This window comes from Peromyscus maniculatus, chromosome 4 (assembly GCF_049852395.1).
Source record: "Peromyscus maniculatus bairdii isolate BWxNUB_F1_BW_parent chromosome 4, HU_Pman_BW_mat_3.1, whole genome shotgun sequence".
Lineage (NCBI taxonomy): Eukaryota > Metazoa > Chordata > Mammalia > Rodentia > Cricetidae > Peromyscus > Peromyscus maniculatus.
The window spans coordinates 63,896,593-63,968,681 of NC_134855.1; the positions used below are offsets into that span (position 1 = coordinate 63,896,593).

The 72,089-nt window shown below is 34.4% G+C and overlaps 3 protein-coding genes across 4 annotated transcripts; all 3 read right to left on the reverse strand.

The window, feature by feature from the left end:
• Window positions 1–13,504: 13,504 nt before the first annotated feature.
• LOC102925305 (olfactory receptor 8H1-like) lies at window positions 13,505–14,449 on the reverse strand. Its single transcript, XM_006989766.2, has one exon. The coding sequence runs from the start codon at window positions 14,447–14,449 to the stop codon at window positions 13,505–13,507; it is 945 nt and encodes a 314-aa protein (XP_006989828.2).
• A 29,035-nt stretch (window positions 14,450–43,484) lies between these two features.
• LOC102925624 (olfactory receptor 8H1-like) lies at window positions 43,485–44,429 on the reverse strand. The gene has a single exon (XM_006989767.3). It carries the CDS (start codon window positions 44,427–44,429, stop codon window positions 43,485–43,487), a length of 945 nt encoding a protein of 314 aa, XP_006989829.3.
• A 21,962-nt stretch (window positions 44,430–66,391) lies between these two features.
• Window positions 66,392–70,186, reverse strand: LOC102904164 (olfactory receptor 8H1-like). Of its 2 annotated transcripts, XM_076568664.1 has the most exons (3): window positions 69,840–70,186; window positions 68,508–69,041; window positions 66,392–68,350 (listed from the first exon to the last, which is right to left on the reverse strand). In XM_076568664.1, exons 1-3 carry the CDS (start codon window positions 69,840–69,842, stop codon window positions 68,345–68,347), a joined length of 543 nt encoding a protein of 180 aa, XP_076424779.1. In that variant the 5' UTR covers window positions 69,843–70,186; the 3' UTR covers window positions 66,392–68,344. The 2 variants fall into 2 exon arrangements, with proteins under 2 accessions (XP_076424779.1, XP_076424778.1); XM_076568663.1 differs by having other exon boundaries at window positions 66,398–69,041.
• Between the last annotated feature and the right edge of the window lie 1,903 nt (window positions 70,187–72,089).

Sequence of the window (72,089 nt, forward strand, 5' to 3'; positions counted from 1 at the left end):
TTACATGTACAGTTACCACAGACAGCATAGTTGGACAGTCACCTGTTTTGCACCCTGCTGGTCCAGTTTGGACCTTAACTGTCAGCAACAGAGGCAAGGGCAGTTCCTTTGTCCACATGGCTAGTTTTGTCATAAAGAAAACAGACTCCATATGGAGTTTCTTCAATGCCCATCATCTTTTCTGATATAGATTGGTGCTGCCAGGAGCAGACATGTCTCACTGTAATGAAAAGCCTAAGTTCTTAAAACATTTTAAATGTCATATTCTGTAGGTTTTTGAAATGTTTGAAGATTGCCTATTTGAAATATATCTGTTTGACCTTGAAAAAACACCTAACACGACTATACGTTTGCTATTATAGATGACTATTAATCTGTATTTCTTAGTTATACATTACATTTTAAATGAACTGCATAAATACAATACCTTAAATAAGCATGTATATATATATATATATATATATATATAAAGCATAATTCAATTAACTTATATTTGTATCAATAAATCAAAATCCATACCAACGTAAAATATCCTGAGATTAATAGCTGCTTTATTTTGATTAAAGTAGATGAAATAATCTCTTTCTATCTTATTTCTATATACCTCCGTTTTCTTTTTAGAATGAGATCCCTGAATCTAATCTCCATTGTCCAGTTTTTTTCCTTATCATTACCATTAACAACTTATATCCAATGCCTCTAAATGACAAACATAACCAATATGTTGGGAATGTGGACATAGTGCTCTAGACAACTTCCTGATAATTGGGGTTGCTGGTAATCTTTGAGGGACCCTGAGAAAATTTAGGATAATGGTTAGGTCTTGGCTTGCATAGTCAGCGTGAATAATATATTAATAAAATTTTTATTTAAAGATAAATGTATATGAAATACCAATGATAAAATTGATGTAAAATATATAGAGTAATATCTTAATAATAAAACATAAAGAAAATAGGTAAAGGTCAATTGTGAATATTTATGAAACTGTTTTTAATAATTATAACCATAAGCCAATAGGAATAACAACAATATGAATTGCAGACAACATAGTCCCTGGTGAAAAAACAGAGTAGGCTCTCTTCTGTATTATTTATGTAGTATAATGCCAGTCTTTGAAAGAATTTTAAATCGGGAGATGTCCATGTGTTTAATATGTGAGTAAACTGAAGGGTTTAGGTTTTTGAGAATAAGCATACTTGAATAAACACATTAAATCAATATGATTCTAAATTAATTGTTAACATATATATATGTTATATATATATATATTACAGAAAGAATATATAAATGTAAAATTCATATCCATATAATTATAAGAGATCAACAACATTTTCCAAAGCAATGTTTAAATAAAAGACATTAAACAGAAATAATATATATAGAAAAAATTCTAAAAATAAATTTAAAATGTATCTGAAAATGTTTATGACCTACAACAAAATATGTATTCATTGTCAATAATATGCCTTAGAGTGTTTCTTTTCTATACTGCAATAAAAGGTCTGACAATCATTTAATTCAAAAATTTATTCTAAATACTTTACAAATATAATTAATGAGATAAAGCACAGTGAAATAGTATAAGGAAAAATTATATTTGCTATTTCATAAATAATCTGTATTGTGGGGTATTTGTACATGTAGGAAGATATGTTGCTGCGACTGGTTTAATAAAAAGCTGGGCACTGTTGGCACACACATTTAATCCCAGCACTAGGGAGGAAGAGGCAAGCAAATCTCTGTGAGTTCAAGACCAGCCTGGGCTACAGAGTGAATTCTAGGAAAGGAAATAAATATATTAGAAAAATAGTTCATAATACTCTCTAATGTTATTTATATAGGATAAAGCCAATATACAAGTAGATTTTTAAAAAGGGGAATATTATATACATTTAGAAGATGACTATAATTGTCAATTTTGTATTTGTGAAAAGTTGTTCTAGAAGTAACGACTAAGGTAGATGCAGAGCATTGGTTTTAAATGGGGAGCAAGCATTCAGGAAAAATAAAGTTTAAATTTTCACTAACAAGCAGCCTAAGTTGCACACCTAGTTTTCCTCCCTCCTGTTGATGCTCTCAGCTCAGACCCCTCTTAGCCTTTCCCATTGCCTAGTGACAGCTCCCATGCCTAAAAACACTTTCTACTCAGGATTCTCAGTGCCATGCCTGTCAGATTTCAGACACGTTCTGTACAAGGCAACCTACAGCTACCATATCCTTCTAAAAACCAGAGAGAGCAAAAGACTCCTAGGAGTGGAATACTCAGCCAACAAACATGAGACCAAGTACCACCACCTACAATTACAATCATCCCAAACCCAGATGTGTAGTCACAAGCATTAAAATTCAATAAATAACAGCCAGCACAATATATCTCCACTACACTCCAAAATCTGCTACATTTGGCCTTATGAAATAAAGTGTAGGTGAAGTACAAGATAAGAACTTCAAAATAGCTATTATGAAAATACTCAAGACTTTAAAGATGATATGAATAAATCCACCAAGGAATCTATCAGAACACAAAGAAGCAGTGGCATGAAATGAAGAAAATTATTCAAGATACAAAAGTGGAAAGGAAATCATTAAGGAATACTCAACCTTAGTGAAAACTTGAAATTAAAAAAAAAATTCTAGGAACTTAAACAGAAAACTCATCTTCATTAACATAATACAGGCATGGAACAAATAAATCCCAGTCATTGAAGACAAAATAGAAGAAATGGACACCTCAGTCAAAGTAATTGCTAAAACTTAAAATTCCAGCACAAAACATTGAAGAAATTAGAGACATCATGCAAAGATCAAATCTATGAATAACAGGCATAGAGGAAAGAGAAGAAACCCATATCAAAAGCACAGAAACTATTTTCAAGAAAAGTATAGAAGAAAGTTCTTCTAATTTAAAGAAAAATGTTCATATCAAGGAACAAGAAATATACAAAAAAGTAAATAGACTGGACTACAAAGAAAAAAGTTCCCAGTGGCACATAATAATCAAACACTAAATTTATAGAATAGCAAAGATTACTAAACATTACAAGGAAAAAAGGCCAAATAACAAATCAAGGCAGACCTATCCTGACCCACTGGTAAGTCAACGGAGACCCTAGAGGGGGAGTGACAATGTGGGAGACAAGAGACATGAGAGATGGTGACAAGACAGGATTCTGATCAAGTCTCGTTTATTCAAGAACATCTCAGGGTTGATATAGGGCAAGGGGAGTGAGGAAGCTCTAGCTCTTGCAAAAATGGGTATCTACTCAACCATCCCACAATGGAAAGCCCCTTAACAGCAGAAGCAGAATGCACTAAACACAAGAAACCATTAAGACGTTAGGAAATTAGAGTCCTGCCTTGAGGTTAGTATCTAATGCAGCTAAAGCAATCATAAAATGGCTTTAAAAGTGGCAAGTCTTCTACACAGACATATTAAAATAACATCTTATTTCTCAATGGAGATTTTAAAAGCCAGAAGAGCCTGAACAGATAATCTAAAGATTCTAAGAGACAATAGATTGCATCACAGACTAGTATGCACAGCAATGATTTCATCTAAATAGAAGGATGTAGAAAGACATTCAAAAACAAAATCAAATCTGAACAGTATCTATCTAAAAAAAATTCATCTCTATAAAAGACACTAGAAGGAGAACATCAACCTGAAGAGGTTAAGCATACCCCCAAAAGAAAAAGAAAAAAAGCACAAAGAATAGATAATCTGACAGCAACAAATCAAATTTGTTGTAAAAATCCAACACCACCACAAAATAAAAAACAAAATAAACAAAAACTTCTTATTGATAACTCTCCATATCAATGATCACAATTCCTCAATAAAAAGATACAGACTAAGAGATTCAGTTTGAAAACTGTATCCATCCTTATGCTTCATGCAAGAAACACATCTTAACAACAAGGATAGATATCACTTCAGGTTAAAAGGATGTTAAAAGGTATTCCAAGTAAATTGATGGAAGAAGAAAAGTGTGGTAGCCATTTTAATATCTGACAAAATATACTTTAAACCAAAAACAAAATAGAAGAGATAGGAAAAGACACTACCTAATTGCCAACCGAACAATCCACCATGAGGATATTGCAATTCTGAAGGTATCATTATCCCTGAAGTCAAAAGGTTTCGCAGAACTCTACTAACAAAAACAGCATGACATTAGCACAAAAACTGATACTTTGACCAGTGTAATAAAATCGAAGGCCCACACATAGTTTCACACACCTAATGGTCCCCTGATTTTTGATAAAGGATTCAGAAACAAACACTGGAAAATAAACAAAATCATTCAAAAATGGTGCTGGTCAAACTGGATACCTGCATGTAGAACAATGAAAATAGATCTATATGTATTACTCTGTACATAGGAATGTAAAATGGGAGAGAGCTATACATACTAAGGACCATTTAAGGGTCATATGTAAACCTACTACTGTAGAAGCTTTTTAAAATATATACATATATGATAGAAATCTCAGTGGAGTCATCATATAATGGAGAAGATGATATATAACTATAGCTCTGACATTAAATGAAATATCCACATGCCAAGAAAGGGTTATATCTAATAGTGTCTTGGGCCAAAGTGGCCTATGGGAGTCTGAGAACAATCCAGGCTCTTGCCAAAAGCATTGGTTGCTCTCCATGAACTGATAGTATGTCTCTATTGATGAAGACAGCTCCTAAATATCTCATTTAACATGGACATGCTAAATGGTGTAAAAGTAGAGCCTTCAACCATACTAGCAGGGTTCAAAGTGCTAGAAGTTACTCCTCATGCTACCAACTGAGAAAGATAAAAAGCAAACAACTGCAAATTTGTTATGTACAAGGGTAATCTATGTGCATAATATACTGGTGGAATAGTAGCACAAACATTGTAGGAATAACCATCCACTCTCTGATTAAATTCAAGGTCCACTCTGTTGGATGGAACTCATGCCTGACACTGGTTGAGTAGCCAAGAACCTGACACTAGATTGATCATGAGCCTAAAGCAGTAGTTCTCAAGTTTCCTAACGCTGCAATCCTTTAACATTGTTCGTCAACCATAAAATTATTTTGTTGCTTACTTCATAACTGTAATATTGATGATATTATGAGTTGTAATGTAAATATCAGACATGTAGGATATCTGAGATGTAACCCCTGTGAAAGAGTATTTTGACTCCAAAAGGGGGGGTTGTGACCCAAAGATTGAAAACTACTGGCCTAGAGAGAGACCAAATACTGTTCTTTTGGTATGGAATGCTGTAATTAAATGATTTTTTATCACATTCTTCTATACCCATAAATCATTGTCTCACTCAGCATCAAAGAAATTTCCTGTTGTAGAAGATGAGAACTAACACAGGGAGCCACAACTAGGCAATTTAAAGAGAACGAGAGACCCGGGAACACTCAGCTCTAAATGTCGCATCCTCATCAAACCCCTCCATAAGGACTCAGGGTTGTGAGAAAAAGAAGACAAAACACCATAAGAGCCAGAGGAGATGGATGACAGCAAGGAAAACATATCTTCTAGACACAAAAGGAGTGATGCATATGTGACCACAGAAAGGCATGCACAGGACCTTCACAGGTTCAAATCAGACAGAGTCCCACCACAGAGAGGGGGAAGTAGATATAGTCTCCCATTCCTATCCAAGAAACTAACTTGAATTGACATCTACTTGCAAAGTAAAAATTAGTTTCCGGTGGAGCTCAAGTTGGGGGAGGGGAAAGAATGACCAGGATAGATTGCAAGAAAAAAATATTTTCAATAAAAATAATTTCCTCATTATTTTTATTTCTTAATATTCCCAACATGATTGTAATGGAGGAGATCCAATGACAGATTCTGAACTCATGAGGGGAAATGAAAAATACTTAAAGCTTTTCTATCACACCAATGGCCTTTTACCCTATAATGGACAAAGAGGCTGGGTAATCATCAGTCTTGTTAACATGCATGTGAAAGCCTGAAAAGGATTCTTTAAATGAGTTTATCACTGTTCTATTACTCCAATAAGGGCAAAAAAAATGCCCTAACTCTTTTCTTAAGTGCTCCCTCATCAGGAATTATATAGTGCTAGCAGTCTCAATTTTCTGTTATAGATGCTACCCAACTCAAATAACACACTCTCAGGATGTATCCCACGATCACATAGCTGTCTTATGTTCTGGATTTTGTCCATTTATTAAGTTTTATCATGGCCCCTTATGTGGACCCTCCTCTGAAGCACTCTATCTGCTACCCTTTCTACATTACCCCCTTTGTCCTTTTTAAGCAGTTAGAGATATTTTCTCTCAAACCTTTAAAAATTGTTTGAGTACCCAATTTACCCATTTTCTTGTGACTCTGAATAATTTTCTAAGACTGAAAGTGTTGGACTGAAGGCTTCATTGCATCAGCTAACCTTCCTGTTTCAAAGCTCTCAGAAAACTTAGAGATTTCAGATATACTCAACATGCCCCCAGAAGCAATCAATTCTTTGTTTGCTGTCACATTTCAAAATTAAAGAGTACTAGGTCTGAATACTGCTAAGAAGGGATGTGTGCCCTTATCCAGGAACAATGCTGCTTTTGTACCAATAAATCAAAATTGGTCAGAGATGGTGACCAACAACAGGAAACAGACATAAAAAGTGATCAATTACAATTATTCTCCTATTAATGGAATTTCGTTCCATTCCTCTCTGGTTCCTCCACATTTACTCCTTTCCTGTGTTAACTTCATACCATTGTTTTTATCCTGCTTTCAGGTATTTTAAAGTTCTTCCTGTGTCAAATCATTGTCATAAATAGGTCCACATTAAAATTAATATAATGGCTAACCTGAATAGGTGTCCTATTAGTTCTCTAATCATTAGTCTTATCTTACTCACTATAGGCCATCTCTAAGTAGCTGTGTTCAAATTTCTTTAGAAGTGTATGATGGCTCTACTACAACTTGTCAAGTTTAAACTATCCTACTGCTACTTAAATTCAATCTGACCTATTCCCCTTTAGAGCATGTTATCAAAGTCTACCTGAACTCCCTTATCTCTTCCCATGAGAAGCACCTAAGGAGATAATGCAAAATCTCCCACTTTAAGATTACAGGAGAACTGAAGAAAAGGTGATGGGAGATATTAGAGTTGAATAAATTCTGACTACTCATACAAATTTTTTCTTAAGAAGATGTTATATTATAGTCATATTATGTATGGTCAATGAGGAGGCAGAATCTAATGGACATATAATTGGAGAGGATTACAGATAGCAAAATAGCTATCATACATAGGCTATTGATGCCTTAAGGAAAAATGTAACAAGACCATGGAATTCGTCAGTCCCATAAGTATGAATTCAGGCTTATATTTGTAAATCTAGGCATTCATAGCAAATGTCCTTAAACTGTTGAGAAATCAAAGGTAATATTTTAATGGTTTCTAAAGGGTTTTATTTATGTACATTCTAGTAATTACATAATCAATTTATATGATTTTATTGCACATGCATGCTGACTCTATAACTTGGTCCATTTCATTTGACTGAAAGAACATGCACATGTCACCACAACCCCATTTATGAATAATTCAGTAAAACCAAACAAAATTTTAGATATATAATGAATAGAGGATAATACTTGAATATGTAGTTAACTGTTCATATTTTGTCATATCTTAAGATTAATTATAAGGAAACTTAATTTTGCAAGCCCTAAATTGGCTGAACTAAAAAATGTAATTATGGTTTCTTGCAGTTTTGCTTACCCTACCCTTACAACCAAATTTCTACTTAAATTAACTATCAAAAATATGGCTGTTGCTAGGAGACTCTTTTATTCTCTTTGTGCAAGTCCTGACATTATTCTTATAAATCTTAAATGATATGTGTACATGTATTAGTTAATAAGTCATCTGCTTACTTTAACTTATCTAAAATATTCCAGTTTTTTAATGGTTTCTAAAAGGTTTTATTTATGTACATTCCAGTAATTACATAATCAATTTTAGGTGTCTCAGAGTTTTTTTTTTTTTTTTGTGTGTGTGTGTGTGTGTGTGTGTGTGTGTGTGTGTGTGGTTTTTCAAGACAGGATTTCTATGGGTAGTTTGGTGCCTGTCCTGGGTCACTCTCTGTAAACCAGGCTGGCCTCAAACTCATAGAGATCTGCCTGGCTCTTCCTCCCATGTTCTGAGTTTAAGGCATGTGCCACCACTGCTCAGCTCAGAGTGTTTGACTATAAATGTTTGATTGAAAAAAATCTTATATGACATTTGAATATAAATGTAGCCATACCTCTTTATTTAATGAACTTCATTTCTCATGTGGGCAGGCTTGAGCTACTCTATGGTGGGTTCATGGCATGTGGGCTTGACCTACACCATGTTACACAAAGGTTTCTCCAAGCTGAGCACTATACTTGAAGCAGGAACTTAGGCGGAAACTCAAGCATTGGGGCACCATTTGTAGCTGAAGATTTTTTCAAGTTCTGCCCAAGCCTGTATCCACTCAGACCCGAGGAAACACACAGAGACTTATATTCCATATAAACTGTATGGCTGTGGCTGGCTTCTTGCTATCTAGTTCTTATATCTTAAATTAACCCATTTCTATTAATGTATACTTTGCCACATGGCTCGTGGCTTAACACTACTTTACATCTTGCTTCTCATGGTGGCAGCTAGCAGCATCTCTTCACTCAACTTTCTGTTTCCCAGAATTCTCATCTCTTTGTCCTACATATACTATACTTCCTGCCTGGATACTGGCCAATCAGCATTCTATTTATCAACCAAATCAGAGCAACATACAATTACGGCATACAGAAAGACATCCACAGCAGAAATATTATACAGGTCTTTGTCAAATGGAAGTTCCTATGAGAATATGGCACCAAAAGCATCTCAGATTATACTCTGCACATAATCTGACCAGTGTAGACGTTTCCTCTCTGCCTGATAGCTATGAGGTTCCTTATATAAGGTTCTTGACTATCATAAAACATATGGTCATCTTCAGGAGCCAATTTTTCAGCAAGATAATTTAATATGATTTCAGATACCAGAAATGAAGGTCCAATTCTGATATTTCTTTCTTTTTCCTGGGAAACTGAAAATAAACACGTGATCACCGTATTGTCTTTTGACTGCAAGTACAAGACTATGTGGAGCATAATTGTAAGGCCACATGCTGATCAACTTAGGACATTTTGAACTAGTGTGTAAGAGAGGGATTTTTTTTTAGACATAAGTAGAATTAGTTTTTCAGTGACAATAAAAAAGGGAACAGGAGATGAGGGTTTTTGCCTAGTCTTCTTGTGACCTTTTATGCCATGTTTCATTGATATACCTGGAAGGCCTGCTCTTTTAGGAGGGGAAGTGGGAACAGAGGAGGAGTGAAATTGGTGAGAGCAGTTGTGGTGGGGAGGGACTGCAAGGAGGAAAGGAAGGGGAAATTGCTGTCTGGATGTAATGTATGAGAGAAGGAAAAAGAAAAAGAAAGAAAGAAAACAGTTAAATTAAAACACGACTTTGTCAAATGTCTTCATTAAAAAATAGAATACATTCAAAGTTTAAAGAAGTAAATGAGATTCTAAATTCCTGATAACATTTTATAATCTAAAATCAAATTTTTCTGTATATGAAATGTATTCTATACTTTCATATATTTTCATTGGTACAGTAAAGATTATCTTATGGACATTTTACAATGAAAATCTATATACCATGCAAGATTTATAGGATCTTTATATAAATATTTATATCTTAAAATATAAATGTATATCTTTATGTAAATATAAATATAAATTTATATCTTTAATATAAATTTTAGGTGTGATTTTTGTCCACCTAATGTCTGCTGTATACACCTCTGTATGTATATACCATATTTTCTTCATCCATTTCTAGTGTGGTTCCATTGCTTGGCTATGGTACTTTATGACTAATTGGTTTGGATAATATCTACCTATCATATAGTAAGACTGTATAATAACTTTTCTTTTTAATTTTTAATCTATATTCCAACTCTAACGATGGCTATATATACACTCCCCTTAGCAATATATAATGTTTCTTATCCCCATATTCATACTAGAAGTATTTGCTGCTTGATTTTATTGTACAGTAGAAGGTGTGCTGGACCATATTACTTCATGCATAAGATAGTTATGGCATGACATATGGCAGTATGATTTTTTTTCTCCAGCATGTGAAGTAAGTGCATTAGACTTGATGTCAGTTTTGTGATAAGCATTTTTTACCTCCTGAGTCATCTTGCCAGCCCTCCAAATATATTTTAAAATGATTAATCCCAAACATATTGTTATTTGATCCCTTTTTGTGTTATTTTTATTGCTATTATTTTCAGAAATATGAATACTAGGATTACAAACATGTCACTTGCATCTTATATTGGGATAATTCAAAAGCAACAACAATATTTTCCCAGATATATTGCAGTCTTTCTAAAAATCATGTTCATATTATATAAACATTTTGTCATGACATCATATTATGAACTGTTGTACTGAGACTATTTCATCATTTGATGAGGAGCAGAGCATATATAGATGTAATAATAAAATTACAGGACAAATACAATTATTTCAAATTTAGCAGCATATATAATTATATAACCACAGTATAAAAACTTTTTGCAATATATCATAAAGCAGTTAAGAAAATTTTATTTCAGTTAGAATGTAACAAATTACTGGATACAAATTAAAGATTCTCTTTCCTAAATTGAAAACACAAGGAGATAGTACAATTTTCATAAATATTGATTAAAAGTAATGATAGGTCATATATATCATATACAAAACTATTAAAGATGGCTCGTTCTGTGGATTGCTTTTGATATAAGCATGAAGGACTAAGTATGGATTGCACTATCCATGTAAAGAGCTGTGGTGGGTACATGAATGTTATTCACATATTAGTGACAAAAATATGTGAAGAAAGCTGGTTATTGCTGGCCTGTGAGTCTAGTCCTATTGGCGAATTTCAGGATCAGTCGGACAACTTATCTAAAATACAAGGTGGAGAGTATGAAAGAGTACAATAGATTATTAAATATAAGCCAAAATAATGAGAAAGCAATAAATGCTTATTTCTTATTTCTAACTACAAACATAAAGAATTTGGGGAAAATATGCATAGATCCTGGGCCAATAAGATACAAATGAAAAAATAAATAATCATTTTTATGTGATTTCTATAAGGTAAAGACAATATTTAAAAGTGATAAATAATGTGTTAGAATACATAGATATTTAGATTTGATGAAATCCAGTGGTAGTTTGAATAGATGAACAACTGTAAAAATGACCTCCTACTAAAGTAGAACATTTGGGCTTTGCTTAAAACACTCAGAGCACTTTAGAAAAATAACTAAAAATAGCTTGATATTAGTACAACATTGGTATACAAATGAATAATTCATAAGTTAGATAGTTTTAAAACTTTTGAAAAAAGTTTTAAAGTATTCAATACTAAAGATTACAAAGAAAAATCAAATTAACTAGAAATATATTTCCTAAAATAATGTTTAAATAGAAGAAAGACAATTCTGACTATGGTTGTAGAATATAAAGCTAAAACTATAATAACACAGGAAATTAGAAAAATTTTGTAGCATATAAGAGAATAAAAATTCATTATCAATTGTGTGTTAAAAATCAATCATTACTAAATGCAGTAAAAGGGGCCAATCATTGAACTGCATTTTTTCTTCAATTTCATATTTTTAAAATAAAAAAAATGTGCGCCGGGCGGTGATGGCGCACGCCTTTAATCCCAGCACTCGGGAGGCAGAGGCAGGCGAATCTCTTTGAGTTCGAGGCCAGCCTGGGCTACCAAGTGAGTTCAAGGAAAGGTGCAAAGCTATACAGAGAAACCCTGTCTCGAAAAACCAAAAAAAAAATAAATAAATAAATAAAAAAAATAAAAAAAGTAATGTTTGGCATACATACATACATACATACATACATAACACACACATATATAGATTAGATATAGATATAGATATATTTGGCATTTCTCTCCCAGCTCCATCATTCTGTCTCCTCTCTGCCAGTCCATTTCCCAAAGTCATGCCTTTGTTTTGATTTTGTGACCAATTTAGTTTAATCAGGGCCATTAGGACTATACAGTGGAGCTTTGTATCTTCACAATTGTGCATTAAATTTAAAGTAATGGCTTATCTCTTCCTGAATTTATCAGAAACAAATAGAGCGCTTTCTCTCTCCCTGTTCAAAGATTGAGGACTCTATTCAATGGCAGATAAGTGTAGATATCCACTGCTGTTATTATTTTGTGGCCTCAAGAGCTGCGTTTTGTCCAGAAAATTGCATTTCATAGCTCTAATCTCAAGAATTCATTTTTAAATAACTTTACAGAGGTACTTATATTAGACCAAGGATGAAGAATAAGTAATTTATTTGATATTTATCATAGTGGTTTTGTTTCCAAAAGAGTTAACATAAGAAGTACACAAGGATATTGCAGCATGAAGACTTCTGACTTGATAAATTTATGATATATCTTGTTCAAAGCAATGAAAAATAAGCACAGTGTACTGACTACATATTCACTGAAAACATGTAGTAGCAAAGAGGTTGCGAAAAATAAGACTTTTTTAAAAAATGAAATATCATACCACATATCATTGCCCAAAAATAAATGAAGGAAGCTGAAGCAGAGTATGGAGGCAATAAGAAAAACTTTGGGTGCATATATCTTACACAGACATACATGTACATTATCTGACTTAGAAGAACATATGCCCAAGTGTCAATAATTGCTAGTCTTTCTATTCAGTAAAAAGCCAGTTTTGAAGTTGTAACCTGTATTTGCCTGTAACTAACTTCTATTTTAATAATTTACTTTGAAACTAACATAGGAAATTGAAATTATATTCCTTTTCAGATAGTTGTATTTGTTGTTTAACATAACTGAAAATAATTTCTAAAACAGCAGTCAATAGTTTTCATATACAAGCAATAGTTTCTTCATACAAAGCAATATGCTTATAATGTTAATAGCTGACATTTGTGATTATTTCCTCGAATGGATTTCATACATCATCTTAAGACATTGTTTTAGAATTATTCTCCACTATTGCTGATGAAATTGAGAGTTAAGCGCCCTGTGAAATTTGCTATTTCATACTACAAGAGGATGCCATTTGAGACTGTGGTCACTTTGAAAATTGCTTTATTCATGAGTTAATAACTTAAGATTTGAGCATAGTATAGTTTTAAGAAGTGTAAACATGTCTTCTATTTTTTATATTGAGTGTCCATAAAAACTGTGTGTATAACAAGTATTTCATTTTCTATTATAAAATATACTTATCAAAACACAGTACTGGAAATTTCCAAGTAGTGTTTGCATAATGGAAATGCCACCACAATAAGACAATAAAACCCTTTGCTTATTTTTAGATGGAGAGGTCAGGGGGATAATGTGAATAAAGGAAAGTTGAGTTCTTAGCATAGTTGTTATTATTTAGTTGTTATTTGTCCAGAGCTCTCTCTCTTTTCTTTATGACTCTACTGACAGCACATTTCACTTCTTTGTTTCTGAGACTGTAAATGAATGGGTTCAGCATGGGAATCACAATAGTATAGAAAACCGATGCCATTTGATCCTTTCCCAAGGAGAAGGACTTATTTGATTTTAAATGAGTAAAGATTAAGGTTCCATAAAATATGGTAACTGCCAAGATATGAGAGACACAAGTTGAGAAGGCCTTTTGTTTTCCGGTAGTTGAATTGATCTTCAAAATAGTAGAAAGAATGGACACATAAGACACAGATATTGTAATAAGGGACAACAGTAGGGTAGATCCAGCAAAAACAAATATAGTGATTTCAATATCATGCGTGTTGCTGCAAGACAGGGCTATAAGTGGGGGTGCGTCACAAAAGAAGTCATGAATGACATTAGACTTGCAGAAATCCAGTGTTCCCATGCATATCATATTAACAGTAGAATCCACAGCTCCAAGCACATATGAGACAGTAAGAAGGGCACTGCAGAATCTGCTGGACATAACAAATGAATAGTGTAGAGGGTTACAGATAGCTACGTACCGATCATAGGCCATCGAAGACAGAAGAAAACACTCAGTAGCAGCAAAAAGGACAAAAAAGTAAATTTGAGTGAAGCAGCCTATGAAGGAAATGCTCTTGTTTGAAGTCAGCAGGTTCTCTAAGGTTTTAGGTGTGATGACAGTTGAGTAACTGAGGTCAAGGAATGACAGGTGGGTGAGGAAGAAATACATCGGAGTGTGAAGCTGGACATCTAGACGAATAATCAGCATCATGCCTATGTTCCCCAGCACAGTGACCAGGTATATCAGGAGAAACAGCACAGAGAGGACCAGCTGGATCTCCTTGGAATCTGTCAGTCCCATGAGGATGAAATCAGGCTTATTTGTGTAATTCCAGGTGTTCATTGTGAGCTACCCTAAACTGTTCAGAAATTAAAGTTAACAGCTAAGTTGAATAAACCTTAATAAAATATTTTATGTATGTTTACCTATTTTCTTAATTAATTTCTATTGCCTCAAAGTTGATATAGCTTTTATGGTGTATTATAAAGAAGGAATGCCAGAAAATGAAGCATGGCATTTGTTTATTATGTAATAAAGATAATAGAATCCTTTACACATTCACTGGAACTTATATCCCATCATTTACAGAGAGGAACAAAGTACAGAATATCAAATAACAAGTGAGTGCTTCCATCAAATGCCTCATGATTGTATGTATTCTGACTTCAGAACATGCTTATGATTCTATATTGCTCTTTATCCTCAGTTCTTGAAATTTAAGCAAAACTTTGACTATACAACAAACAAAGGTAAAAAACCATTTTAAAGTACTATTTGCTTTTCCTTTTCTTGAAATATGAATTGTATCTCATTACTAAAAAAATCACCTTTTTAAAAAATCTTGTTGGCTGCATTAAAGTATATGACCATTGATGAAAAGATAATCTTCCCCAGCAATTCAAAGTTCTACTAAAATTACAGTTTCAAATTATGATGCAGACTTTTAGAATATCGTGTAATTGTCACATTTTTTTTTTTGTGGAAATCCTGAGAGTCCTTATGAAAGTCGCAATCTTGGTGTGTATAAACAGTCTTACAATAAACACCTTGTTTTATTTTAACTGTTCTAAGTTCTTATAACTTTCAAAATACTTACTGTGAGTCAAATTGTTGGGGAACAACAACCACAGACAGACCTCTCAATATCATATGCCAAAATTTTGACAATTTTCAGTTTTTTTATGAAAAAATAAAAGAGGAACTAGATTTAAAGATCTTAATGCTTCTGAAGTATGGTTTTCCTTCAGATTTCCAAATGTCAGTGCGTTCATTTTCTTTAAAAGGGAAGTCAGCCAAAATATTTTATTCAGATCTTCTTGACTAGAGCATTCACAGTAGCTAAGAGCCAAATGAGTTCTAGGAGCTCCTATGAGTCTCAGTAGAGCAGTGTATGTCCTTCCTCAGTTCTTAATAATTATAGGGAAATTTATATAACAGTACTTAGCATCATGTAACATGTGGTGATCCTCAGGGGCCAATTTTTAAGCAAGATTGGCCTGCTATTGAGAACCAAAGTTCAAGGAGTAATTGAGCCAAATTTTCATTTTCTCTAGAAGCCCCACAGTGAATAGAATGACCAAGTCTTCTCTTCTACTGATACATTTACAATGTAGAGTGGTCATATGCAGTCATTTTTTATTACTTCAGAAGAGAGAAGATGTTCACAGATACATGTGTTTAGCAGTGGTATTCTCAAGATGGCACATAGGAAGTTTTCTGTGAGATATATTTTAAATTGAGAGAATGATTCTATAAACAAAGGCAGTGTTCATTAAAAAGAATATTATACAATAAAAAATCAGCATGCCTCATTCCTATAGTCTGCTTATGATTTATTTTTATTTCAATAAACATGACAAATGAGATAAAAAATTAAAAATTACTGACCATTCAAAAACACATAGCGGTGCAAAGCTTACTCCATTAGTATGGAATCTGCTTATATACTTTCTTAAATGAGAAAGAACTGTTTTAAACTATGGTGTAAATAAAGCTAAAAAGTTCTGGAAGAATGTATTCCCAGTGTGAAGAACAAAAAGGATAATAAATCATTTTACACAGAGAAAATTGAAGTAAAAGACTCTTGTTAATCTGTCATCAATTAAAATCAATTAAAAGAGGAAATGAATAAAATTTTTGAGAGATATTGGTTCACAAACAAGGTACCCTTAAAAAATTAAATAATCCTAAAAATAATTCCCATTTTAAGTCAGTATCTTACTGCCTCTGCCTCCTGAGTGCTTGAATTAAAAGTGTGAGACAGTATGACAGGGTAGGCATAGATTTTTAAATTCATTATTTAAGGGTTTAATATCCAGTATTCCATAAAATAAATAAAATAGAAATAAATCCATATGAAACTAAGATAATAATGCTGAAACAATATAAATATTATGGATTTAAGTAAGATTCTATGGTGGTGAGGTTCCATTTGACTTTTTTAATGTCTTCAGTGTTAAGTGTGCCCCTTCATAGTATTTCTTTCTCCTGGCCATCACAATCTCTGCCTCATTTAATCATTCTTGTTCCATTATATTCCCTTCTTAAAGTTACATAATTTTATAAAGACACAGCGCACATCATTACTTATGACAAGAGCTCATCTTATAGAAAGTAATACCATCATTATATTTCATGTTATGATATTTTTGAGGTAAGTATGATGGAATAAAGAACTTTTCTACATCCTATTATTAATATACTACCTTACTAAACTAAAATGTTGGCAGTATGCCAGAGCTATTTTGTTTAGCATTCTATGATAAGCAATAAAAATATAGCAGCATGTAAAGTTTTGGATGCAATGTTTTAATCATGGATTTTTTCACAGCATTATTGTTGTTTTCAAATAACCAATAATAGACATTTTCAAGGAAAGAAAAGATGAGCAAAAAGAATAATGATGATCTTACTTATGATCAAGCATATAATTTAAATTTTTAGCAAATTCATGAAGAACAAATTCTCAGTCACTTTCATCAAAATTCCAGCACTCTCCTTTTTTTCTAACAGTATTCCAGAAACAAACTGGTGTTTTGAAAAATCTTCATGGCTTGCTATTTGGTATGCAAATTATACCCATTAATACAGAAAAAATAATAAAACTTAATTCTTTCCTCATCTCAGTTCCACTTCCCTAAAAAAAAAAATGTGACTTCTTTTGTTCTTAATGATGTTTTAAAATTACTTGTAAATTTGGATACCATCTAAAGTTTTTATTGTGTTAAAACTATTAACGTATTTCACCTTTAACAAAAAGCAATTCAAATGTCTTAAATACCTAAATACAAGACTTGAAATTTTGAAGTTGATGATGAAAACTGCACCTAATCCTAGCTGGCTTCAGACTACTCCTCATACCTCATTCACACATCAAATCTGAGGCATCTGAAGAGAAAACTCAAACACGATTAGCTGAACCTTTATCTGAAAGGTCATGGATAAAATCAAATGGAGATCTAAGCACTCACCCAACAATATGAGACCAGATTTCTATCCTGAGAAACACTGCTGACAAAATCCATATGTCTGAGTCTCAGGCCAGAAAGATGCAATGAGAGTTACCAAAGAAAATGTGAATTACTTCTAAAATTGTTACCCCCATAGAAATGACAACTTAGATGAAAAAATAGACAAAGTGTTACAACTAGGAATTATAAGTATTTTCAAAGAATTAAGAGAAGGCAGGACTAAATGCTAGAATGAAGATAACAAAGACAAAACATACAGTTGAATGAAATATTGAAAATAATCTAGGGTATTACAATAGATATTAAAAACAGACATGCTAAAGAAAGGCAAACCTGAAAACTTAAAAAGAAACATTCAAGGAATCAAATTTAAAAAGGCTCATTTGAAATCCTCATCAGTATATTAGATAAAGTGGAAGAAAGACCATCAGTTCTTGATGTCATGATAGAGGATTTGAACCATTAAATCAAAGAAAATGTTAAATCTTTTAAAACTCAAGAAAGAAACAGCCATGAAGTTTGTGAAAATGTTAAAATACTAAATCTACAAATTATATGTATAGAGGAAGGAAAGTATAATCAGGTCAAATTCATAAAGATGACTAACAATATAATTTAAAAAAATCCAAAATTTTAAGGAAGAGAGCTGTATCTAGGCACAAGAAATTTGCAAAATACTATAACCAACTAGAATGAGAACAGGATCTCCCCATATCACATGAGAGTCCAAATACAAAAGTATTGAAGAAAAATGAAATATCAAATCTTAGATAAAGTCAAACCCATCAAAATAATAGTGCATTTGTTTATGAAGACTTTAAAAGTCACAAGGATTTGGCTCAGTATTCTTTGAGTTACTGGAGATCACAAATGTTTCAGACTATGTTTCCCCAACACTATATCATAGCCAGAGGAAAAATAAATTATTTAGGCCAGGTTAAAGAAAATTGTGATGAATATTCCAACACTTCAGAAGATAGAAAAATGGGAATACTTGCATCTGAAAAGAACATTAAACACAAATCCCATGAGGAATAGATACATAATTTTGGAATAGTAAATAAAAAGTGTTATATGAAAACATCTCAAAACACTAAATATATATATTTCAATAATAACCCTTAATATTGATGGCCTTTACTTCCTATTAAAGAAATCAGACTAACATGCTGAATGAGGAAAAGAAGATTCACCTTTCTGCAGCTTTGAAGAATCGCCTCATAATCAATCGTAGACACTACCTGAGGGTAAAAGGATGGAAATAGATATTCTAAACAAATGAAACAAGGAAACAATGGAATGACTATTCTAATATTTTATGAAATAGATTTCAATTCCAAACTAGTGAGAAGAGATAAAGAGGAGTAATTCACGATCATTAAAGAAAATACTTTAAAATGATATTACAATCCTAAACATGTATGATCAAATATAGGTACAACCAATTTCATAAATGAAATACTACTAGATCTAAAATAACAATATAACCACAATGCAGTGTTATTGGTGGGGCTGTCTTCAGTACACCATGCCAACCCATAGTAGGTCATTCAGACAAAAACTAAACAAACACTAGAGTTAAATAATATTCTATTTTAAATTGCACTTCCAGATTTCTAGTACATTCCATCAGAACACTAAAGGGTACATATTTTTCTGAGCATCTGTTGGAGCAAGTTTGAAAAATGCTTAGCCATATAAACCAAAGATATAAAGTTAAAACAACATTTAATAAGATTAGAAATGAAAATGGAACCATGAGAACAGAGTGCCACTAAATTCTGAAAGTCATAAGAACATACTTTATGGAGGAAAGGGCAATAGAATACATGGTAATGGATGAATGCGGATGGAGGTACTGGAAGGGATTGATTAAACAGAGAAGATGAGGAAAGAGGGGATAAGGGAGAGAATACAAGGAAAGATATTTAAACTAAAAGCAGATCTGAGGAGTCATATAGAGACCTACTAGAGTAAAAGCTTCTCAACATATATACACGTATGAAAGGAATTTAAATGGAATCATAATATAACAAAAGAGAGAAATCTCCAATTAGACATACCTTACCAACAAGTAAAACTTCCAGCATCAAGCATGAGTTTCATCTAATTGAGTTGTTGGCCAAAGGAGCCACTTGGAAACCTCAAAATGACCCAGGTTATTGCTAAGGCTCTTGGTTGTACTCCACAAACTGATGGTAAGGCCGTATTGCTGAAGAGAACACCTACATTTAATGGGACTTGGGAATATCATATAAGATTATTCTGTTAACAGAACTAGTAATAAAATTATTCATAATTAACATTCAGCTATACACAGATGAGTGTCTCACTCAGTTATCATCATAGAAGCATCCTCTTACTTGAGTTGGGAACTAATACTGAGATCTACAATTAGATAATGTGCAGAGAGTGAGAGACTTTGGTACATTCAGTGCTAAATGGGATGTCTTCATCAACTCCCCTTTGCTTAGGGATCATAGAACCATGCAGAAGAGGAGGCAGAAATATTTTCAGAGATGAGATGGGTAATACATAGAAACAATGTCTTCCAGACACAACAGGATTGATGCTCATATGATATCATATAGTCTGTGACAGCATTCACAGGGTCTGCACAGGCTTAATTCAAGTGTGGTTCTAGCACTTAGGAGGGAAAGTGGACAGAGTCTCAAGTCCTCAACCAAGACCTCATTTCCAAAATAACCACTTCCAAAGCAAAATCAGTTTTCTCCAATGAAGTCTCACTGGATATATAAAAACCACATTTAAGGGCAGGCCACATGCCTAACATTAAAAAGCCAACACATCTTACAAACTCAATGTGAAACTGTTTCTGTTGTTGTTTTTCTTTGTTTGTTTGTTTGTGTTGTTTCTGTTTATTTTTCTGTTTTTTGTCTCATTGGTTTTTTGGTTCATTTTTTTATCTTACTGATATTTTGCTTTTCTGTAATGGTGTCCAATTTTGTGTCTTTATGGATTTTGCTTTTGTGTATGTTTTATACTTTTTCACTGTGTTCCTGTCAGGGACAAAAACAGAATCTCTAGTTAGTGGAAAAATACAGACCCCCAATAAGACAGGGAACTAGATCATCTTACAGTCAGGCTGCCTAGCAACATGACATTGAGTCAGAGCCCTTGACCCTTTCACCCTGTAAACATCCTATACAAACATCCTGTTAGCTTGCTCCACCTTATGCAGATGACAGCTTCTTGCTCCCCCCCCACCATGCGGAACTATATAAACCTTTGTGGAAGAGAAATAAAGTGGCACCTTGATCAGAATCCAGACTTGGTGTCTTTTCCTTTGTATCTCCTGTCCCTACATTCCCTCCTTAGGGTGGTCGAGAACCCGTTGTAGCCCTGCAGGCGGGGCATGTTCCTTTAAAATTATTGTCTTTTATTTATTTGTCTAGTGGGTAGCCATTCCAGCTTGGATCTGGAAGTTCCAACCCCCACTGAGACTCTGGCAACTGTCATGCCTACGAGGCGGGTTCAGGGGAGGCACCTGGAGACCCGAGAGCTGGATGGGACAGCTCTCTCTCTGTGCCAGGACCCTGAATAGTGGAGATGGACTGAGCAGAGCTCCAGAGAACACTGCTGGATTGCAATAGACCTTCCCCAGACCCTGAGACCTACCTATCCCTTAATTTGTGAGTTACGCCATTAAATAAATATCCTTTTAACTTAATAATTTCACCAATATCTGGCGCTCACGTGGGGCAAATTCCAAAGGTTTGGGTGGCTCCCACCCTCTCCTCCCTGGCTGGTGGGTACCTAAACCCGCCTACAAAGTTCCATATAACCAGGGAACTCCTACACTGTTCCATTCCTGAAAAGGGGAGCAGCTAGTCCAGTATCAATTCCCTAGCTTAGCCCCAAGACCAGCGAAAGAGGCATTCCCCTGCTCCCTGGCCTGCTCCCTGCGTGCTGGCTCTGGGTTTCTGCCATTTTCCCTCCAGCCAAGATCGCCAGCAGGCCCTGTTTTGGAGCTGTACCAACGCCACCTGCTGGCTGAAAAGTGCTACTACATGCCACAAAACCACGAAAGGTAAGCATATTGTTTCAATTAAAGGTACTTGATAATTTTACACCTTAAAATTGACTAACAAATTTTGAGTAATTCTTGTAATATGACCGACAACATATCCTCACAAGAATTTAAAAACTTTTTTGCCTGTATGATGAATGACATCTTCCTGGAAATATACGACATTCATAAGGCATATCTGGCCTGTACCATTTTGGCATTCATCATAATAATTCACACAGTGTTCAAACACTCGTTTAAGAACAAAGATGAGTCATTATTGGGACTGATACAGGCTTTAAAAGATAGCAATGAAGGCTTACAGAAAAATATTCTCTCTCTGGAATCTGCTAACCAGGATTTACAGGCTTTCAAAGATAGCAATGAAGGCTTACAGAAAAAGATTCTTTCTCTAGAATCTGCTAATCAGGATTTACAAAACAGGCTTGTACCCAAAATTGATTTTACTGATAATAAATATGAATATTTAATGGATAGAACACTAACTCTCCAGAGTGAAGTTGTGGCTACTCAGACAGTGTATAGGGAAGAAAGATTACCATTAATTGAAAAGGTGAGGTCCATGGAATCATGTGTTTCAGAAGAACATAAAAACTTTCATGATTCCATGAGAAATCTGGAATCCCTTGCAGGAGAGAAGGTTTACTCCCAAGAACAGACCCTAGATGCTCGTTTGCAAGCTCTGGAGGGAACTCACAATAAACATGACAAGGGACCTAATAAGCAGAAGGGCAATACCATATAGGTTGTAACATCTCCAAATGGCTCTCATACAATGGCTTATCCTGTTATCACCCATGAGAAGCCAGCAGATGACATATACCCCGAGCCATATATGACATATACATTACAACCAATTTTAACAAGGGACTTTAAAAATATAAAGGAAGCAGTAGTTACATATGAGGTTTACTCCATATATGTAAAACAGATGTTAAATTCATGGTCTACCTCACATAGAATCATTCCAGATGACTGGCATCACTTAATTTCAGCTGTTCTAGAATATAGCCAGCAGTTACAGTGGAAAAGCTGGTTGAGAGAAGAGGCAAAAAAATTTAGAACAACAAGGTAAAATCAGAGGTTTTGTGATCTCGATCTCCCAAGATAAAACACTTGGTGAGGGATGTTTTGCTGACAGGAATTTATGATGAGCATACAATATCCTTATGCCATACAGCAGCTCTAAATGCTTGAACATTTAGAAATGCTTGAACATTAAAAATTCCAGAACCTGGAAAACCAACTGAGGTATACACAAAGATATTTCAAGGACTGCACAAACCCTTCACTGATTTTTTACAAAGACTGAACACAGCTATAACAAGAGCTGTGTCAGATAAAGAATTAAGGAAAGCATTAGCTTAGTCTTTGGCATTCGACAATGCTAATGCAGAATGCAAAGGAATACTTACACCATTAAAGATCAGATCAGCTCCTTTGGAAGAATGGATTCAATATACTAATGGTGTTCAGTCTCTTAACTACAGTAATGAGGCTTGGATAGGAGAGACAAATCCCAGAGGTGAAAGAAGGCCCCAGAGTACCAAATGTTTTAAATGTGGTACACCAGGTCATATAAGTAAAAACTGTACATGGGGTACTCCTAGAAGTAATACTCCTTCTAGGAATAGCCTAAACAGGAGACCCCAACCACCTCCTGGATTATGTAGAAGATGTGGCAAAGGCTGACATTGGACCAGTGAGTGTAGATCAAAAATATATATACAAGGCATCGCTTCTCGGCCTTTTGGCTAAGATCAGGTGCAAAAATATATATACAAGGCAACCCTTTACTGGCGGGAAACACCTCAGGGGCCTCTTGCATATCCCCAAATCAAACGTAGCATGACCATTCCCAGCCACTGTGGAAGAAATTCCTCTCCAGGACAACTGAATAAACCAATGCCTAATGTAAAAAGTATACATCCGATACTGCAATGGATGGTAAAACAGCTTTGATAGCTGGATCACAGTTTACAAAGAACACTATAAAACTAATATTTTAGCAGACTTCCATAAATGAGCAAAGACCAAAGCTTAAAATTCGAATTAATGGCCTGGTTCTGGAGGGCCTGGTAGACACAGGTGCAGATGTGACTATAATTACACCAAAATCATGGCATCCGAATTGGCCTCTTCAAGAGGTAGATGTCCAACTTTTAGGGATTGGCACCCTATCTCAGATAAAACAGACTTCGAGATGGGTTGAATGCATAGGGCCAGAAGGAGAGAGAGGAAGGTTGAAGCCATATGTAGCAAATGAAGCAGTAAATCTTTGGGGCCGAGATCTGTTACAAGAGTGGAATACCCTGATTAAAATTCCTACACTTTCAGAAAAGGAATACAGACCAATGCATTGTTCTAGGAATAATATCATGACATGCTATAAAAATCAGTCACCAACCATTCAGGCTGTTCACAAACAGAGCACAACTGTTGTGGAACTCTCAGAAGTACCAACTGCCTTACCTTTAAAATGGCTAACTAATAAACCTGCCTGTGTTGGACAATGGCCTTTGACAAAAGAGAAGCTACAAGCTTTAGAATAACTGGTTCAAGAGCAGTTAAGTGCTCAACACATTGAAGAATCTACCAGCCCTTGGAATTCTCCTGTATTTGTTATTTTAAAAAGTCTGGTAATTGGAGAATGCTGACAGATCTGAGAGCTATTAATAAAATAACTCAGCTTATGGGCTCCCTACAGACTGGGATACCCTTGCCCTCTCTGCTACCCAAAGAATGGCCTATAATAATTATCGACTTAAAAGACTGTTTCTTTATCATACCCTTACAAGAAAATGATAGAGAAAAATTTGCCTTCACAGTACCTAATTATAATAATTCTCAACCAGTCAAGAGATATCAATGGCAGGTCCTCCTACAGGGAATGTTAAACAACCCTACTTTGTGCCAACACTTTGTGCAGAAACCATTAGAGATAATTCGTGTAAAGTTTCCACAATCCATAATTTATCACCATATGGATGATATCCTATTAGCTGATCCAAAGTTAGATACATTAGAAAACATGTTTGAAGAAGTAAAAAAAGTTTTGCCTCGCTGGGGACTGCTCCTGAAAAAATATAAGGAGTAGATTTTATTAATTACTTAGGATATAAGATAGAGCTACAAAAAATTAGACCCCAAAAGGTACAACTAAGGAGAGATAGATTGAAGATTCTTAATGATTTTCAAAAGTTATTAGGAAGCATTTCCAACTTACTGGGTATCATGGGAATACCCAAAGATGGACTACAAAATTTGGCTAATACTCTAGGAGGGGACAAAGAATTTAATAGTCCAAGAGAATTATCAGCTGAAGCTGAGAAGGAATTGGCTCTATTAAAAAAGACAATTTGAGAAGCACACATGGATTGTGTTGATCCAGAACTTAAATGCATTCTTGTCATATTCCCCTCCAGACATTCCCCAACAGGTATTTTGATGCAGAGGGAAGATATTGTATTGGAATAGATATTCCTACCATGTAAACCAAATAAGAAATTAAAGACTTATATAGAAAAGATCTCTGATTTGATTCAAAAGGTTAAATTAAGACTTCGCCAGTTGACAGGAATGGACCCAGCAGAAACTGCAGTACCTTTAACTAATGAGGAAATTTCATCACTATGGAAAGATAATGAATACTGGCAGAGAGCCTGCAGTAACTTTTGGGAGAGATTAACAATCACTATCCCAAAAGCAAGAGAATAGAATTCATAAAGAAGACTGAATGGGTCCTTCCTCACATTGTACGACAAAAGCCAATTTTTGGAGTCCTCACATTCTATACTGATGCAAATAAATCAGGGAGAGCAGGATATAAATCAGGAGACTTAACTAAAGTGGTACAAAGTCCATACAGCTCTGTACAAAAGGCAGAACTGTATGCCATTCTTATGGTACTGATGGACTTCACAGAACCCCTCAATATAGTCACTGACTCTCAATATGCAGAGAGAGTTGTTTTACATATTGAAACTGCTAAATTTATTCCTGATAATACAGAATTAACTTCATTATTCATACAGTTGCAGAAAATCATCAGAAAAAGGGAACATCCTATATATATATAACACATATCAGATCTCATATAGGTCTGCCAGGACCTCTAGCACAAGGTAATGATGAGCTTGATCAGTTACTAATAGGTAATGTGCTAGAAGCCTCAGAATGTCATAAGAAATACCATGTAAATAGCAAAGGTTTGAAGAAGGATTTCTCTATCACTTGGCAACAGGCTAAGGATATTGTGAAAAAATGTCCTACTTGTTCCATCTATAACCAAGCTCCATTACCTGCAGGGAGCAATCCAAACAGTATACAAAGAAATGAAATTTGGCAGATGGATGTGTTTCATTTAGCAGAATTTGGAAGATTAAATATGTACATCATACCATTGACACCTATTCAGGATTTCAATGGGCAACTCCTATCAGTTCTGAAAAGGCTGATTCTGTGATTACACACCTATTAGAAGTTATGGCCATCATGGGAATACCTGTACAAATTAAGACAGACAATGCCACAGCATATGTCTCCAATAAAATGAGACAATTCTTTGCTTATTACAATATAAAGCATGTTACAGGTATACCACACAATCCCACAGGCCAAGCAGTCATAGAAAGATCCAATTGAACTTTAAAGGATATGCTAAATAAACAGCAACAGGTGACAATGACTCCAGAAATAGACTGTAGAGTGCTTTATTAAACTTGAATTTTCTCAATGCTGATGAGAAAGGAACAACAGCTGCGGAGAGATATTGGACGACAGACAAAACTCCTGAGCTAAACCAACCGGTTTATTTCAAGGATGCGCTGACCTCAGAATGGAAACCTGGATATGTTCTAAGTTGGGGAAGGGGTTTTGCCTTTGTATCTGCAGGAGAAGAAAAGCTATGGATACCAACAAAAATAATAAAAATTCGCTTCGAACAGGAAAAACCCCTTGATAAAGAGAAGTAAAAGATCATCCACCAATGTGACATCTCTACAAGTTGTAAGAAAAATTTAACTATCAAAGGGTGTGGTAGGGTTCTGTTTTCGTCTTTCCAGGATAATGGAAATACCCATCTTCCAGAAAGCATAAGGCCTTGGATATCCGGATGTTTACAGCAGAAAGAAAGAATCTATTGGTACCAATCTACACACGGTAAAATCTCACTGTCTAACATCTATCTCTCTATCAATCTAGAAAAGTTGTGGTTCCAATTCAATTATAAGCCAAGCTGGGTTTGGATATGGAATTGGCTCACTCCTTCTCTAAACCCAAGCATATTATTAAAAGAAAGTTTGAGAGATTCTTCAGTCCCTTATCAGAAGAGCCCTCTGGTGTGGGACAGAAGGAAACCAATCAAAGGGACCATTGTCTTTTAAATTCTAATTCTCTCCATGCTTACTCTTGATTTCTCAGAATTCTTTCTTACATGCCATGTCCTCTTTAAATCCAAACCTCCCATTTTTGATAACAAATAAGTTTTTCCAATAGCAGTCTCAGAAGTCTCCAGAAGGAAGATGGGGCCCCAACAACAACAACTCTACCCAATCCAGAATGATGCCATGGTAATCATCATCATACTACACTTCTTGCCAGAATTTCAGACAATCTGACCCATTACTCTAAGACTTGCTGCAGAATCTATAGTTAGTCTAACTGAGATCTAACTATTTGAGCTTTCTCACAGAACCCAACAGAGATAACATCACCCCCTAAACAGCAGGAAGCAATTCTAAGAAAACGACGCCCCTTCTCCCTTAGGTTTCATAATTCTCAGGGTTATGGATGATGGTTATAGGGTTGGGGGTGGAAGAAAATATTAGACTCAGTATTCTAAAAAAAGGGAGGGGGAGAAGAAATGGAATTGATAGGTATAAGATATTATGGTAGATCATTGTATATACTTGTAAACAAATTTAGTAAAATAGCAACCTTAGATAATTTGCACTGCAATTTGTACTGTTATGGATTCTTATATGTTGATACAAATGTAAACTATTTTTATACTCCTGTTTAAGATAATTTGTATATTGATACAAATACAGAACTATATTTATTATAATGTACATATATTTCTATTCTTATTTGAAATATTTTTATATTGATACAAATGTAAATTTATATATACATATATTATGTATATTCTACTTCTGTGTAGGATATTCGGTATATTGATATATATTTAAGATTATTGTCATATTGCATATTGCACTATATATTCCTACCTCTGTTATAAATATCTTGTGTATTGTCACAATTTTGAAGTCATCATTCTTTACCATACATTTACTTATAGACTGTTTACCTTGTTTACATGAAGCCTTAGTCCTTGGGTTATTTCGGTAGATAATAATACTTATAGATTTATAGTCACCTATGCCTGTCATCTCTATAGTTACTTTAGTTAGGTTATCCAGATTTATAGATACATAGGTCAGATGGACAGGTAATCTTCATACACTTCAAAGAACTAGAGAATAACTGAGAATTCTGTTGACGTGAGACACAATTGCTCCTGGCTGCACCAATTTGATCCTGATAGAATGTTGGGCTTCTAAGACATTCCCATTTGGAAGTTTGTCTTCCTGGCACAAAATGACCTACTGAGCAAAGAACTGCCCTTGACTCGACTGCCCACAGTATGAATGCAATGATGTCCTTTCTGGACAAGTGGGACACAAGGAAAGCGACCACTGTACTCTGCCAAGACAGGGTAAGATCTTCTTTCAGAATTCCTGCTTCTGAAAATGGTCTGTCAGATACTCTAGGCCTGTAGCCAATTTGAATGCACCAATAATGCTGAGAAACATTAGGTGACTGTCCAGGCTGCCAGCTGTCTTGGTCTACTCTTGCAAGATTCCCGAAAGTTGCTTTCATCCATCTACCATTTCTCAGGTACCATTATGTTCCTTCTCAGGTCTTTGATGGGATTGAAGACTAGCAGTTATAGTTACAACTTAGTATATATAATATCTTAGATAGAACATATAAAGTATTAGATTCAGGTTCTTTAGGATAGGACACCTTTTGGAATGATCTTTATAACATGCCATTTACCTATGCTCTATACTTCTCTGGATTTTAGTATGTGTTTCTTGCTTGATATTGTTTGCATTGGTTGTAGTTCCATCTTATCTAGGTCATTATCCCTCATTTTTCCTGGACAATATTTGATAACCATTCCTTTGTATATAGGCTTGTATTAGTTTAGAACCTTCTTATTTAGACAAAAAGGGGGAGATATAGTGGGTAGCCATTCCTGCTGTGGATATCACTCTATATAAATAAAACACTGATGGCCAGTGACCAGGCAGGAAGTATAGGCGGGACAAAGAGAGAGGAGAATTGGGGAAACAGGAAGAAGGAGGAGAGACACTGCAGCCACGGCGAGGAGAGGCAACCTGTAAAGACGCCGGTAAGCCACCAGCCACGTGGCAAGGTATAGATTTATAAAAATGGGTTAATTTAAGATAAAAGAACAGTTAGCAGGAAGCCTGCAACGGCCATACAGTTTATAAGTGATATAAGCGTCTGAGTGATTATTTTATAAGTGGATTGTGGGACTGCGGGGCTTGGGGAACCTGGAGAGAAGCCCTCCAGCTACACATTCCAGCTTGGATCTGGAAATTCCAACCCCCATTGAGACTCTGGCAACTGTCACACCTACAAGGCAGGTTAAGGGGAGGAGTCTGGAGACCCGATATCTGGATGGGCCAGCGCTCTCTCTGTGCCAGGACCCTGAACGGTGGAAGTGGACCAAGCAAAGCTCCAGAGAACACCTCTGGACTGCGATAGACCTTCCCCAGACCCTGCGACCTACCTATCCCTTAATTTGTGAGTTATGCCATTAAATAAATATCCTTTTAACTACGTGGAGTGGCCTTAATAATTTCACCAATATATTTGTCTCCTAATTTTCTAAAGAAAGAGAGAAAGAAGACATGAAATGGGATGGTTGGGGAGGTGGGCATGATCTCACAAGAGATAGAAGAATGGATACCACAAAATATTTAAAAACAGAATATATTTGAATTCTCCATGACAAAAAGACTTTCTGGTGTGCTACTGCACAGTAAGGTGACTATCCATAATAATTATTTACAACCCATTTCAAAAGGAAGAAGAAAGGATTTTGAATAATTTCATCAAGTAATGATATCATTGTACAAAACACATTGTATAAACAAGTACAACATATTCAATACAATAACATGTATTGAAATAGTAACACCTACCTACTAGTTTAATATGCAATTAATGAAATTAACATGAAAATTAAATTAAATTAAATTAAAATTAAAATAAAAAAATGAAATTCTTCATTTTTAACTGACCTGTAAAAAGTTGAATAATAAATACCCTAATAAATAATAATTTATCTCATATTTGGAGGTTATAATACAATAACATAATTTTCCCTTCTCTTCCTTTGCTCTAAACCCTCACATGTACCTGTTCTTCCTTCTCTCAAATTAATGGCCTATTTCATTAGTTGTAGTTTCGTCTTTATATTTCTAAATACATAAATACTATATGCTCAGTCTATGTAATATTATTGGTCCTGATGTTTTCAAAGTTTACTTTTTGGTCCTGAATATCCAACTGGTATGCTCTTCCCACTGACAGAAATGCTCTAGAAATACTATTGTCTCAGCCTAAGCATGCCTTAGTTGCCAGTAATAGTTATACAGAAGCAGCAGCAACAACAACAGGCTAGCAATAGTTGTTGTTGCTTTTGTTCTTCTCCTCCTTTTACTACTACTATGAATAATAATAATAATAATATGATAATAATAACTACTTCTTTTGTCTTTTCTTCCTCCTCCTCAAAGTCCTTCTATTTCTGCTTTTTTTTAATAAAGTGCTTATTTTGACTGATAGTTCTAGGAGTATATCATATATCATGGGCAAGAAGATACAACATTTTATGAAAAGCCTGGTGGCAGAAGCAGGAGGCTGGATGGTGACATTTCATCTGTAGTAAGAATCAAAGAATGAACAGGAAGTTAGGCCAGGATATAAATCATCAAGTTCTGCCTACAGTGATTCATTCTTCCTTGGAGGCTGTTCCTCCTAAAGATTCTATGACCTTCCCAAATAGTACCACCAGCCTCTGAGGACCATTTCACATTTAAACTACAGCACTGTCAAAGTTAAAATACCATCAGCTAAAGCAAATTATAATATATTTAAAATATTTTTACAAAATTACAAATACTTAAAAAGTGAATACATAGAAAATAATCAAAATGGCTTCTTCGAAAGTCACTTAGTAATGGAGGAAATGTGAGATGAAAACAAAGCATAGAGCAAAATGACAAAAGCAATCCCTACTTATAATTGACTTATACTTAAACCAGCCATTCAAAAGGTGGATTTGGGAAGCATGATTATTGTTTTACTTTTGGCATATTAATGTAATTACTTCATTTAATATAATTACCTCATTTTCCTTTTCACTTGCTTCAATGCAGTCTCTTCCATATACCTCTTCTAGCTCTTTTAAAAATTAATGACATATGTTTCCATAAATTGTTGTTACTTATATCTACATATATGTATATGTATTCCTATATAGATAGGATGTATTCCTATATAGATAAAGGCATTGTGTTCAGTCTGTATCATGTTATTTGTATGTATGTTTTCAGAGATGGCCATTTGGTATTGAATAAACAACTGTTATTATCGTCCCGTTCTTACCTGCCTATAGTTCTTTGAGTAGGGATGAGGTCTCTTCAGCTTTCCCCTATAATTTGCCATGTTTATTATGGTTTTACTTGTTCAGCTTAGGTTTAGGAAGTTATGTTGGTAAGATGTCATGGGTGTAGCTTCTGACATTCACTGTAGACACTCTCTCACAGCAAATATGAAGTTCCTCTAGTTCTTATATTCAATGTGTCACCTCATCCTCAGTAATCTTTTAGGTTTAGGAGTGGGAGGTTTTGGAGATTCATCCATTGTGACTTGGCTCCACATATATGTATTTTGATTGGCAGCTAAAGAATTTTGAGAACAGGAGAAAGTCTTCCACAGGGAAGAATACACCAATGGTTATCCAATACAAAATGGTCAAAAGTGAAATAAACAAATATAAGTAACATTATATAAACTAAACTAGGCCAGAGGCCTTTTTGACCAAATCTAAAAGTAGCACTAGATCTAAGGCTATAAATATACATTTCGTACATACATGACATTTTTCTGATGTTGAAAGCGGTAATGCCTTTACATTCCTATAAATATGTTACTATTAACTTAGGTCTTCATGAATCATATCCTAATACAATTTGTATTTAAAAATAAATATATATTAAATACTAGTCATATAATTTGACAGAAAATGAGAAAAATATATGGAATTAGGCATATTCAGAATCAAAGTGGCCTATGGGATTCTAAGACCAATCCAGGCTATTGTCAAAGCTCCTGGTTGTTCTCTCTGAACTGATAGTAAGTCTCTATTGATAAAGACAGCTCCTGAATATCTCATTTAACAAGGAGTTGCTAAATGGTGTAAAAGTAGAGCCTTCAACCCTACTGAGCAGGGTTCAAAATGTAGAAGTTACTCCTCATGCTACCAACTGAGAAAGATAAAAGCAAACAACTGCAAATCTTGTTATGTACAAGGGTAATCTATGTGCATAATATACTGGTGGAATAGTAACACAAACATTGTAGGAGTGACCATCCATTCTCTGATTAAATTTCAAGGTCCACTCTATTGGAAGGAACTCATGCCTGACACTGGTTGAGTAGTCAAGAACCTGACACTAGACTGATCATGAGTCTAGAGCAGTAGTTCTCAACTTTTCTAATGCTGCAATTCTTTAATATAGTTTGTCAACCATAAAATTATTTTGTTGCTTACTTCATAACTGTAATATTGATGATATTATGACTTATAATGTAAATACCAGACATGAAGGATATCTGAGATGCAATCCCTGTAAAAGAGACATTTGACTCTAAAAAGGATCGTGACCCACACAGATTGAGAACTGCTGGCCTAGAAAAAGACCAAATACTGTTCTTTTGCTAAACAGTGCAGTAATTCATTGATTCCTTATCACATTCCTCTATACCCATAAATTAGAGTCTCACTCGGCATCAGAGAAATTTCCTGTTGTAGAAGATGAGAACTAACACAGAGAGCCACAACTGGACAAGTTAAAGAGAATGAGAGACCCTGGAACTCTCAGCTCTAAGTGTCGCATCCTCATCAAAACCCTCCATAAGGACTCAGAGGGTTGTGAGAAAAAGAAGATAAAATGCATAAGAGCCAGAGGAGATGGATGACAGCAAGTAAAACATATCTTCTAGACACAACAGGAATGATGCATATATGATCTCAGAAAGGCATGCACAGGGCCTGCACAGGTTCAAATCAGACAGAGTCTCAACACAGAGTGTGGGAAGTAGACATGGTCTCCCATTGCTAAAGAAGAAGCTATCTTGAATTGACATCTACATGTAAGGTAAAAATTAGTTTCTCCAGTGGAGACTCAAGTAGGGGGAGGGAAAGCATGATCAGAATAGATTGCATGAAAAAAACGTTTTCAATAAAAATAATTTCCTCATTATTTTTATTTCTTAATATTCCCAACATGATTGTAATGGAGGAGATTCAATGACAGATTCTGAACTCATGAGGGGAAATGAAAAATACTTAAAGTTTTTCTATCATACCAATGGCCTTTTACCCTATTATAGACAAAGGAGGCTGGGTAATCATCAGTCTTCCTAACATGCATGTGAAAGCCTGAAAAGGATTCTTTAAATGAGTTTATCACTGTACTCTTACTCCAATAAAGGCAAAAAAAATGCCCTAACTTTTTTCTTCACTGCTTCCTCATCAGGAATTATATTGGTCCTAGGAGTCTCACTTTTTCTATTAAAGATGTTACCCAACCCAAATAACACACTCTGAGGATGTATCCCACCATCACATAGCTGTCTTATGTTCTGGATTTTGTCCATTTATTAAGTCTTATCATGGCCACTTATGTGGATCCTCCTCTGAAGCACTCTATGTGCTACCCTTTCTACATTACCCCCTTTGTCATTTTTAAGCAGTTAGAGATATTTTGCCCCAAACCCTTAAAAGTTGTTTGAGTATGCAATTCACTCATTTTCTTGTGATTCTCAATGCTTTTCTAAGACTAAAAGAGTTGGACTGAAGGCTTCATTGTGTCAGCTAACCTCCCTGTTTCACTAGCTCTCAGAAAACTTAGAGATTTCAGATACATTTAACATGCCCCCAGAAGCAATCAATTTTTTGTTTGCTGTCAAACTTCAAAATTAGAGTACTAGGACTGAGTATTGCTAAGAAGGGATGTGTGCCCTTTTCCAGGAACAATGCTGCTTTTGTACCAATAAATCAAAATTGGTCAGAGATGGTGACCAACAACAGGAAACAGACAAAAAAAAGTGATCAATGACAATTATTCTCCTATTAATGGAATTTTGTTCCATTCCACTCTGGTTCTTCCACATTCACTCCTTTCCTGTGTTAACTTCATACCATTGTTTTTATCCTGCTTTCAGGTATTTTAAAGAAGTTCTCCCTGAGTCAAATCATTGTCATAAATAGGTCCACATTAAAATTAATATAATGGCTAACCTGAATAGGTGTCCTATTAGTTCTCTAATCATTAGTCTTATCTTACTCACTATAGGCCATCTCTACCTAGCTGTGTTCAAATTTCTTTAGAAGTGTATGATGGCTCTACTACAACTTGTCAAGTTTAAACTATCCTACTGCCACTTAAATTCAATCTGACCTATTCCCCTTTAGAGCATGTTATCAAAGTCTACCTGAACTCCCTTATCTCTTCCCATGAGAAGCACCTAAGGAAATAATGCAAAATCTCCCACTTTAAGATTACAGGAGAACTGAAGAAAAGGTGATGGGTGATATTAGAGTTGAATAAATTCTGACTACTCATACAAAATTTTTCTTAAGAAGATGTTATATTATAGTCATATTACATATGGACAATGAGAAGGCAAAGTCTATTAGACATAACAATTGGATAGTGTAGAGTATTGCAGATAGCTAAGTAGCTATCATACATAGGCTATTGATGCCTTAAGGAAAAATGTAACAAGATCATGGAATTCATCAGTCCCATACATATGAATTCAGGCTTATATTTGTAAATCTAGGCATTCATAGTAAATGTCCTTAAACTGTTGAGAAATCAAAGGTAATATATATTTTAATGGTTTTTAAAAGATTTTATTTATGTACATACCAGTAATTACATAATCAATTTTAGGTGTCTCGGAGTATTTTGTGTGTGTGTGTGTGTGTGTGTGTGTGTGTGGTTTTTGAAGACAGTGTTTCTCTGGGTAGCTTTGGTTCCTGTTCTGGGCCTCTCTCTGTAGACCAGGCTGGCCTCAAACTCACAGAGATCTGCCTGGCTATCCCTCTCATGTTTGGGTTTAAAGGCGTGTACCACCACTGATAGGCTCAGAGTGTTTGACTATAAAAATTTGATTGAAAAAAATCTTATATAATATTTGAATATAAATGTACCCATACCTCTTCATTTAATAAACTTGGTAATATTCTAAATGTATCCCCTTAATATCACATTTAACACAGCTATAAGGTTGCATTCTAGATAGAACAATTAGTCACTGATGTTAGATGTATTAAGCAGGGCATAAATTTCTGACAATGCAATTTTATTGCACATGTATGCTGACTCTATAAGTTGGTCCATTTCATTTGACTGAAAGAACATGCACATGTCACCACAACCCCATTTATGAATAATTCAGTAAAACCAAACAAAATATCTGATATATAATAAATAGAGGATAAAACTTGAATATGTAATTAACTGTTCATATTTTGTAATATCTTAAGATTGATTATGACTAAACTTAATTTTGCAAGACCTAAATTGGTTGAACTAAAAAATGTAATTATGGATTCTTGCAGTTTTGCTTACCTTACCCTTACAACCAAATTTATCTTAAACTAAATGTCAAAAATATGGCTGTTGCTAGGAGACTCTTTCATTCTCTTTGTACAAAACCTGACATTATTCTTATGAGTACTAAATCAGATGTGTACATGCATTAGTCAGTAAGTCACCTGTTTTCTTTAAGTTATTTAAAATATTCCAATTGTAAGAATATTTACTGTGAGCCAAAGTTAAGGGGAACAAATAATCATGTATGACAAGCTTAAAAGATGTGTTAACTCCCAAATTTTATTTCCATACAAGAGGAAATCCATTTTAAGCTATAAAAATTCCATGTTGTTGCATGCATATTCTTGTAGATTAATATTTTCATTTTTGTACATTCATTCTTAATTGGTAAATTAAATTGCTACAGTAATGTGTAGATGAAGTTTTTTTTCCATTCCCACCCATGCCTGCAGTTGCTTAGCGCAAGTAAACACACAGACTTATGTTACTTATGAACCATATGGCCATTGCAGACTTCTTGCTATCTAGTTCTTATATCTTAAATTAACCCTTTTCTATTAATCTATACTTTGCCACGTTGCTCATGGCTTACCAGTACTTTTACATCTTGCTTCTCATAGTGGCAGGTTGCAGCATCTCCTCACTCATCCTTCTACTTCCCAGAATTCTCCTCTCTCTTTGTCCTGCCTATACTATACTTCCTGCGTGGCTACTGGCCAATTAGCATTTCATTTATCAACCAAATCAGAACAACACACATTTACAACATAACAAAAGAAATCCACAGCACTTCCCCTTTTCTGTTTTTTCAAAAAGAAAGATTTTAACTTTAAAATAGTAAAATTACATATAACAAAATAACTAGAATCATAGTTATAATATCTAGTCTATTTGCATTTGGCAAAATTAAAGAAGATACCCTATTTATCCTATATTTGTGAGTGTAAGGTTTCGTATCTAACTTATCTTTTATCATAACTAAGGAAATTATAACTATCTAGTCTTCAACTACATCAAAGACCTCAGAAGGATATAATATTACCTGAGAAATGGGAGAAGGATGCAAGCACTTTCAGGAGTCTTCCAAGAGAAGACAGAGACAGCTGGTAGTCTAGACAGTCATCCAAAGATTCTCTGTAAATTTGGGGCATCTGTCTTCAGCCCACAGGCTTAGAGTTTCTCAGTCATTTCTCTCTGTGTCCTGTAAAATGTCTGGCAGTTTTCTCTGTGAAGTGGGAACCTATAGGACCATTTGGCCAAACAAAGTTCAGTGGTCACCTTCCTATGGGTCCTGCATGTGCAGTTGATCAAGCAGTCCAATCAAGAACAGTTTCTTGTACCAATGGCTATTTTTGCCAAGAAGAAGATAAAATCCATAAAGAGTGTCTTTGATGCCCATGCTCCTCTCTGAAGTAAACTGGTGCTGTCAGAATCAGACATGTCTCCCTGTCCAGAAAGTCTAAACTTTTAAGACATTTTAAATGCCATATTCCCTAGGTCTTTGAAGTGTTGAATTATATCTATGAATACCTAGAAAACTTAACATGACTATAAGTTTGACTATCATAGAAGACTAATTATTAATCTGTATTTCTCAACTATACATTACAATTTAAATGAGTTATATAAACATAATAACTTAAACAAGAATGGAAATATATATATATACAGCATAACAAAATTATCTTTAAATTTGTATCAATGAACTATAATGTATACCGATATAAAACATTTTAAGCAAGTTGCTCTTTAAAAGTAGGTTCCACAATCTACTCTTTTATCCTGTCCTATCTAAAACCTATATTTCCATATTATATCTCACTTTCTTCTTTTAGAAAGAGATTGGCAATAACCAATAACAAATTGCAACCAAAAACCTAAACAAAGATAAACATCCATAATCCATTTTTAAAGAATATGAGTATAGTTTTGAGACTACTTCATGCTGAATGAGGGCACTGTATTCTTATGGGGACACAAAGAAAATTTTAGGATTATGGAGTAGTCTGTGTGGCTGTATTGTCAAGCCATTGCCTTGAAACAGTTCTGAATGTTGGATCATCTGGGCCATGGTGTCATCAGAGACCTTTCAGGGGGTATTGGCTGGTCAAACCTGAAATATCTTAATCTGGAATAAATCTATAGCCTCTTGCTTTCTGTGGAAACAAAAGCAGAGCTTTCTTTCCAAAGCAACATGTCTTTAGATCCAAATTTTGAAGTCAAGATACTTTTAAAATATACATATTGATTTTACTGAGCAACTTTTACAATCATATGTGTTTCTACAGTAAAAAAAAAATCCCGAAGACAACAGAATTCAGATTTTCTGTGTGATATCCATGTTTATGTGGCTTATTTTTTTATATTACTTTTACTTTCTCTTTAAAGAATTTATTTTTTAAAACTATCTATTGCTTTAGATAACTGCATGTATTCCTTTTTTTCTCTTCCAAGTCTAAGTATATTTTTACAGACATTGTAAACTGTTTAGAGGTTTATGCCATTTGAATCTGTTCTATTGTAAAGCTATTGCTTTAAACTGCAGCATTTCTGCCCACCTCAGTTTCCTAACATGGAGGTGGTATGTTTACCACCAGCTCTGGGTCTGAAAGTGATGTGTACCATCAACTCTCAGAGGTAGTGGGTTTATGTCTCTATCAAAGCAGCATGTAGCACAGAAACTTCTTTTTTTTTTAACTAGCAAAAACTATGTCCACCAGGTATCATAGTACTCAGCTTGGAGACACCTCTGTGTAACGTGGTGTAGGTCAAGCCCACATGCCATGAATCCACCATAGAGTAGCTCAAGCCTGCCCACATGAGACATGAAGCTGAAACTTAGTTGGAAACTTGAGCCTTTGGGTACCATTTGTAGCTGACGTTTTTTTCCAGTTCTACACAAGCCTGTAGCCACTCAGATCCAAGTAAACACACAGAGACTTATATTACTTATAAACTGTATGGCCATGGCAGGCTTCTGGGTATCTAGTTCTTATATCTTAAATTACCCCATTTCTATTAATCTATCCTTTGCCAAGTGGCCAGTGGCTTACCACTACTTTTACATCTTGCTTCTCATGGTGGCAGCTGGCAGTGTCTCTTCACTCAGCCTTCTGTTTCCCATAATTCTCATCTCTCCTTGTCCTGCCTATACTATACTTCCTAATTGGATAATGGTCAATCAGCACTTTATTTAATAAGCAAACCAAGAGCAACATACATTTAAAGCATACATAAAGACATCCACAACAGAAATGTTATACAGGTCTTTGTCAAGTGGAAGTACCTATGAGGATATGGTCCAAAGGCATCTCAGAATATACTCTGCACATAATCTGATGAGTGTAGACCTTCTCTCTCTGCCTGATAGCTGTGAGGTTCCTTATATAAGGGTATTGAATATCATAAAACATGTGGTCATCTTCAGGAGCCAATTTCTCAGCAAGATGATTTAGGATGTTTGCAAATACCAGAAATGAAGGCCCAATTCTGAGATTTCTTCCTTTTTCCTGGGAACCCCAAAATAAACACATGATCACTGTATTGTCTTTTCTGGTTACTAAGTTGACACATAAAATATTTTGACAGTAAGTACAAGACTATGTGGAGCATAATTGTAAGGCCACACTTTGATCGATTTAGGACTCTTTGAACTAGTGTGGAAGACAGGAATGTTTTAGACATAAGTAGAGTCACTTTTTCAGTGACAATAAAGGGAACAGGAAATGAGGGTTTGTGCCAGTCTTCTTGTGACCTTTTATGCCATATTTCATTGATATACCTGGCAGGCCTGGAGGGGAGTGGGAACAGAGGAGGAGTGAATCTGAGTGAGAGTAGATATGGTGAGAAGGGACTGTGAGTAAAAAAGGAAGGGGAAACTGCTGTCTGGATGTAATGTATAAGAGAAAGAAAAAGAAAAAGAAAGAAAATAGTTAAATTAAAACATGATTCTGTCAAATGTCTTCATTGAAAAATAGAATACATTCAAAGTTCAAAGAAGTAAATGAGATTCTAAATTCCTGTTAACATTTTATAATCTAAAATCAAATTTTTTCTGTATATTAAATGCATTCTGTACTCTCAGATATTTTCAGTGGCTCACTAAAGATTATCTTATGTTCATTTTATAATGAAAATCTATATACCATGTGAGATTTATATCTTTGTGACTCCTTATATTGCTTTGTAGAAAACAATGCGATTTGGTCCACCTGATGTCTGCAGAATATACCTTTGTATGTATATACCATATTTTCTTCATCCACTTCTAATGTGGTTACATTGATTGGCTATGTTGTTTGATGACTAATTGATTTGGATAATATCTACCTATAATATAGTAACACTGTATGATAACTTTTCCTTTTAATTTTTAATCTATGTTCCGATTCTAATGATGGCTATATATATATACTCCTCTTAGCAATATATGATGTTTCTTATCCCCATATTCATACTAGCAGTATTTGCTGTTTGATTTCAGTGTAAGCTAGAAGATTTGCAGGACCATATTACTTCATGCATAGGATAGTTATGGCATGACATATGCCAGTGTGATTTTTTTTCACAGCTTTTGAAGTAAGTGCATCAGACTGATGTCAGGCTTGTGATAAGCATTTTTACCTTCTGAGTCATCTTGCCAGCCCTTCAAATATATTTTAAAATGATTAACTAATCCCAAACATATTGTTATTTGCTCCCTTTATATATTATTTTTATTGATATTATTATTCAATATTTCAGATATGTTCTTCCTCTGTACATGGGTATCCTATTTTTCTCTGTATTGTCTAGTATGTCATCATATGATTGATAATGCTCCTGCCTCAGAAATATGAGTACTAGGATTACAGACATGTCACACAACTTATAACTTTACAACTTATATAGGGATAATTCAGAAGCAAGAACAATAGTTTCCCAGATATATTGCAGTCTTTCTAAATATCACGCTTATATTATATAAACATTTTTGTCATGACATCATAGTATGAACTGTTGTGCTGAGACTGTTTCATCATTTGATGAGGAGCAGAGCATATATAGATGTAATAATAAAATTACAGGACAAATACAATTATTTCAAATTTAGCAGCAATTATAATTATATGACCACAGCATAAAATGTTTTTGTCACTTATCACAAAGCAGTTAATAGAGTCTTATTTAAGTTAGAATGTAACAAATTACTGTATACAAATTAAAGATTCTCTTCCCTAAATTGAAAACACAAGGAGACAGTATAAGTTTCATAAATATTGATAAAAAGTAATGATAGGTCATATATAGCATATATGAAAGTATGAAAGATGGCTCATACTGTGGATTGCTTTTGATATAATCATGAAGGACTAAGTATGGATTCCACTATCCCTGTAAAATCTGTGCCAAGTATATGAATGTTATTCACATATTAGTGACAAAAAATATGTGAAGAAAACTGATTATTGCTGGCCTGTGAGTCTAGTCCTATTGGTGAATTTCAGGATCAGTTGGACAACTTATCTAAAATACAAGGTGCAAAGTAAGAAAGAATACAATAGATTAATTATTAAATATAGGCCAAAATAATGAATAAGTAATAAATGCTTATTTCTTATTTTGAATTACAAACATAAACAAATTAGGAAAAGAATATGCATAGATCCTGGGCAAATAACAAACAAATGAAAAAAATAAAAAATAATTTTCTGTGTGATTTCTATAGGGTAAACCCAATATTTAAAAGTGATAAATAATGTGTTAGAATGTATAGATATTTAGATTTGATGAAATCCAGTGATAGTTGAATAGATGAACAATTGTAAAATGATCTTCTACTAAAGTAGAGCATTTGTACTTCACTTAAAACACTCAGATCAATTTAGAAAAATAACTAAAAATAGCTTTATATTAGCAGTCAACATTGGCATACAAATTAATAATTCATAAGTTATATCAGATGGTTTTAAAACTTTTGAAAAAAGTTTTAAAGTATTCAATACTAGAGATTACAAAGAAAAACCAAATAACTAGAAATATATTTTCTAAAATAATGTTTAAATAGAAGAAAGACAATTCTGACTATGGTTGTAGAATATAAAGCTAAAACCATAATAATGAAGGAAATTAGAAAATTTTTATAGCATGTAAGAAAATAAAAATTCATTATCAATTCTGTGTTAAAAATCAATCATTACTAAGTGCAGTAAAAGGTTCCAATCATTGAATTGCATTTTTCTTTCAATATTACATTTCTAAAATTAAAAAAAAAGTTTGGCAATTACATACATACATATACACAGATAGATATAATATAGATTAGATATAGATATAGATATAGATATAGGTATAGGTATAGGTATAGGTATAGGTATAGGTATAGGTATAGGTATAGGTATAGATATAGATATAGATATAGATATAGATATAGATATAGATATAGATGTAGATAGTTGGCATTTCTCTCCCAGATCCATCATTCTGTCTCCTCTCTGCCAGTTTGTTTCCTAAAGTCATGCCTTTGTTTTTATTTTGTGACCAATTTAGTTTAATCAGGGCCATTAGGACTATATACTGAGCTTTGTACGTTCACAAGTGTGTATTAAATTTAAGGTAATGGCTTTTCTCTTCCTGAATTTATCAGAAACAAATAGAGCGCTTTCTCTCTCCCTGTATGAAGATTGAGGACACCATTCAATGGCAGATCAGTGTAGATATCCACTGCTGTTATTATTATGTGGCCTCAAGAACTGTGTTTTGTCCAGAAAATTGCATTTCATTGCTCTAATCTCAAGAATTCATTTTTAAATAACTTTACAGAGTTATTTATATTAGACCAAGGCTGAAGAGTACGTAAAGTATTGGATATTGATCATAGTGGTTTTGTTTCCAAAAGAGTTAACATAAGAAGTACACAAGGATATTGCAGCATGAAGATTTCTGACTTGATAAATTTATGATATATCATGTTCAAAGCAATGTAAAGTAAGCACAGTGTACAGACTACATATTCACTGAAAACATGTAGTAGTAAAGAGGTTGCAAAAAATAAGACTTTAAAAAAATAAAATATCACACCACATATCATTGTCCAAAAATATATGAAGAAAGCTGAAGCAGAGCATGGAGGCAATAAGAAAAACTATGGGTACACATATCTTACATAGACTTACATGTACATTATTTGAAAGAGAACATGTGCCCAAGTGTCAAGAACTGATAGGCATTCTATTCAATAAAATGCCAGTTTTGAAGTGGTAACCAGTATTTGCCTATAACTAATTTCTATGTTAATAATTTACTTTGAACCCAACTTAGGAAATACAGATTATATTCTTTTTCTGATAGTTGTATTTGTGATTTAGCATAACTGAAAATAATTTCTAAAACTACAGTCAATAATTTGCATATCCAACCCTAGTTTCATCATACAAAGCAATATCCTTATAATGTTAAGGCTGACATTTGTGATTATTTCCTCGAATGGATTTCATACATCATCTTTAAACACTGTTTTGGAATTATTCTCCTCTATTGCTGATGAAATTGAGAGTTAAGCACCCTGTGAAACTTGTTATTTCATACCACAGGAGGAGGCCATCTGAGACTATATCACTTTTAAATTTTGCTTTACTCATAAGGTAATAACAAGATTTGAGCATGATATAGTTTTAAGAAATGTAAACATGTCTTCTATTTTTTATATTGAGTGTCCATAAAAACTGTGTTTATAACAAGTGTTTCATTTTCTATTATAAAATATACTCTTCAAAACACATTCCTGGATATTTCCAAGAAAGGTTTGTATAATAGAAATGCCACCACAATAAGACAATAAAACCTTTTGTTTATTTTTAGATGGAGAGGTCAGGGGGATAATGTGAATAAAGAAAAGTTGAGTTCTTAGCATAGTTGTTATTATCTTATTTGTCCAGAGCTCTCTCTCTCTTCTTTATGACTCTACTGACAGCACATTTCACTTCTTTGTTTCTGAGACTGTAAATGAATGGGTTCATCATTGGGATCACAATAGTATAGAAAACAGATGCCACTTGATCCTTTCCTGAGGAGAAGGACTTATTTGATTTTAAATGAGTAAAGATTAAGGTTCCATAAAATATGGTAACTGCCAGGATATGAGAGACACAAGTTGAGAAGGCCTTTTGTTTTCCGGTAGTTGAATTGATCTTCAAAATAGTAGAAAGAATGGACACATAAGACACAGATATTGTAATAAGGGACAATAGTAGGGTAGACCCTGCAAAGACAAATATAATGAATTCAATATCATGCGTGTTGCTGCAAGACATGGCTATAAGTGGAGGTGTCTCACAAAAGAAATCATGGATGACATTAGACTTGCAGAAATCCAGTGTGCGCATGCATATCATATTAACAGTAGAATCCACAGCTCCAAGCACATATGAGCCAGTAAGAAGTGCACTGCAGAATCTGCTGGACATAACAAATGTATAGTGTAGAGGGTTGCAGATAGCTACGTACCGATCATAGGCCATCGAAGACAGAAGAAAACACTCAGTAGCGGCAAAAAAGACAAAAAAGTACATTTGAGTGAAGCAGCCTATGAAGGAAATGCTCTTGTTTGAAGTCAGCAGGTTCTCTAAGGTTTTAGGTGTGATGGCAGTTGAGTAACTGAGGTCAAGGAATGACAGGTGGGTGAGGAAGAAATACATTGGAGTGTGAAGCTGGGCATCTAGACGAATAATCAGCATCATGCCTATGTTCCCCAGCACAGTGACCAGGTATATCAGGAGAAACAGCACAGAGAGGACCAGCTGGATCTCCTTGGAATCTGTCAGTCCCATAAGGATGAAATCAGGCTTATTTGTGTAATTCCAGGTGTTCATTGTGAGATACCCTAAACTTTTCAGAAATTAAAGGTAACACCTGTGTTGAATAAATCTTAATACAATATATTATGTATGTTTACCTATTTTCATAATTAATTTCTATTGCCTCAAAGTTGATACCGTTTTTTTTTTTTTTTTTTTTTTTTTTTTTTTTTTTTTTTTTTTTTTTTTTGGTTTTTCGAGACAGGGTTTCTCTGTGTAGCTTTGCGCCTTTCCTGGAGCTCACTTGGTAGCCCAGGCTGGCCTCGAACTCACAGAAATCCACCTGGCTCTGCCTCCCGAGTGCTGGGATTAAAGGCGTGCGCCACCAACGCCCGGCTGTTGATACCGTTTTTATTGTGTACTATAAAGTACAAATGCCAGAAAGTGAAGCATGACATTTGTTTATTATGTAATAAAGATAATAGAATTCTTTACTGGTCAGTGGAACATATATCCCTTCATTTGCAAAGAGAAACAAAGTGCAGAATATTAAATAACTACTGTGTGTTTGCATCAAATGCCTCATGGTTGTCTGTATGTATTCTGACTCCAGAATGTGCTTGTGATTCTGCATTTCTTTTTATCCTTAGTTCTTGAAATTTAAACAAAACATTGACTATACAACAAACAAAGCTAAAAAACCATTTAAAGTACTATTTGCTTTTCATTTTCTTGAAATATGAATTGGCTCTCATTACTAACAATTCACCTTCTTAAAAAAAATCTTGTTGAATGCTTTAAAGTATATGACCATTGATGAAAAGATAATCTTTCCCAGCAATTTAAAGTTCTACTAAAATTACAGTTTCAAAATATGATGCTGACTTTTAAAATCTCATGTCACTGACACATTTTTTTTGCAGAAATCCAGACAGTCCTTTTGATAGTTCCAATCTTAGTATGTACAAACAGTCTTACAATAAACACCTTGTTTTATTTTAACTGTTCTAAGTTTTTATAAATTTCAGAATACTTACTGTGAGCCAAATTGTTGGGAAACAACAACCACAGACAGACCTCTCAATATCATATGCCTAAAATTTTGACAATTTTCAGTTTTTTTCAAAAAATAAAAGAGGAATTAAGTTTCAGGATCTTAATGCCTCTGAAGCATGGTTTTTCTTCAGATTTCCAAATATTGGTGTATTCATTTGCTTTAAAAAGGAAATAAGCCAAAATATTTTATTCAGATCTTGTTGACTAGAGCATTCACAGTAGCTAAGAGCCAAGTGAGTTCTAGGAGCTCCTATGAGTCTCAGTAGAGCAGTGTATGTCCTTCCTCTGTCCCTAATAATTTTATAGGGAAATTTATGTAACAGTGCTTAGCATCATGTAACCTATGGTCATCCTCAGGGGCCAATTTTTAAGCAAGATTGGCCTGCTTTTGACAACCAAAGTTCAAGGAGTAATTGAGCCAAAGTTTCATTTTCTCTAGAAGCCCCACAGTGAATAGAATGACCAAGTCTTCTCTTCTACTGATACATTTGCAAGGTAGAGTGGTCATATGCAGTCATTTTTTATTACTTCAGAAGAGAGAAGATGTTCACGGATACATGTGTTTAGCAGTGGTATTCTCAAGATGGTACATATGAAGTTTTCAGTGAGATATATTTTAAATTGAGAGAATGGTTCAATAAACAAAGGCTATGTTCATTAAAAAGAATATGCTAAAATCAAATGTCAACATGCCTCATTTCTATAGTCTGCTTATGATTTATTTTTATTTCAATAAACATGACAAATGAGATACAAAATTAAAAGTTACTGACCATTAAAAACACGTAGCAGTACAAAGCTTAATCCATTTGTATGGAATCATGTTATATACTTTCTTAAATGATAATGAACTGTCTTAAACTATGGTGTAAATAAAGCTAAATGTTTTTTTTTTAAGTTTATTTTTATTTATTTATTTACTTTTTGTTTTTTTCGAGACAGGGTTTTTCTGTGTAGCTTTGTGCCTTTCCTGTTTCTTGCTCTGTAGACCAGGCTGGCCTTGAACTCACAAAGATATGCCTTCCTCTGCCTCCTGAGTGCTGGGATTAAAGGCTTATACCACCACAGCTCAGCTGCTAAATGGTTTTTGAAAACTGTTTTCCTAGGGTCAAGAACAAAAAGGATAATAAATTATTTTACACAGGGAAAATTAGAGTAAAAGACTCTTGTTAATCTGTCATCAATTTAAAATCAATTAAAAGAGGAAATGAAAAATTTGAGAGATATTGGTTCATAAACAAGGCACCTTTTAATAAAAAGGAATAATCCTAAAAATAATTCACATTGTAAGTCAGTATGTTACTGCCTCTGCCTCCTGAGTGCTTGAATTAAAAATGTGAGACACAATGACAGGGTAGGCATAGATTTTTAAATTCATTATTCAAGGGTTTAATATCCAGTATTCCATAAAATAAATAAAATAGAAATAAATCCATATGAAACTAAGATAAACATGCTGATACAATATGTACATTATGTTTTTAAGGACGATCCTAGAGTGGTGAATTTCCATTTGACATTTTCAATGTCTTCAGTGTTAAGTGTGCCCCTTCATAGTATTTCTTTCACTTGGCCATCACAATCTCTGCCTCATTTAATCATTCTTGTTCCATTATTTCCCCTTCTTAAAGTTACATAATTCTATAAAGACACAGCACACATCATCACTTAAGTCAAGAGCTCATCCTATAGAAAGTAATATACTCAAAGCCATACCACCATTATATTTCATGTTATGATATTTTTGAGGTGAGTATTATGGAAAAAAGAACTTTTCTACATCCTATTATTAATATACTACCTTACTAAACTAAAATGTTGGCAGTATGCCAGAGCTATTTTGTTTTGCATTCGATGATAGGGTATCAAAATATAGCTGCAGGTAAAGTTTTGGATGCAATGTTTCAATGACGGACTTTTTTTTACAGCTTTATTGTTGTTTTCAAATAAACAATCATAGACATTTTGAAGGAAAGAAAAGAGGAGCAAAAAGAATAATGATGATCTTATTTATACTTAAGTATGTAATTTAAATTTGTATCAAATTCATGAAGAAAAATACTCAGTCATTTTCATCAAAATTCCAGCTCTCTCCTATTTTTCCAACAGTATTCAAGAAAAAAACTGGTATTTTGAAAAATCTTCATGGCTTGCTATTTGGTAAGCAAATTGTACCCATCAATACAGGAAAATTAATAAAATTTCATTCTTTCCTTATCTCAGTTCCATTTCTTTAAAAAAAAATGTGATTTCTTTTGTCCTTAATGATATGTTCTTAAATTACTTTAATTTTTTGGATACCATCTAAAGTTTTTATTGTGTTAAAACTATTGTCATATTTCACACTTAACAATATGCAACACAAATATCTTAAATACCTGAATACAAGACTTGAAAATTTGAAGGTGATGAAGGAAACAGTATGGAAACTGCACCTAATTCTAGTTGGCTTCAAACTACTTCTCACACCCCATTCACACATCAAAACCGAGGCATCTGAAGAGAAAACTCAAACACGATTAGCTGAACCTTTATCTGAGAGGTCATGGATAAAATCAAATGGAGATCCAAGCACTCACCCAACAATATGAGACCAGATTTCTATCCTGAGAAACACTACTGAAAAAATCCATATGCCTGAGTCTCAGGCCAGAAAGATGCAATGAGAGTTACCAAAGAAAATGTGAATTACTTCTAAAATTATTACCCCCATAGAAATGATTACTTAGATGAAACAATAGATAATGTCTTACAACTAGGAATTATAAGTATTTTCAAAGAATTCAGAGAAGGCAGGACTAAATCCTAGAATGAAGATAACAAAGACAAAACATACAGTTGAATGAAATATTGAAAATAATCTAGGGTATTACAATAGAATTTAATAAATAGACATGCTAAAGAAAGGCAAACCTGAAAATTTGAAAAGAAAAATTCAAGGAATCAAATACAAAAGCTCATTAGAAATCCTCATCAGTAGATTATTTAAAGTTAAAGAAAGACCATCAGTTCTTGATGTCTTGATAGAGGATTTGAACCATTGAATCAAAGAAAATGTTAAACCTTTTAAAACCCAAGAAAGAAACAGCCATGGACTTTGTGAAAATGTCAAAACTCCAAATCTACAACTTATATGTATAGAGGAAGGAAAGTAAAATCAGGTTAAATTCATAACAATAGCTAAGAATAAAATAAAAAAATTCAAAATTTTAAGAAAGAGAGCTGTATCCAGGCATGAGAAATATGCAAAATACTATAACCAACTAGAGTGAGTAAAGAATCTCCCTATATCACATAAGAGTCCAAATACAGAAGTATTGAAGAAAACTGAAATATCAAGTCCTAGATGAAGTCAGACCCATCAAAATGATAGCCAGTTTGTTGATGAAGACTTTAAAAGCCACAGGGATTTGGCTCAATATTGTTTTTATTTTATTTTATTTTTTTATTTACAACACCATTCAGTTCAACATAATAGCCACAGATTCCCCTGTTCTCCCCCTCTCGCCCCCCTCCCCCCGCATCCCAGTCCCCCATTCCCACCTCCTCCAGATCAAGGTCTCCCCCGAGGACCGGGATCGACCTGGTAGACTCAGTCCAGGCAGGTCCATTCCCCCCCTCCCAGACCGAGCCAAGTGTCCCTGCATAAGTCCCAGGATTCAAACAGCCAACTCATGCAACGAGCCCAGGACCCGGCACCAACGAACAGATGCCTCCCAAACAGATCAAGCCAAATGACTGTCTCACCCATTCAGGGGGCCTGATCCAGTTGGGGGCCCCTCAGCCTTTGGTTCATAGATCCTGTGCTTCCATTCATTTGGTTATTTGTCCCTGTGCTTTATCCAACCTTGGCTTCAACAATTCTCGCTCATATAAACCCTCTTCTTTCTCACTAATTAGACTCCCAGTACTCCACCAGGGGCCCAGTCGTGGATGTCTGCATCCAAATTCCTCAGTCCTTGGATGGGATTTATGGCACAACTATCAGGGTGTCTGGCCATCCCATCACCAGAGTAGGTCAGTTCCTGCCGTCTCTCGACCATTGCCAGCAGTGTTTTGCGGGGGTATCTTTGTGGATCTCGGTGGGCCTCCCTAGCTCTCTGCTTCCTCCCCATCTCATGTGGTATTCATTTACCATGGTCTCCTATTCCTTGTTCTCCCTCTCTTTTCTTGATCCAGCTAGGATCTCCCACTCTCTTTCCCTTGACCGTTGCCCTTCATTGTTCCCACTCATGACCCGGCTGTTTATATATATCTCATCCATTTCTCCGTGTCTTTTTGGGGGTCCCGTTTTCCAGGTAGCCTCATTGGTGATGTGAGTAGCAGTCCAGTCATCCTTGTTCCACATCTAGCATCTTCCTATGAGTGAGTACATACCATATTTGTCTCTTTGAGTCTGGGTTACCTCACTCAGGATGATTTTTCTAGATCCATCCATTTGCCTGCAAACCTCATGATGTCATTGTTTTTCTCTGCTGAGTAGTATTCCATTGTGTATATGTGCCACAATTTATTTATCCATTCTTCAGTTGAAGGGCATCTAGGTTGTTTCCAGGTTCTGGCTATTACAAACAATGCTGATATGAACATAGCTGAGCAAGTGCTCTCGTGGTATGATTGAGCATTTCTTGGGTATATACCCAGGAGTGGTATAGCTGGATCTTGGGGGAGATTGATTCCCAATTTTCTAGGAAAGCGCCATATTGATTTCCAAAGTGGTTGTACAAGCTTGCATTCCCACCAGCAGTGGAGGACAGTTCCCCTAGTTCCACATCCTCTCCAGCGTAAAGTGTCTTCAGTGTTTTTGATCTTAGCCACTCTGACAGGCGTAAGGTGGTATCTCAGAGTTGTTTTGATTTGCATTTCTCTGATGATTAGGGATGTTGAGCAATTCCTTAAATGTCTTTCAGCCATTTGGGTTTCCTCTGTTGAGAATTCTGTTTAATTCTAAAGCCCATTTCTCAATTGGACTGTTGGTCGTTTTGATGTCTAATTTCTTGAGTTCCTTATATATTCTGGATATCAGTCCTCTGTCACATGTGGGGTTGGTGAAGATCTTTTCCCATTCTGTAGGCTGTCGTTTTGCCTTGTTGACCTTATCCTTTGCTCTACAAAAGCTTCTCAGTTTCAAGAGGTCCCATTGATTGATTGTTTGTCTCAGTGTCTGCGCAACTGGTGTTATATTTAGGAAGTGATCTCCTATGTCAATGCATTCAAGATTATTTCCTACTTTCTCTTCTAGCAGGTTCAGAGTACCTGGATTTATGTTGAGGTCTTTAATCCACTTGGACTTAAGTTTTGTGCACGGTGACAGATATGGATCTATTTGCAGCCTTCTACACGTTGATATCCAGTTATGCCAGCACCATTTGTTGAAGATGCTTTCTTTTTTCCATTGTACACTTTTGGCTTCTTTGTCAAAAATTAAATATGTCCATAGGTGTGTGGGTTAATGTCAGGGTCTTCAATTCGATTCCATTGGTCCACATGTCGGTTTTTATGCCAATACCAAGCTGTTTTTATTACTGTAGCTCTATAGTAGAGCTTGAAGTCAGGGATTGTGATGCCTCCAGAAGTTGTTTTATTGTACAGGTTTCTTTTAGCTATCCTGGGTTTTTTGTTTTTGCATATGAAGTTGAGTATAATTCTTTCCAGGTCTGTGAAGAATTGTGTTGGTATTTTGATGGGGATTGCATTGAATCTGTAAATTGCTTTTGGTAAGATTGCCATTTTTACTATGTTAACCCTGCCTATCCATGAGCATGGGAGATCTTTCCATTTTCTGACATCTTCTTCAATTTCTTTTTTCAGGGACTTAAAGTTCTTGTCATATAGGTCCTTCACTTGCTTGGTTAGTGTTACCCCAAGGTATTTTATGTCATTTTTGGCTATTGTAAAGGGTGATGTATCTCTCATTGCCTTCTCAGCTTCTTTGTCCATTGTGTATAGGAGGGCTACTGATTTTTTTGAGTTGATCTTGTATCCTGCTATGTTGCTGAAGGTGTTTATAAGCTTTATCAATTCCTGGGTGGAATCTTTGGGGTCACTCAAGTATACTATCATGTCATCTGCAAATAGGGAAAGCTTGACTTCTTACTTTCCAATTTGAATCACCTTAATCTCCTTATGTTGTCTTATTGCTCTGGCTAGAACTTCAAGTACTATATTGAATAAATATGGGGAGAGTGGACACCCTTGCCTCGTTCCTGATTTTAGTGGAATTGCTTTGAGTTTCTCTCCATTTAATTTGATGTTGGCTGCTGGTTTGCTATATATTGCCTTTATTATGTTTAGGTATGTTCCCTGTATTCCTTATCGCTCCAAGACTTTTATCATGAAGGGGTGTTGGATTTTGTCAAATGCCTTTTCTGCATCTTGTGAGATGATCATGTGGTTTTTTTCTTTGAGTTTGTTGATATGGTGTATTACATTGATGGACTTTCGTATGTCGAACCACCCTTGCATCCCTGGGATGAAGCCTACTTGTTCATGGTGGATAATTGTTCTGATGTGTTCTTGGAGTCTGTTTGCCAGTATTTTATTGAGTATTTTTGCATCAATGTTCATGAGGGAGATCGGTCTGTAGTTCTCTTTCTTTGTTGCATCCTTGTTTGGTTTAGGAATCAGGGTAATTGTAGCCTCATAGAACGAGTTTGGTAATGTTCCTTCTGTTTCTATTATGTGGAACAATTTAGAGAGTATTGGTATTAACTCTTCTTTGAAGATCTGGTAGAATTCTGCGCTGAAACCATCTGGTCCTCGGCTTTTTTTGCTTGGTAGACTTTTAATGACTGTTTCTATTTCCTTGGGGGTTATTGGACTATTTAAATAGTTTATCTGGTCTTGATTTAACTTAAGTATGTGGTACCTATCCAGAAAAATGTCCATTTCTTTTACATTTTCCAGTTTTGTGTAGTAGAGGTTTTTGAAATATGACCTTATAATTCTCTGGATTTCCTCAATGTCTGTTGTAATGTCCCCCTTTTCATTTCTGATTTTGTTGATTTGGATTCTCTCTCTCTGTCTTTTGGTTAGTTTGGATAAGGGCTTGTCTATCTTGTTAATTTTCTCAAAGAACCAACTCTTTGTTTCATTAATTTTTCGTATTATTCTCCTAGTTTCTAATTTATTAATTTCACCTCTCACTTTGATAATTTCCTGGCATCTATTCTTCCTAGGAGACTTTGCTTCTTCTTGTTCTAGAGCTTTCAAGTGTGCTGTTAAGTCACTAGTGTGGGACTTCTCCAACTTCTTTATGTGGGCATTTAGTGCTATGAATTTCCCTCTTAACACTGCTTTCATAGTGTCCCATAAGTTTGGGTATGTGGTGTCTTCATTTTCATTGATCTCTCAGAAGTCTTTAATTTCTTTTTTTATTTCTTCCTTAACCCATTGGTGATTCAGTTGAGCATTATTCAGTTTCCATGAGATTGTAGGTTTTCTGTAGTTTTTGTTGTTGTTGAAATCTAACTTTAAACCATGGTGGTCTGATAGAACACAGGAGGTTATTCTAATTGTTTTGTATCTGTTGAGATTTGTTTGTGGCCAAGTCTGTGGTCCATTTTAGAGAAAGTTCCATGGGGTGCTGAGAAGAAGGTATATTCTTTCTTGTTAGGATGGAATGTTCTGTAGATATCTATTAGGTCCAATTGGGTCATGACATCAGTTAAGTCCTTTATTTCTCTGTTAAATTTCGATTTGGGAGATCTGTCCAGTGGTGAAAGTGGGGTGTTGAGGTCTCCCACTATTAATGTGTGGGGTTTTATATGTGGTTTAAGCTTTAGTAATGTTTCTTTTACATATGTGGGTACCCTTGTGTTTGGGGCATAAATGTTCAGAATTGAAACTTCATTTTGGTGGATCATTCCTGTGATAAGGATGTAATGTCCTTCTTGATCTCTTTTGATTGATTTTAGTTTGAAATCTATTTTGTTGGATATCAGGATGGCTACCCCTCCTTGTTTCTTAAGACCATTTGATTGGAAAGTCTTTTCCCAGCCTTTTATTCTCAGGTAGTGTCTGTCTTTGAATTTGAGATGTGTTTCTTGTATGCAGCAGAAAGATGGGTCCTGCTTTCATATCCATTCTGTAATTCTATGTCTTTTTATAGGTGAATTAAGTCCGTTGATAGTAAGGGATATTAATGACCAGTGATTCTTCATCCCTGTTATTTTTGGTGGTAGTGTGTGTGTACTTCTCTTCTTTGGGGTTTACTGCTGTGGCTTTATCTATTGCCCGTGTTTTCGAGTGTGTATCTGACTTCCCTCCGTTGGAATTTTCCTTCTAGTGCTTTCTGTAGGGCTGGGTTTGTGGATAGGTATTGTTTAAATCTGGCTTTGTCTTCGAATGTCTTGTTCCTTCCGTCTATGATGATTGAAAGTTTTGCTGGGTATATTAGTCTGGGCTGACATCCATGGTCTCTTAGTGTCTGCATTACATCTGTCCAGGTCCTTCTGGTTTTCAAAGTTTCCATTGAGAAATCGAGTGTTATTCTGATGGGTTTGCCTTTATAGGTCACTTGGCCTTTTTCCTTGGCTGCTCTTAATATTCTTTCTTTATTCTGTACATTTAGTTGTTTAATTATTATGTGTCGAGGGGACTTTTTTTGGGGGGTCTAGTCTGTTTGGTGTTTTATAGGCTTCTTGTATCTTCATAGGCATTTCCTTCTTTAAGTTGGGAAAGTTTTCTATAATTTTGTTAAATATATTTTCTGTGCCTTTGAGTTGGTATTCTTCACCTTCTTCTATCCGTATAATTCGTAGGTTTGGTCTTTTCATGGTGTCCCATATTTCTTGGACATTTTGGTTCATGACTTTGTTGGCTTTAGTGTTTCCTTCGACTGATGAAACTATTTCTTCTACTGTATCTTCAATGCCAGAAATCCTCCCTTCCATCTCTTGCATTCTGTTGGTTATACTTGCATCTGAAGTTCCCGATCTTTTACTCAGGTTTTCTATTTCCAGCATTCCCTCTGTTTGTGTCTTCTTTATTTTTTAAATTTCCCTTTTCAGTTCTTGGACTGTTTCCTTTGTTTGTTTCATTACTTTTTCATGATTTTCTTTCAGTGCTTTATTGTTTTCTTCCAGGACTTTATTGTTTTCTTGGAGGGCTTTATTGTTTTCTTCTAATTTGTTTGCCCTTTCCTCTAGTTGTTTACAGCATTCTTCCAATTTTCTTGTCTTTTCCTCTACACAAGCCTCTACCTTCTTCATGAAGTTACTCATAAGGCTACTTTCTTCTGCTTCTTCCAATTTTTGGTGTTCAGGTCTAGATGTTGGAGGCAGGCTAGGTTCTGGTGATGCTGTATTGCTCTTCATTTTGTTGTATGTACTTCTGCCTTGACATCTGCCCATCTCCTTGTGGTTCCTTCTTGGTCTTATCAGTGTACTTGTTTCAGAAAGAGCTGACAGATTCAGGAAGTCTCTCTCTCTTGTCCAAAAGGGAGTTCTCTTGTCCAACTATGGTCCAGTAGGGAAACGGGGGCAGGATGGGAGTAGGTGGCCGGTCTCTAAGTCTCAGGAAGTGGCTGGGGTCTCAGGCAGATGGGCGTGGGGCAGGGCGCGGAGAATGCAGGGGCTACCGGGGGGGGGGGGGGGCTTGGAAAAGGGGATCCCTCCCGGTGGGGCTAGAAGTGGACCCGCCCGGTGGCCAGAGCCTGTGGCCAAGTTGGGCAGGTCTTCCCGGAGTGGTTGGTGCCCAGGGATGGGGTCTGGGTTGGACCCGGATACTCACCTCTGGTCCAAAAGGGAAGTCGGGGGTAGGATTGGCTCAATATTTTTTTGAGTAACTGGAGATCACAAATTTTTCAGACTATGTTTCCCCAAAACTATGTCATAGCCAGAGAAAAAATAAAAAATTTAGGCCAGATTAAAATAATTTGTGATGAATATTCCAACACTCCAGAAGATAGAAAAATGGGAATACTTATATCTGAAAAGAACATTAGACAAAAAAATGCCATGAGGAATAAATATATAATTTTGGAATAGTTAATAGAAAGAGTTATATGAAAACATCCCAAAACAATAAATAAATTGTTTGGGATGTTTTCATATAACTCTCTCTCTCTCTATATATATATATATATATATGTATATATATATATATATATAGAGAGAGAGTTAGATATAGATATAGATATATAGATAGATATATAGATATACATATATACAGATATAGATATAGATATAGATATATAGTTCAATAATAACCCTTAATATTGATGGCCTCTACTTCTCTACTTCCTAATAAAGAGATCACACTAACATGTTGAATGAGGAAAAAAAGATTCACCTTTCTGCAGTTTTGAAGAATCACCTCATAATCAATGATAGATGCTACCTTATGGCAAAAGGATGGAAATAGATATTCTAAACAAATGAAACAAGGAAACAAAATGGAATGACTATTCTAATATTTTATGAAATAGATTTCAATTCCAAACCTGTGAAAAGAGATAAAGAAGGGTAATTCATGATCATTGAAGGAAATACTTTAAAATGATATTACAATCCTATACATGTATGATCAAATATAGGTATAACCAATTTCATAAATGAAATACTACTAGATCTAAAACAACAGAATAACCACAATGCAGTGTTATTGGTGGGGCTGCCTTCAATACACCATGCCAACCCATAGTAGGTCATTCATACAAAAGTAAACAAACACTGGAGTTAAATAATATTCTATTTCAAATTGAAGTGACAGATTTCTAGTACTTTCCACCAGAACACTAAAGGGTACTTATTTTTCTTAGCATCTGTTGGAGTAAGGAGGAAACATGCTTAGATTAACCAAAGATATGAAGATAAAATAACATTTAATAAGATTAGAAATGAAAATGGAACCATGAGAATACAGTACCATTAAATTCTGAAAGTCATAAGAACATACTTTACTGAGGAAAGGGCAATAGAATACATGGTAATGGATGAATGAGGATAGAGGTAGTGAAATGGGCTGATTAAACTGAGAGATGAGGGAAGAGGGAATAAGGGACAGAATACAAGCAAAGATATTTAAACTAAAAGCAGATTTGAGGAGTCATATAGAGACCTACTAGAGTAAAAGCTTCTCAACATATATACACATATGAAAAGAATTTAAATGGAATCATAATATAACAGAAGATGGAAATCTCCAATTAGACATACCTTACCAACAAGTAAAACTTCCAGCATCAAGCATGAGTTTTATCTAATTGAGTTGTTGGCCAAAGGAGCCACTTGGAAACCTCAAAATGATCCAGGTTATTGCCAAGGCTCTTGGTTGTACTCCACAAACTGATGGTAAGGCTGTATTGCTGAAGAGAACACCTACATTTCATAGTACTAGGGGAATACGAAATACGATTAACAGAACAGAGTAATACAATTATTCATAATTAGCATTCAGCTATACACAGATCAGTGTCTCATTCATTTATCATCATAGGAGCTTCCTCTTGCTTGAGTTGAGAACTAATACTGAGATCTACAATTAGATAATGTGCAGAGAGTGAGAGACTTTGGTACATGCAGTCCTAAATGGGATATTCATCAACTCCCCTTTGCTTAGGATTCAGGGAACCATGCAGAAGAGGAGGCAGAAATATTTTAAGAGAGAGAAGATATGGGTAACACATAGAAACAATGTCTTCCAAACACAACAGGTTTGATGCTCATATGATATCATCTAGTCTGTGACAGCATTCACAGGGTCTGCACAGGCTTAATCCAAGTGTGGTTTTAGCACTTAGGAGGGGAAATGGACAGAATCTCAAATCCTCAACCAAGAAGCTATCTCCAGTTAATAACCACTAGCAAGGCAAAATCTGTTTTCTCCATCGCAGTCTCACTGCATATATAAAAACCATAGTTAAGAGCAGGCCTAACATTAAAAAGCCAATACACATTACAACCTCAATGTGAAATTGTGTCTGTTATTTTTTGTTTGTTTCTTTGGTTTGTTTTTGTTTATTTTTATGTTTTTTTTTCTCATTGGTTTTTTTGGAAAATTTTTTAAAATCTTACTTGTTTTTTTCTTTTTTGTAACAGTTTCAAATTTTATGTCTTTATGGATTTTGTTTAAGAATATGTTTTATAATTTTCCATAGTGTTCCTTTAAAATTCTTGTCTGTTTTTGTTCTTATTTGTCCCCTTGTGTTCTAAAGTAAGAGAGAGAGAAGACATGAAATGGGATGGTTGGGGAGTTGGAGATGATCTCACAAGAGATAGAAGAAAGGAAACCACAAAATATTTAAAACCAGAATATATTTGAATTTTCCATGACAAAAAGATTTTCTGTTGTTCTCCTGTAAAGAAAGGTGACTATACATAATAATTATATACTACACATGTCAAAAGGAAGAAGAAAGGATTTTGAATAATTTTATCAAGTAATGACAACTTTGTACAAAACATATTGTATAAACAAGTACAATGTATTTAATAAAATGACGTATTGAAATATTAACTGCTATTTACCAATGTAATATGAAAATCTTTGTTTTCAATTGAACTTTTAAAGTTGAATAATAAGTACCCTAATAAATAATAATTTTCTTATATTTTAAGATTATAATACAATCACATAATTTTCCCTTCTCTTCCTTTGCTCCAAACCCTCACATGTACCATTTCTTTCTCTCTTTCAAATTCATGGTCTGTTCAATAATTATAGTTTCATCTTTATATTTCTAAATACATAAATACTATATGCTAAGCCTATGTAATATTATTTGTCCTGATGTTTTCAAAGTTTACTCTTTGGTCTTGAATATCCAACTGGTATACTCTCCCCATCAATAGAAATGCTCTAGAAATACTATTTGTCTCAGCCTAAACATGCCTTAGTTGCCAGTAATAGTTATACAGAAGCAGCAACAGCAACAGCAGCATAATAGTATTTGTTTTTGCTGTTGTTATTTTTGTTGTTGTTGTTGTTGTTGTTGTTGTTGTTCTTCTTCTTCTCCTCCTCCTCCTCCTCCTCCTACTACTACTACTAGTACTACTACTACTACTACTACTAATAATAAATACTTCTTTTGTCTCTTCCTCCTCCAAGTCCTTCTATTTCTTCTTCTTTTTTTAAAGTACTTATTTTGACTTATAGTTCCAGGAGGATATAGTACATCGTGGGCAAGAAGATACAGCTTTTTGTGAAAAGCCTGGTCTCAGAAGCAGGAGGCTGGATGGTGACATTTCATCTGTAGTAAGGATCAAAGAATGAACAGGAATTAGGCCAGGATAGAAATCATCAAGTCCCACCTACAGTGATTCATTCTTTCTTGGAGGCTGTTCCTCCTAAAGATTCTATGACCTTCCCAAAGAGCACCACCAGCCTCTGAGGACCATTTCACATTTAAACTACAGCGCTGTCAAAGTTGATATATAAAAACCATAGTTAAGAGCAGGCCTAACATTAAAAAGCCAACATACATTACAACCTCAATGTGAAATTGTGTCTGTTATTTTTTTTTTGTTTATTGGCATCAGCTAAAGCAAATTATAATATATTTAAAATATTTTTATAAAATTACAAATACTTAAAAATTGAATACAAAGAAAATTAGAAAATAATCAAAATGGCTTCTTCGAACGTCACTTAGTAATGGAGAAAATATGAGTGAAAACAAAGCATAAAGAAAAATGACAAAAGAAATTACTCCTTATAATCTGCTTATACTTAAACCATTCAAAAGGTGGATTTTAGAAGCATGATTTTTGTTTTACTTTTAGCATATTAATGTAATTACTTCATTTAATATAATTACCTCATTTTCCTTTTCACTTTCCTCCATCCAGTCTCTTCCATATACCTCTCCTAGCTCTTTTGAAAATTTATGACCTCTGTTTCCATAAATTGCTGTTACTTATATATATATATATATATATATATATATATATATATATATATATATATAGGAATACATAGATAAAGGCAGTGTGTTCAGTCTGTATAATATTATTTGTAGTTATGTTTTCAGAGCTGGCCATTTAGTATTGAATAAACAACTGTTATTATCATCCCATTCTTAGCTACCTATAGTTCTTTGAGGTCTCTTGAGTGTTTCCCTATACTTTACCATGTTTATTACAATTTTACTTGTTCAGTTTAGGATTAGGAAGTCGTGTTAATAAGATGCCATGGGTGTAGCTTCTGACATTTACTGTAGACACTATCTCACATCAAATACCTAGTTCCTCTGGTTCTTATATTCAATCTGTCCCCTTTCATCCTCAGTAATCTTTTTTTTTTTTTTTTTTTTTGAGACAGGGTTTCTCTGTGTAGCTTTGCACCTTTCCTGGAACTCATTTGGTAGCCCATTCTGTCCTCTGACTCTCAGAGATCCGCCTGTGTCTGCTTCCAGAGTGCTGGGATTAAAGGCGTGCACCACCACTGCCCTGCCTCAGTAATCTTTTAGGTTTAGGAGTGGGAGGTTTTGGAAATTCATCCGTTGTGACTTGGCTCCACATATATGTATTTTGATTGGCAAGCAAAGAATTTTGAGAACAGCAGAAAGTCTTCCACAGGGAAGAGTACACCAATGGTTATCGAATACAAAATGGTCAACAGTGAGAAAAGCAAATATAAGTAACATTATATGAATTCAGCTAGTTGCATTTAGGAATATTTTTGTATGGATGGATACATAGGTGCATGTAAAAACAATTAATGAAAGAAAGAGGCCATGAATTAGAAATAGAGCAAGGAAAGGTATGTAGGAGGATTTGGAGGGTTGGGTGGAAAAATAGAAATTATGTGATTATATTATAATATCAAAATAAAAAATAAAAAGAATAAAATTAATTTAAAACATGGTTTTTTAAAGGGTGCAATATTTCATTGAAGGTCATTTTTTCAAAACCAGTAAAAATAGAATATGACAGTTTTCACAGTGATGAAGAGTAAGAGATTCTTATGCATCTTGATTTATTTTATTCTGAAATTAATTTTCCTCTAGTTTCTTCAGAAGGAATGAATACTTCAGAATTTTAGAATATGATTTAATTGTGTGATGGAGTTACTTTTACACAAATCATACACTTGATCAACATTTCTGAAGACAATATAATGCAGAAGAAGAATCTTAATTGATAAAATTGATAAAGATCTCCCTCTCTGTTCTTGATCCAGCTAGAATCTCCCTCTCTCTTTCCCTCAACCCTTGCCCTTCATTGCTCCCACTCATGTCCAGGTTGTTCATGTAGATCTCATCCATTTCTCCATCAATGGGCGATCCTCGTGTCTTTCTTGGGGTCCTATTTTCCAGGTAGCCTCACTGGTGATGTGAGTAGCAGTCTAGTCATCGTTGTTCCACATCTAATATCCTCCTATGAGTGAGTACATACCATATTTGTCTTTCTGAGTCTGGATTACCTCACTCAGGATGATTTTTCTAGATCCATCCATTTGCCTGCAAACCTCATGATGTCATTGTTTTTCTCTGATGAGTAGTATTCCATTGTGTATATGTACCACATTTTATTTATCCATTCTTCAGTTGAAGGGCATCTAGGTTGTTTCCAGGTTCTGGCTATTACAAACAATGCTGATATGAACATAGCTGAGCAAGTGCTCTTGTGGTATGATTGAGCATTTCTTGGGTATATGCCCAAGAGTGGTATAGCTGGATCTTGGGGGAGATTGATTCCCAATTTTCTAGGAAAGCACCATATTGATTTCCAAAGTGGTTGTGCAAGCTTGCATTCCCACCAGCAGTGGAGGACAGTTCCCCTAGTTCCACATCCTCTCCAGCATAAAGTGTCTTCAGTGTTTTTGATCTTAGCCATTCTGACAGGCGTAAGGTGGTATCTCAGAGTTGTTTTGATTTGCATTTCCCTGATGATTAGGGATGTTGAGCAATTCCTTAAATGTCTTTCAGCCATTTGAGTTTCCTCTGTTGAGATTTCTCTGTTTAGTTCTATAGCCCATTTCTTAATTGGACTGTTGGTCGTTTTGATGTCTAATTTCTTGAGTTCCTTATATATTCTGGATATCAGTCCTCTGTCACATGTGGGGTTGGTGAAGATCTTTTCCCATTCTGTAGGCTGTCGCTTTGCCTTGTTGACCATATCCTTTGCTCTACAAAAGCTTCTCAGTTTCACCATGGTAAATGAAGACCACATGAGTAAAGGAAGAAACAAAGTGCTAAAGAGGCTCACAGAAATCCACAAAGATACCCCCACAAAAGACTGCTGACAATGGTCGAGAGACAGCCGGGACTGACCTACTCTGGTGATGGGATGGCTAAACACCCTAATAGTTGTGCCAGAAACCCCATCCAAGGACTGAGGAATCTGGATGCAGACATCCATGGCTAAGCCCCAGGTGGAGCGCCGGGAGTCTAATTAGCGAGAAAGAGGAGGGTTTATATGAGCGAGAATTGTTGAAACCAAGGTTGGATAAAACACAGGGACAAATAGCCAAATGAATGGAAACACGTGAACTATGAACCAAAAGCTGAGGGGCCCCCAGCTGGATCAGGCCCTCTGAATAGGTGAGACAGTTGATTGGTTTGATCTGTTTGGGAGGCATCTAGGCAGTGGTACCAGGTCCTGGGCTCATTGCATGAGTTAGCTATTTGAAACCTGGGACTTATGCAGGGATGCTTGGCTCAGTCTGGGAGGAGAGGACTGGACCTGCCTGGACTGAGTCTACCAGGTCGATCTCAGTCCTCCGGGGAAGCTTTGCCCTGGAGGAGGTGGGAATGGTGGGTGGGCTGGGGGGAAGGGGAGAGGGCCAGGAAGGGGAAGAACAAGGGAATCTGTGGCTGTTATGTAGAACTGAATGGTATTGTAAAATAAAATAAAATAAAACTAAAACCAAAATGTTAAAAAAAAATTGATAAGGATCAGGCAATATCAGCAGACTTTACAATGGCATGCAAACTGTAACAAACAGATTAGCTTTACAAGTCTTCAAGCATCTATGATAAGTTACAGACTTTGAGAGAAGGAAATACATTTTCTTTTTAATTAGCTAACTCATAAGATAGCCAGATAACTAATAAGATATCCTAGTGGTCAGTTCTAAACATGTTTGTACAAACAAAACTAAAGAGACTCAGTAAGTTACTTATGCCATAAAATTATAAAATAAATATTTGAGAGCATTTACAGGCACAAAAAGAATTAGAGAAGTGAAAGGGAATATCGGAAAATATATAGAGTACTACTGTATGAAATTCTAAACAAATTAACTCAAGGTAAAATTATTGAAAAAAAAGAGTTATGCTTAAGAATGACTTTCTGCATAAACTTTCCTCTGGAAGACATTGAATTTATCCACTCACCCTGAGCAAGTTTTTTTTTTTAAATCTCTGTCTTGTCGTTCTTTTTCCTCCTCTCCTGACTTATTTTTCCTATTATGTTATAATTTCTTTTTCTGCTACTACTTAGGAAATGGAAATTTTTCCTTTCCTCTAGGTTTAGTTTTCATTTAGTTCATCAATATTTTCTAATGATGTGTTTTTCATTTTGATAATGTCTGCTTCCCTGTCTCATTCTCTCTTCAACCTGGATGATAATATTACTCTTTCTAAATAATACCATTTACCATTTCATACTGGTTTGTTTTCATATTTCCAATGTAAGTGAAAACATATGACATTTATTCTTGTCTGGTTAATTTCATTTAATACAATGATCTCCATTTCTACCAATTTTTAAACAAACAACAGTATTTGTCTATATAATTTCCTAAGAATACTGTAATCTGTATATGAGACAAGTTTTCTTTACTCCTCTGTTGATGACACCTAGGCTGCTTCCAAGCCTTGGTTATTGTGATCTGCTATATGAATGTGCTTCTCTCAAAGGTATAGTATCTGTCCTTACTACACACACCACACACACACACACATCTGATATATATATATATATATATATATATATATATATATATATATATATATATATATGATACAGATGTATCATAAGGAAATTCTCATCTTGCCTTTTGAAGAACCTGTATAGAAAGTTCTAAAACGGCTTCACTGGTTTACATTCCATCACACAAACACAAACATATACACAAAAAATAACAGTATTGGACATCATCCTTCCCTGCTTTCTCTGATGGTCCATGTAACAGCCATTTTCAATGAATAATATTAAATCTCAATATAGATTTTTTTTTTTGCATTTTGCTCCTGGATATTGATATTAAACGTGGGTATGTACTCTTAGATCAATTGTACTTCTCTTGTGAATTGTCTATTCCACTCAATTGCTCATTTATTGATTTCTCATATACAACCACAGAACAAGAAGTTTCTGTCTCACTAAGAGCCATAAAAAGTAAAAATAGGAACCAGAAATATCACTTAGATGTAGCTGTATACAAGATAGTCATTTCTGTGTACAATATAGTCATCAAGAAATTTTCTTTTCTACTTTCTGAAAGTGTGTCTTCTGAATTGCAGGAATTTTTTTCATCTCCTCAAGAAATGTGCTGCTATAAAGAGAGGTACATGAGAATTTGAACACAATGACATTGTAAAGTGCCCTACCTTCACCTGGCATCATTTGATCATAATTATTACTCTATTCACAAGCATTCTCCTGTTCATTCTTCATAAAATACAAAGAAAAATATATATGTACTCATGTCACATAAAACATTTTATAAAATAATATTGTTGGTTTTCTATAGTTACACTATCTTTGCCAATTTTATTTTCAAATATATTTAAAAAAAACTAATGGATCTAGAAGAAAAAACCCTCCTTAATGATTAATAATCCATACTTACATGCACTATGCTAGATATTTACTACATTTAGTAGCATGTATCATTTCATTTAGGTCTCATAAGCATTACAAAAGATATGTGTGGTATCATCATTTACTACAGAAAACAGTACACAAAATTAAATGGTTCCAACTGTGTTTCTGAAGACTGGCTTCAGGACTAAAACTTAACTTTCTCGGTTGCATAGTCTCTTATTTAAAGTTTATTATATTCCAATAAAGGAAAGAACATACTTTTCTCTCTGCCAATTGTGTTATTCTTTCTTCAGTCCATGTTATATAAAATATTGGAGGTCTTAAGTCAGAGGAAGCAATAAGAGGGAAAAGGAATATCTTCACAAAATATTGGGGCTAGAGATAGCTCCTTGGTTAAGTACTGCTCTTGCAGAGGGTTGTATATAGCTCTCATTACACACATCACAACTCACAAACTTCCATAGCTCCAAATCCAGGGTATCTGACTCCCTCTTCTATCCTTCCTGAGCTCCAGCCATGAGTAGCACATACATACATGTAAACAAAACACTCAAATATTACATTGAAAGAAGAAAATGACCAATGAGTGTTCAGCCTCTTGTTTCAGGCCAAAAATCCAGGAAAGTAAGGTGAAGGAAATGAAATCTCAAGTCAAATGAGAAAATTATCTGTAATTTTTGTCTCAAAAGAAAAGGAAAAAAGTTTAGGGATATAGGTCAGAGGCAGAGATATTGCCACATGTGTAAGAGGCAATGTTCAATCTTCTATATGTAAAAAAATGAAAAAAGTATATTTATAAATTTAATGTTATAAGGAAATATAGCATGATAAACAGAAAAGAAGCATTGGGTCTATGTTATATTAGGAGACATATTAGAGATTATTTTATACCTGACTGTTGGGATATGAACCTTGAGTCCAAGCTCTTGGGTGTAGTAAATATATGCAAACTTGTGATTTCACATAATATGATTTTATTTATAGATTAATTTTGAGTTATACTTTTACAACTTTCTATATTAGCATCATAACCTCAGAAAGTAGTATTCCTATTGCTACATCCTCCTAGGTTTTATATTTCTCATGAAACAAGATGAGATTAGACTCAAGAGACAAAATATCCTTGGTTTTTACCACATTTTTCTATGTTGTCATCATCCTTACTGTATAGACTAAGGTAGGCAATACTCTAGAGGATATAACAATTAAATTAAGTAGAAAAATCTAAAATATTTTAGGTTGACTATAGCTTTTATTAGTAATGATTGTATATAGTAATGAGTCTATATAAATGCTTTGAACATTTAATGTAAAGTTGGTAAGATACCTCAACTAAAATTGAATATCGTTCTCAATTTTGACAGTCTAACTCATTACAGATCTTTTGACTACTCTTGCTAATACAAAGAATGTATATTTCCTAGCCGTACAAATGGACAAGACTAAAGCAAGGTAGATTTGTAAGGTAAAATGTAACTGGACAGCTGTCTTCTAGATTACACAAATAGATAAGTGCAGCTAACAGCTTTCATCAGAGAAACTTCTCATTTCCATGGGTAACAGTGAAGAGATTCTTAACTCTGCAAAGTGCTGAGAATAAGTGACAGTTGAGTACTCTGTGCTAAATAAGACATCAATATCACCCCCTCTGTGGTTCTGGTAACAGTGCAGAAGACAGGCAGCTGGGTGATTCAGCAGAGTAATATGAAACACTGGTGTTTGTCCATGTCAAGGATGTCTCAGTGATGAGCATTTAATAGCTATGGCTACTTGCACAAGTCCTAACACACAAACATAAGCACAAAAGTTGGGAAGGAGTCAGCAGTACTTGGAGGAAGATGAAGGAAGTAATAGGATTATGATAGCAGGGGCAAATACAATAGAAATACCATGTATACAATACTGATGTCCTCTTTAGACATGAGCACTCTCAGTAACCTACTCACTACAATAAACTACAATTGGTCCACTTAGACCAGAGACTTTTTTGACCAAATCTAAGAGTAGCACTAGTTCTAAGGCTATAAATATACATTTCACACATACATGATATCTGTAAAAGATATTCTAATGTTGAAAGCTGTAATGCCTTTACATTCCATAAATATGTTACAAACTATTAAGTTATATCTTCATGAATAATATCTTAGTAAAATTTGTATTTAAAAATAAATGCACATTAAATACTAGTAATATACTTTAACAGAAAATGAAAAAATAAATGGAATTAGGCATATTCAAAATAAAAGAAAAACAGACTAGGAAAATGTTACTTGTGAATGTTTATTAAAGTGTTATTATAACAAACATAAACCAGTAGGAACAATAACAATATAGATGGCAGACAACACAGTCACTTTAGAAAAAATAAGACATAATGTTCATGGAGGATTAACATAGTATAATGTCAGTCTTTTAAAGGGCTAAAATAGGGAAATATTTGATATTTTAAAAACATGGAGTATCTGAATTTGTGAAAATAAACATAATAGAGTATATACAGTTAAAGTAAATCAATACAATTCTAAATAAATAGTTAACATATTTCAGAGAGAAAATGCATAAATGTGTAATAAATATCTATATAATCACAAAAGATCAACAAAGTTAAAGACTAAAAGAGTTCTACTACATTTTCTAAACAATTTATAAATAGAAGATACATTAAACAGAAATATGATATATACATATAACTAAAAATACATTTAATACTCTATCTGAAAATGTTAATTACTTTCAACATAATATAAATTTATTGTTAATAATAGACCTTAGAATGTTTCTTTTGTATAATACAATAAAAGTTCTGTCAAAGATTTATTTTAAATATTTTACAAATGTAAATTAAAACATAAAAGACAGTAAAAGAATATAAGGAAAAATACTTGCTATATCCCAATTGATCTTACTATCAAAAGTTTAGCAGCTGCACAAACAGGTATATTACTACATCCAGAATTCTGACTTGATGCGTGTATAGGATATGAGCTCCAAATCAATGTAAGATAAAAAAAATAAGGTCTTATCCGAACTGAGAATACATCAACTCTTATTTTTAAATGACAAAAATAATCAAATATTAGACTTTAAGTGAATGAAGAAAGTTGCAAAAGCATATAGAGGAAATTACAAGTGTTTTGTTATGTTATACATATATAAATGTACAATCAAATTGTTGATTGATAAGAACAGGGAAATACATACTAGTAATTATCACAGTGCTTCTTTTTGTTAGTAACTTTATTTTCTACATTGTCACCAATATTAAAGTATACTAGTTCCTTATTATTTAATTTTACTTCAATAATTTAACTCAAATCCAAATTTCAGAACTACTGATTTTATTTCTAGCTATTTGTATAATTGTAATTAAATTAACTGAAAAACTGGTTAAATATCTGTGAATATTCTTCAAACATACTATGAATGAAATTTACCAATGTCTTTAAAATATAATAAGCAGAGGTTTTCATTTTCTTCAATGTGTTATATCCATTTTGTTATCAAATGGACATGGAATTACTTATTTTGTGCAACAAAGGAAAATTAGAATTAAAATTTCACTCACTTACTATAGATAGGACCTATAGTAAACTCTTATATTACAAAGAGAATGGCTTTTGACATTGTTAATGTATCAATGTTATGTTCCCTAACACAGATGTTTGAAATTTAGTAATATATTAACTACTATATAAGCTTAAGAAATAGAAGTATATTTTCTGACATTGCATGCTATTAGCCTTGATAATCACAAATATTTAGTTTAATATGTCCCAACTTTCAGTAATGACACAGACTTTTAAAGTCACATTCTGAGAAATGCTCAAACTTTGTTCATAGAAGGGAAGCTCCAAACAATTAGGAAGATAAAAGAAAGCTGTCAGAGAGAGAAGGTAAAGAAGTCCTCAGTTGGAAAGGAAAAGTTTTTAAATATCGAGCAACACTTTTATTTTAATCTCTGAGTGCCCTCTCTCTTTTTCACAACTCTACTGACAGCGCTTTTCACTTCTTTGTTTCTGAGACTGTAAATGAGTGGGTTCAGCATGGGGATCACAATGGTGTAGAAAACAGATGCCACTTGATCCTTTCCCAAGGAGTAGGATTTACTTGGCTTCATATAAGTAAAGATCAGAGTCCCATAAAAGACAGTAACTCCAAGGAGGTGAGAGGCACAAGTGGAAAAGGCTTTGTGCTTACCTGAAGAAGAATTTATCTTCAAAACTGTCGAGAGAATGGACACATAGGATGAGGAAATTGTGATAAGGGACAGGAGTAGAGTAGAACTAGCTACAATGAATATAGTGACTTCAGTGTCATGGGTATCGCTGCAAGATAGGGCTAATATTGGGAATGTGTCACAAAAGAAATGGTGAATTACCTTGGAGTTGCAGAAATTCAGTTTGCTTAAGCAAAAGACAGTTACAGAGGAATCCATAGCTCCAATCATGTAGGAGACAATGATGAGAATATGGCAGCGCCTTGTTGACATAATAACTGGATAGTGTAGGGGATTGCAGATAGCTGTATAGCGGTCATAGGCCATTGAGGATAGGATAAAGCATTCAGCAGCTGCCAAGAGGACAAAAAAGTACAGTTGGATGAAGCAGCCCATGAAGGAGATGTTCTTTATGGAACTCATCAGGTTCTCTAAGGTTTTAGGTGTGATGACAGTTGAGTAACTGAGGTCAAGGAATGACAGGTGGGTGAGGAAGAAATACATCGGAGTGTGAAGCTGGGCATCAAGACGAATTATCAGCATCATGCCTATGTTCCCCAGCACAGTGACCAGGTATATCAGGAGAAACAGCACAGAGAGGACCAGCTGGATCTCCTTGGAATCTGTCATTCCCATAAGCATGAAGTTAGGCTCATTTGTGTGATTCCAGGCATTCATAGTTAGTGGTCCTAAAATCTGGAGAAATTAAACACAATATTTAGTCTGTATGATTTGAAAAATGCTTTCCTGTATATGCATTTAAAAGTCTTTTTCTAATTGCATTTTCTCTTGAACAATATTATTTTACAGTATGTGTTGCAAGAAATTTAACCTACCAAATACAGACAGATAAAGCCTCACTTGAGTATGATCTCATATTTGTTAGCATACTTCACAATGTTAGTGAAACTGGTACTACTATGAATTAATTACTTTAGTTTAAAAATATTAGACTGAATAAACCACTATTTCCCATTTATTTTAGAATAGCTAAATAATATAAAAAATATCAAATAAATTAAGATAATTTAATACAATTGGGTCTATGTACATAAAAAGATTTTGAGCCAAAGGTCTAATCATGATTCTGTGTGCCTAATTTTTATTGAGTGTTTAAAATTTTGCACATATTGTGAACAAAGATATAAAGCAAACTTAATTCGTGATTAATTATTTTTTAATAATGTTAATTAATTATGATTACAAATAAATTTTACTATTTAATAGGAGTACAATAGATTTCATTAAGATGTTAACTATTAAGGGTGATAGAATGTTTCTACTACCTGACAGTCCAAAGTCAATGATTTCTATAACTTCAATCTCTAACTATGTATCTTTATTTTAGAATTTTATTCTATCAACTCCACATTCCTGTTGACAAAAATTCTGAATTACTTATAAAATTAGCAAATGATACTTGTCCATTGATTTTTTAAAGAGCTCCTGTATCCCTTTATGTATCTAATCACTTCTCATTCTAAAAATACTTACCATCAGCCAACATTGGTGAGGAAAAAGCAAACAAAAGAAATCCTCTTATAGGATTTTATGCCTAAAAATTTCCAACTGACAATTTTTCTCACAATTACATAGAAAACCTACATAAAGATTTGAAAACATCTGTACTAAATCATTTATCTTCCTTTAAATATTTCTTCCTACATTTTTTCTGTATTTATTATTTGTATTGTGAAGCTATATTTAATCACCCAAGAAATTTTATGCAGGTCTCAGTGAAATGCAAAATTTTTTTAATAAGGTATGGCTCAAATAAAGCCCAGGAATTATTGTGGTATAAAAAAGCCAGTGGATGCCTTGCCCCTCTGCTTGATGATTCCAGGTTCCTCACGTAAGAACAAGCAACATTATGTAATGTTTGGTCATCTACAGGGGCCAATTTCCAAGCAAGATTACTTGGCACACTTTCAGGACTAAAGTTCAAGAACAAATTGAGCTAGGTAAAGAATGATCACTCTGTCTTATTTCCGATGCACCAAGTTAAATATATGTGTACATATTTTCATGTAGTATGAATATTTAATTGATTCACTTGCTAAAAAATTTCATGATTTATATTTGTATAGTACAGGTGATAAAATAAGTATATTTTATCTACTGTGAAAAGAGAAATTTTTCTGTGCTATATTAGCTACTTCATCAGTCACACTCTTCTTTTTCTTACTGTCATTTCAGAACTGATAAAGTAAAAAAAAAATGTTCACAACGGTCATGTATTGTCGTACCAGTGCAGTATCAAAGCAGTAACCCAAAACTGTTCAGACATTTACATTTGAATGATAATGCGCATCATGTCTTAACTTGAAACATTTTAATCTTTGCTTTTAATATTTTTATTCTCTCTCATATGCTTCTCTCTGTGCCTCTCTCTCATGCATTCACACACTGTCTCTGTCTCCCTTTCTTTTCCTCTCTGCCTTTCTCCATCTCTGAACAATTTTCTAGTCTTTTATTGTTCCTTTTTTTTCACTTGTTTTCATTTAATCACATCAGCATATATTTATTGTACATAATAATGAAAACATTAGGAGATTTCACACAGGTGTATAATTTACTTTGATCATGTCAGTGCCTCCTAAGTTCCTCTCCTGTCCTGCCTCATCTCTGCGTGGTTATCTTTCCTTGATCATATTTCCCTTGTAAACTTCATATTTCATTCTTTCTGTGTTCTACATATTATAGAAAATTCTATTTGATGCTGTAGTCACATAGTGTGAAAATATCCAAGAATACTCCTCATAGGCTTTTGTGTTTCCAACTGAGATGACAAGGAAATAGCATTCCCATCATGTCTTTACTTACAAGTACATAGACTTACCATAGTTTGTGAAATTCTTTCTGGAAGGATATCTTAGTGGAATAACATTCTGCACTTTACATCATCCATAGGTCACAATAAGTTCACATTTTTATCCCAGAGAATCCCACACCATGGTGCAGTTACTGTAACACTATATCATAATTCACAGTGGGATATGTTTATTCCTCCAGCATTGCTTTACACTTTCTCCTCAGGATTGCTATGAAGGATTCTTTACTTCTACATAATTTTTGATACTGTTCCTTGTTCTTATTAAGTGTCATTGAAAGCTTGACAAAAATGATTCATTTTTACTATTATAGATATTTTTAAAATATTAATTCTGTTATTCCATGAACATGAAGTCATTCCATTTTCACATATGTTTTAAATTTTGTTCTTTAGTATGCTAGTTTTCATTATAACTGTTTCTCATGTACTCTCATACATACATTCTCTTTATTTCTATTTTTACAATTAGAAAACATGATTATTTTCTTGATTTCTTTCTAACTATGTCTGTTATTGATTTGTAGAAAAGCTACATATTATGTATATATAAAATTAATACCAACTAAAAATATGAATTATATCAAATTTAACAAAAATTCCAGGAAAATCTTAAAACTTTCTATTGCCCCAAGAAAACATACTTTTCCATTCTGTAGGATTAAACTATATAAATCATTGTTACTTAGCAATTAATCAGATAGTAAATATGGTTAGCTAGGCTTCTGAGCCTTTGTCAGAGAAGCAGTTAATGAAGAGACTTCTAAGTGGTAGAGGTACCAACAGTAAATGACTGTTGAATGCTCAGTGCTAGACTGGACATCTGTGGTAAGCCTCTTCAAGACTCAGGAGACATCCCAGAAAACAGACAGAAAGAATGTAAGAGGCAAAGGATAAGGAACAGTGCCATTAGA

What these genes read in the sequence shown, in the direction of transcription:
- LOC102925305 (XM_006989766.2), bottom strand. Translation starts at nt 14,449, where the DNA reads ATGAACACCTGGAATTACACAAATAAGCCTGATTTCATCCTCATGGGA.
- LOC102925624 (XM_006989767.3), bottom strand. Translation starts at nt 44,429, where the DNA reads ATGAACACCTGGAATTACACAAATAAGCCTGATTTCATCCTTATGGGA.